At 53.7% G+C, this 53,588-nt stretch overlaps 3 protein-coding genes across 3 annotated transcripts; 1 reads left to right on the forward strand and 2 right to left on the reverse strand.

The window, feature by feature from the left end:
- Positions 1-12,060: 12,060 nt before the first annotated feature.
- LOC119101427 (DNA-directed RNA polymerase III subunit RPC2) lies at positions 12,061-29,041 on the reverse strand. The gene is made up of 23 exons (XM_037224766.1): positions 28,834-29,041; positions 27,944-28,098; positions 27,425-27,580; positions 26,867-27,011; positions 26,019-26,186; positions 24,347-24,504; positions 23,974-24,088; positions 23,218-23,403; positions 22,833-22,946; positions 22,274-22,402; positions 21,665-21,899; positions 20,905-21,058; positions 20,257-20,431; positions 19,564-19,690; positions 19,189-19,348; positions 18,636-18,734; positions 18,254-18,368; positions 17,790-17,908; positions 15,536-15,687; positions 14,946-15,110; positions 14,080-14,210; positions 13,022-13,275; positions 12,061-12,343 (listed from the first exon to the last, which is right to left on the reverse strand). The coding sequence occupies exons 1-23, from the start codon at positions 28,903-28,905 to the stop codon at positions 12,214-12,216; spliced, it is 3,414 nt and encodes a 1,137-aa protein (XP_037080661.1). The 5' UTR covers positions 28,906-29,041; the 3' UTR covers positions 12,061-12,213.
- Positions 29,042-29,265: 224 nt separating this feature from the next.
- On the forward strand, positions 29,266-36,047 carry LOC119101543 (60S ribosomal protein L13a). The gene is made up of 6 exons (XM_037224890.1): positions 29,266-29,312; positions 33,538-33,668; positions 33,889-33,998; positions 34,661-34,806; positions 35,431-35,553; positions 35,934-36,047. The coding sequence occupies exons 1-6, from the start codon at positions 29,295-29,297 to the stop codon at positions 36,018-36,020; spliced, it is 615 nt and encodes a 204-aa protein (XP_037080785.1). The 5' UTR covers positions 29,266-29,294; the 3' UTR covers positions 36,021-36,047.
- A 3,697-nt stretch (positions 36,048-39,744) lies between these two features.
- On the reverse strand, positions 39,745-45,676 carry LOC119099832 (uncharacterized). Its single transcript, XM_037222919.1, has 4 exons — positions 45,544-45,676; positions 44,533-44,644; positions 43,807-43,997; positions 39,745-40,081 (listed from the first exon to the last, which is right to left on the reverse strand). Exons 1-4 carry the CDS (start codon positions 45,591-45,593, stop codon positions 39,745-39,747), a joined length of 690 nt encoding a protein of 229 aa, XP_037078814.1. The 5' UTR covers positions 45,594-45,676.
- Positions 45,677-53,588: the final 7,912 nt, after the last annotated feature.

The raw sequence follows: 53,588 nt of genomic DNA on the forward strand, positions 1-53,588 counted from the left end.
CCCTTTCTCCATGCAATAATTCTGGGCATGCCTGCTCGCAATCTTTGCGCACGAGAACATCGACGTTCTGTACTGCAGTCCCCATAGGCCGCGCGGCGACCAGTCGATGGTCAGCGGCCGAACGATCACTACCGCTTATGGCAAAGCAGCGCTTTCAAGCGTTTTATGAAGTTAGTCTGGATCGGTATATATATATATATATATATATATATATATATATATATATATCCTAGATTGCAAATTCCTCTGTGCGAGTTTCACCTGTATATTGCGGAAGAGTTGACAGTTATAGCGCCACGAACAGCCAAGAATACAGTGAGTCGTAGGCACTGCATCATTAGCGAGACATTAGAAAACTAATGCCTGCACAGTATCGCGATCAGAGCACTTCAAACAACATACCTTGCAGCTATGAGCCAGCTTTGATATCGTGAACACTGATTCTAGCAGTCATAGTGACTGCCTGCGGTTGCCGACCTCGCGCTATTCCGGGAGGATTGTGATCTTGATTGACTGTTCTGTACTTCTTTCCTGATTGGCACTGAATCACACCTGAACGTTGCAGACTTACGAAACACCGGACTGGAAAGGTGTAACTCTTCACCTTAATGTGCGACGACGAGCGACGGTGTGTGCTTTCCATTATCGTTACCACTGAGCCTCGCCTGCCGTACAGTTCCGGACAGTGCACTGCCAGCAAGCTGGTCGTGGCAGACGCCGTATATCGCATTATTTTAGCGCCATCCAATTAGAAAAACTTTCTCCATCTGAACGCTCGGGATGATGAAATCAAACCGGGGCGGGGGTGAGAGCAGAAAAGTACCGAAGCCGGCTATCTGGGTATGTTTTCCGGCGCTGGCCAGTGTGCAACGCGTGCATGCTTTGTTTTGTGACAGTTCGGCGAGCCGGTTGTGTTGAGCCGCAGGTGCAGTGGTATGGTTAGCTATATCGTTTTGACGCTTCAGATGGTGGTAGACGTGCCGGAAACGACCGGAATGGCGTTGCTTTCAATTACGGCGGACGCTCCCTCACAATGGCGTTCAGTATGTATGGTGGGGTAGTGAAATCTCGATCGTTTGTGTTGCTGTTTATGGCTGCTTATCTGCCAAGAGGGTTAATCTAAAAATTGCATAGATGAAAGATGCGCACCAGATTATCCTTGGAAAATATCAGTACAGCAACTGGAAGTGTATTTTCCCAACGCATGTCCATAAAATAGTGCTACAGCAGGTGGACATGGAAAAGACCAAGAATATACAACTTATTTCACATACAGGCTGGGTATCGCTCGGGATGTCGGTCACGTGACGCCCAGTTCTGCCTGCGGCCAACCACGGGTGGAAAATATTTGAGGACGTTTGGTTTAAAAACCGTCATGCCCTGATAAAATGTGCTAAGATGAGAATCACCAAACCTGCGCTGTTTCGATGTGAGCTGGTGCATGTTGTCACACTAAACATTGATAGATCTTGAAAGCCTGATCGTGTCTTCAAATGGACATTTTCAGGTAGTGAGGAACTCACTCGAACTACGGCATTCTCAGCAACATGAGATTTCCTTGTCCACTGGTCACGTGCCAATGAATGGCAGCTGGAATCCGGTGAAGAACGGTTACAAAACGAGCCATGCTAACGAAGCCACCATGAAAACGATCGCTGGGCATACCGGACCGGATACGCATCTTGAGTTTCCGAAAGAAGCCATCAGCCACAGTGACGAGGCGTACGACGTCCTGTCAAAGTAACGTAAATAGGGACAGCCAAGACACCCAATTAGCTTTTCTGTCAGTGGACTTAATTAAGGAGAGCTAGGAATAGCACAGAAAGTCGGCACAGTTTCTTGTTTTCTTTCCAATTCTAACTCGGCCTTTGAACGGCATGAGAGTGGTGATTTTGACGTCGCTGGCAGAACCCAAATTTGCAGGTAAAGGAGAGACGGTGCAAATTTTATGATGAATCAACGCATTGCACCCAATCCGCACAAGTGACTTTTCAGTACCGTGTACGTCACAAGCAGAATACAGGAGTGGTGTTGACAGTACGGGGCTGATGATAAGAGGGCTTAACGCGTAGATCTGCTCGCCTCGCCAATGCATCATTGGCTGGAAGTCCCTAACAATGAAAACATAATGACCCTTAGAAGGTTATGCATCCCTGGGACAAGCAGATGGGCGCTGAGATGTCCAAGGAACTGTAAAGCGGTGAAGAGCGCGAGGCCGGCTGGGGCGCTGAGCCGGTTATCATTTGTGAACCCCCAACGTGGGCTGTTGAGACGGTTGGCAGGTCTGAAGCAACCAAGACCCACCAGGCCGTTAGAGTCCAACAGTGACAACGGATCAGCTTGCAGAGAAGCCGTGTCTGAGATAGATCGAGAAACGCGGTACTAACAAGGGCGCCTGAAACTTTCAGAGCCTCATTAAGCCTTGAGGTAGCCGCTTGTAAGTGAAGCTGTCTGCGGGTCTACTTACATTCAGCGGCTCACAAGGTGGGGAGTAGAAATGACGAGGCGGATAAGGGCCCGAACCACGTCAGGGACCCGGATGAATAAGCTGTACCGATGCATGCATATAGCGCGCCATCGAGCTGGTTAGCGGCCCGAGACAAATATGAATACGCTGCCAACAAAACAAGGAACGACCAAGTGTCAAACGGAGAGCAAAATGAGCCACGAGACAGGCAGGTGCCTCCAACGGCATCAAGAGTCTTTGGAAATGCCAAGATGGTCGCCAGGACGTCCCGGGCTATGTCGGCTTTTAGAGTTTTGGTCAAACATTATCAATATCTCGAGCTCTAATCAAAATTAGGTCCCAGCTTTTCTGGGTAGTTTAAAGCGTTCGTAAGGGCCTGAAACAAAAATGGGCCCGCGAAACATGTAAATGAGATCCGAGCCTTAAAAACTCTCAGCCAAAAAGTAGCCACTTAGTTGACAGAGAGGGTACCCTTGGATGAACGCCCCCCTTTGCCTCTATTAGGGCCCTGCTGGGTGAACTTCTGACTTCGCCACTAACACTGCAGGCGTCATTCTTCCTAGAAAGACAAGCGCCTTTCAACAACGCTCGCCCGGGCAGATAACACCCAGAGGATAAAGTCGCCGGCAATGTCCAGCTATCCGCGAGGCCGTCATGGGCTCTTGTGATGGTTCTCGGAGTTTTGCTCCGGACCTAACGCAATCGACATTAACCACAACGAAAAGCGGGACATGCCAGGCGTCATTTTGTCAAGGTTAGGTTATTGCGTTTCGTGCTCGTCGTCCGATTGGCCAGCACCTGGTCTGGCTGGCGGCTTTTGACAGCCTAGGGACTAACAATGCATTAGCCGCGCTTTTTTCTAACCACAGCGACCCTGACACGTCTCAAAACATGTGGAACAAGCCGACGGTGCAAACCATCACTTACACAACCTTAAACCCGTCGCACGTGAAACGACAGGGAACGCGCCGAGCGGAGCCGCCCGCGATCTTTGACGTCATTATCCAACACCGTTCCCCATCGTATCCTCGGCCTGCTGGGGCGCAACAGTCCGGTTCCCTTTCCATCGGATCCTCGGCCTGCTGGGGCGCAAACAGTCCCGATATACCGGTTCCCCATCGGATCCTCGGCCTGCTGGGGCGCAAACAGTCCGATAACCGTTCCCCGCCGGATCCTGGCCTGCTGGAGCGCAGCCGTCCCACACCGTTTCCCCATCGGATCCTCGGCCTGCTTGGGGCCAACAGTCCGATACCGTTCCCCGCCGGATCCTGGCCCGCAGCGCAACATCTAGCTCAGCATTCAGCCCACCGTGTCAGCAACCTCCGCCAGCCACCGCCGTGACGCACTTTCCAGCTGTGCGCTAAGATGCGGTATTGACAGCGCGTTAACAAACACCTCACACGTACGCTCATCGAATCACGTAATGTTAAAACGGTTTTCCATTGATTGCTGCAGGTTCCGGCAGATATATTTCCGTGCCCCACTAACATGTCTCACCATTCTTCATCCTTGTTCACATCCGTTTCTCCGGGGAAGTTTATGTATGAAAATGAAAGAAGGCCTGCATGATTTTCCGGTGGCTACACACGCCGCTTCCGCCGCCACTGCGCCGTTGTCGCCACAGTCGCGTGGTCCGCGCTGTCTTCGATGCGGCGAGTGACGCGGCGCCAGCGTGACGTCCTTGGAGTGACGTGCACGGCGTTCCTGGCGCGGTGTGGCGGTGCCGACACGGCGGGTGACGCGCCAACCGCCGCGGGCACGCGTCGAGGTCAAGCACGCGTGACCTCGGCACGCGCCCGACGAGGATCACAGAGGAGGTGGTGGCTGTACAGCTGCCACTGACGGCGCGATGTTACATCACTGGCGAGGGGCGCTACTCGGGGAAGCGAAATGCTGTCGTGTGGCAGAAAAGCGTTTTGTGCTAAATTCTCATGATTTGGGAAGGCACGCCACACTAGTTTTCCTCGACGCTCAACTTATGTCGATGTTCACAGACATTAGAGGAACTCGTCATTATCGCCATCGCCTCGTTCAGGGCATATGGCTGTGGATCGGCCCGGGTCGCAGCACATAGTAATGCGCATCGCTGCCACCTCATGTCCCAGCCTTGATCATGCTTCACAGCCGATATGTGCGAGCACAGTGAAGCGAAGGGCAGCACTGGTCGGCACTCGGCGCTGTTCACAGCCGTTCGGTAAAGTCCGCGGACGCCGGCGAGGCTGTGGTATGCGCTGCTGGCAGCCTTTCAAACTACCATGCCCATTTCCCTGACAGATGGAGGAAAAAATTAGGAATGTTTCGGCGCCTTCCAAACCGTTTGAAGGGAATCAATCGTGCCTGATGGAACGAAAGTGAAGCTCTAAAAGTATCTAGCGTCTTGCGTAATGACGCAAATAATAACGTGCACGCAAAATGACTGCGATTTGCGGCAGTCACTAGGTGCAATATTTCACATTATTCGGAAATTCCTTCTGTGGGGGTCATCTCGTAGAATCCGTCATCTAATGCTCCGTCCAATTATTGTTGCATCTAAACAATTCCAGAGCGTACGAACATTCTACTAGAAAACTGACGCCAGTAATCAGCGACATGAGGCCATGGATTGAAAGCAATGACATTTTCAAACAACACTGATAAGTTATTGATAATTTCACACCGACGCAAAGCTGTTTAGTCGACAGTCCAAACCACGCACGGCTTTCCCAGATCAGCGGGGGAGAGGCCGATGGCAACGACAGCACGCCATCCGCGAAAAACTCGCACTAAACCTGCGATCCGACGCGGGACGATCACTATCGCCTCCGAAGACGAGAGCTGGGCGGGGTGCTGCGCTCGCTCGCGCAGGGGGCCAGGGTGTGGCGTGGCGCGGCGGAGAGGGACGGGCCGCCGCCGCCAGCCGGTGCGTGGCGGCCGCCAACTCGCGGTCGTAAATGGTGGCGGCCGCAGCCGGCCCACCCAGGCGGCAGCCAGCGCGGTGACGGGCGGGAAGGCTGGCGATGGGGAGGGGGTGGGAAGGCTGAAGATGGAATGGACGGGAAAGGCTGGGGATGGGGAGGGGCGGGAAGGCTGAAGATGGGACTGGCGGGAAGGCTGGCGATGGGGAGGGGGTGGGAAGGCTGAAGATGGATGGACGGGAAGGCTGGGGATGGGGAGGGGGGTGGGAAGGCTGAAGATGGGACGGACGGGAAGGCTGAGGATGGGGAGGAGGTGGGAAGACTGAAGATGGGACGGGTGGGAATGCTGGCGATGGGGAGGGGGTGGGAAGACTGAAGATGGGACGGACGAAAAGACTGGAGATGGTGAGGGCGTAAGAAGGCTGGGGATGGGGAGGGGGTGGGAAGACTGGAGACGGTGAGGATACGGAAGGGCTTGAGATGGGGAAGGGGCGGGAACCGGGGCCGGCACGGGAGCGGGGTTATACGCGCAAGTAGCCCTGGCTGAGCCAGATTCTTGCACGCGTGTGTGTGTAAAAGGAGAAGGAAGTTGTGCACTTGCAACGCGTTACATTTAGAAATTATGCAGCCTGGACTGGTCAATATTCGCATCGGAAACGTAATAACTACTTTTCCTTTGCTCTGGCCTCGAGCCAAAAGGCCGTTTTTTCTTGGCCTGACCGAGAGTGCCCCGGTGACGTAGACAACTGGCATTGGAGCAGCGAGGCGCGCCCTGGGCCAAATGGCCGACTCTGGCGAGGCTCCTGAAAAACCAACAAGCATTCCTCAGCCACTACGTAGGCACGTCCTTGGCCTAACCACAGTCCTTCAACTAGCGCTAAACGGTGGGCGTTTGCGGCTGACTGAAAACTTCTGTCGCCGTTTATCCTCCGCATAAGGCAGCATTACATGGATCGTCACACAGTACATTTCTATCCCCATCCGGCTGCCAAATTTCCGTTGGACATGACTCAATCACATTCTGACCTTGCGGGCCGACGGGAGCTGCCAAATGGCAAAGCTGTTTCGTATCAGCGGGCCCGACGTTTAATCGTCGCTCTTTTCGCGAGGCTATGCACGACCCAGGTCGTATGACCTTCGATGACATGATCGAGCGGTAGAAGGAAAAGCGTAGACACCATGACGATTGATGGGCCAGAGAGGCGCCGCATTTTTCGATCTTTGGACACCACACACATACGCACAGTGAGGTTAAGCGAGGCACGTGGTCACCATGATGCCTGCTTTTTCATCTGGAACGATGCATGAGGCTATCGCACACATGATCTTGAATGAACTGCAAATCTTCTGCTTGATAGATTACTAGAGTGGCTGAGTGCGTTAAGCTTGTTAACAAGGCGACACTTTCGAGTGGTGCGTTGCTTTAGTATCTCACGAAAGCATTGTTATGGTGGAACAACTGTTCTAATCCCTGCCGGCAGGCTTCGTTAAATAGCCGAAATGAACCTTCCGTCTGAGTAGCACCTGCCCACCGAACCCCAACTTGAAGAGCAAGACCAGAAAAAAGCAGAAAAGGAGCGAAGACGAGGAAAGCCAGCAAAATAAACAAAAAATTGTGTTGACATACCACTTGTTCATTTCATAACGCAAAAATACAGTTTGTGTGCATCAGTCCGATCGCACCGCTAGAGCGTTTGAGCCGGAAAAACGTCAGTGTTGCTCAACATTTTTATGCCAAGTCAATGGTGAATAAGATCGCAAATATCGGCGAAACTAGTTAATGAATTCGCCATACGTGAAAGCTAAAAACACATAAGCCATAATTTTGCTGTCTTCAGGTCAGGTTAAGCAAAGTAAACTTCAGTTTATGCCAGATTATAGAGTTTACACGGTCCAAGACTGGAAGGGGAACTTAGGTACGCCCGTAAAGTTAGTAAGCCACAAAGTCCACTGACGTGATTAAGATCACATCGCTTCCATTCATTTGTCAGTGATACTCCAGGGCCATCCGACACTTCTTGGTGGTATACCACGACCTTGACCTCAGCTGAATTGGAATTTAGGATTGAAACCACGTTTTCAAAGCACAGCCACGAGCTACGCCGCTTGTAAACCTCACAGTGTAAACACAGTTATCCTACCAGTTCATCCTTTTTTATTATGATGCGACTTACGCCATCGGAAAATGTGACAAATTGATGAAAATAAACAGTTTCAGCTCCCCGTACATGGTGATAGCGCTGATTGTGTTGTGCCCTGGAAAACTGACGAACGCTTCTATGGTTTCGGAAACAACGCAGTGAAAAAGCTACGTTGTCGCTTGGGCTAGCTGTAACTTCATCTCACATGAACTGTGTATTAAATGACCTTAGCGTGCAGCATTAAATTGTTTGGGTAAGAATGTGATGTCAGGACCGTGCGGGCAAATCTTAAGTCATTTGCAATACCTGGCCCCAAGTAGTCTTGCCCTTAAAAAACGAACGAAAGGGGTCCTTCACTTTTTTCAGGAAAGAGTGCTGAATGTTTTCTAAGAAGGTGCTGACATTTTGACCAGCTGAGTTTGCGTCATTCTTCAACATGTTGCGAGGATTGCAAACTTCTAATCTTAACTTTCACGATCTACAACCTCTTTTTCCACTTGTACCGTTGTTATTTACTCAAAATTGACAACTCACGCCCATTTCTCGCAGAAAATGCACTTGAAAGAGGTTCCTAGTGCTCAATTAAACGTCATCACTCAAGTGCATTACTGTCGTCCTGACCACTTGAGTAGCTCAGATCAATCAAGGTCAAGACAAGTCAGACTTTTGGCCATTGTGATCTTATTCGACATTCTGAAGGTCATGTGATGTACGATGTCATAGATATCTTGAGACAGCTCTGGAAAGCCTTTCTAACACTGATTTATCCACTGACGCGACTTGTTTAGTTCTTGATGCAACGGGGGGGGGGGGGGGGGGGGGGGCAACACAGCAGTAGCAAGAGCTGTTCGACGCCGTTTCCGAAGGGTCGTAGCTTGTTTGGTCCTTGAGATATCGGAAGGGTCCATAAAAGGAATCATTTGACCCCTATGAAGTGATTCGGCCTGCCAAAGGTCGCATCCATCACCATCGTTAAGTTATCCTTGTCTGGCGCATTTGACGATAGCTGCCGAACGTCATGTTCCCTGTGACTCTTGTTCGGTTCCTGAGATCTCGGCAGTGGGGGAGGGGGGGGGGGGGGCGGAGGGGCTCCGGGAATCCCCTCGGGCGGGCGACGACGAAAAGCGGCATTAGGACGAGGGTTAACGAATCTATTGTATTCCTCGAAGGGAGTGCCCCACATTTGCATGGGGATTTTAACTGAAATTGTCGTCTTGAAGATCATTTAGCGCAATTCACAGTCCTTTCCTTCCTAAGACCCAAATCCCTCTAGTTTCTCGGCTACGCGCCCACGACGGTGGGCGGGCTGTTTTGATGAGACCTTCGAGGTCACTCGGGTATCTATGACGCTAAAATAACGTTATTCAATTATTGCCGTTCCAATGCTTATGTGGTGATCAAGACCAATCCGAATATAATCATATAGTCGTTCATGTCTGACGTTCGTGCGCATGATTTCCATGTATAACGGCCGTCAGTTCGTTCGTAATCAATGCTGTGCTAGGTACAATGACGTAATAAAGGATGATGTGTTGAACATATTTACTAAACAGAGAAATGGTGTCTAGGGCAGTCTTTTCCACTGGAAACATGCCAATAGTTATAGGGGTCTTATTTCATCATATCCGATGCTAATTTCAATGTCTTCAAATGTGGCATATTCCCTTTAAGCTGCGTCACGCCCTAACATGCGTAAGAGCATGATTTGGGCTTCGTGACCTAACATGATAAGGCGAACTTTCGAGCCAGATGTGAATGATTCCAAACTCCGGCAGTCCAGATTTCGTTGTGGTGTATAAGTTGGCTCGGAAAAGCCTTTGACAAACAATAACAAGCGAAACAGATGCTTGCTCAGCCTTTTGCGCTGTCGCGGGTTACCGCAGCACGTGCTCTCCACTTTCAACGTTTCTTACAGCTCACCAAGCTACTCACCGGCTTAAAATGTCCCGCCATACGGCGCAGGTAACGCTTACGACTTCCTGGGTCTGGGACCGCGTCCCGTGAAGTCCACGTGTGAATGATGTGAATAAACACACACACACACACACACACACCGGCTCATCGCCCGAATAAGCAAACACGCCGCAGATGTGGGCCAGCACAGAAATGTCAACAAACGGGCCGCCATCACTTCTGAACGCCTCATCAACGGTGTCTTGATGGGGCGTTGATCATCACATCTGCGTTGATGTTGTTATTCCTTACAATGCAACTGACAAAGCTCGAGCTGCCAAGCGTTCGCAGACCTGACTTCTAAGTGGTGAAGGGGCGTTGTCGCAATATCCTTGGTGGCATTCGACAGTTAACTAACCTCTGCAGAGAGCGTTGACTAGTCAAATTACTCCACGAAAACGCATGGTCATAACGTTAAAATCCGAGAAAATGAAATGCGACAGGTTTTACGTTTTCAGCTGCAATGTAACTGATTTATCAGGCTCTTTTTAAGAACATTTGTATCGCGCGGCATGTTAAATGCAAGGGTTGAGCCGCCCAGCACTGCATACTATCAGTCCAGCGGCACATTAGTTCGTAACGTACTTTGCCGCGCTTGGCTGTCTATATAGCGTAAATACATGATGCTCCTGATATAATTCGGTGCAGTGTGTGCTGGTGCATGCGGGCAGAGCACTTAACATTACAAAACTGCTCAGACACCATTAATGCTGCGCTAACGAAGCTGCAAATGCACATCTATATCCAGAAATCCGGCTCCGTTCTTCTGTATTGCCAATATGACCCGATCTGACACGAGTGAGGGTGTCAGTGATCCGTTCCGCGCTAACTGCCCGAACCTAAGAGTTCGTGCCACCCAACGACTGGTCGGAGAGACAACGCAATCCCACGTTCACTACAGACAGACCATGTCGTAGACTCGCCGTATGTCTTTAACAACCGCGCACGTCCGCTGGAGAGCGCGCGTGCAAAAACGCTCATCGCTCAGTTCACGTTGTTGCAAGTCTTTGAAAGTTGTTGGTCTATGGAGGGTCTTTGGCATGATTGCAGACGCTGAGACAAGAACACAGACGATCGAAGGCGTACCAGTGATCATCGGGGAAAAACTTTTGACACGTATATGGCTTGAGGTCAAAGACTTGTTGAACATTTGGACTTGTTCCAAATGTCTAAAATCCGATCAATGGCGTACACGTCATTTTTGTTCTTAGCACTTCGAAGTTTTGTCAATCGAAGCGTGCTGGTTGCTTGGCTCACATCCCTCGCCGCGACAGAGGGGAGTGGATGTTTCTCAGTCTTATCGTCGCAAATCATCGCCGCGTGGAAACACGTGTAGTGATGGGAATAGGTCACTGCTCTTCTCTGCAAGTTGACTAATTATAGTGCTCCACAGCGGTTTGCTGTGAATGTATGCCATTAAACTTCCCCATCCTTACATCTGTGAGGGCACGACGGATGAAAATCGTTCCTTGGACGACTGAAGATCTCGTTGTTTCAGCTGCATCGAGAGGTTGTTACAAACATCGCTTCAATCACAGCACAGTTGTCCGCACACATCAAGAATGGGCCACGGAATCACTCCCTTCCCTCTCCACCAACGCGGTTCATTTTCATCTAGGCTTTGACATATACAGGCAGAACGTCCACGCAAGCATCTGAACCGTATCCGAGACCACGCCACTCGGGGATCACCACCCAGTCTCGGCTCCTGACAGAGCGGCTCCGACCCAGCGCCAGACCCTGCCGCCGCCGAGCGCGCGCGCCGGCTCACCTCCAGGTCGTCCCGGGGTCCGCCAAACACTTGCAGCCGGTTTCCGGACGCCATGGCGGCGCTGAGGGCAGCACGCGTCTCTCACGGGGACAGGACGGCAGCGCGACACGCCGGCGACTGCGGCGACCGGCCGCGGACGGAGGACGTCGGGCTATTTCGGGCGGCGGCCGAGGCACCCGTCGCCGCCCGCGTCCCCGTGCCAGGGCCCGCCGGAGCGTCCAGCGCCGCGCGCGCCGGCGGGGGCGGCGAGGGGCGCGGCGCGGCGCGGCGGGGGCGGCGAGGGGGCGCGACACGGCGCGGCGGGGGCGTAGACGGAGCAGTGGCTTCTGAAGGGGGCGGGGGAGTGTTCGGGCGCGCGAGACGATAGAGGTGTGTGGGTTGAGGAGAGGGGGGGGGGAGAACTAAATGGATGTCAGGGTGCGGACGGCACCACAGGGCACCGTAGGGCACTACAGTGGTGCCCGTGAGCATGTGGGTGTGGGTGGTGCCCGTGTGTGTGTGTGTGTAGAGACGGGGGAGACTACGGAGGTGTTGGGTGAAACGGAACCTGGCAGTTTCATGATCGGCGACTGGAGAGCACACCCCAACATTGACGACTATCTTGCGAGGGCAAACACAAGGCCCGGCTATCAAGGCTCCGTCAGGCCTCACATCAGTCCCTACTGACCGCCGCTGCCGGCCGGGGCACCCGGCTGGCCGTCGCTGCCTGCCGGGGCGGCGCAAAGACACCCTCAGGCCGCACCGGGGTAACAATCCCCATCCCGAGCAATGAGACTTCAGTTCTCCAGTCATCGCGAAGCGCAGTCGTCACAGCAGCGATGGAAAGCCGCCACATCGCACAGTGACAGCTCCGACCCATCCCGGGCGGAAGCGTCCTGTATTCAACAGCATACCGATCACATACCAAAACATTGGTAACAATGCCTCGTACCGCCACAGCCAGACGGCCTTCGGTCCACCGAGCCGTGGGTCCCGCAGCCGCCACCCTCACTCCCAATACTTCTTCAGCTTGATCTTGGGAAACACGTTCATGGACTGCAGCTCCTGGAAGAGCAGCTTGCAGGCGTACGGGATGCGGATGGATGAGACGGCGCCGCTCGACTGGCAGAAGTGACACCTGGCGGATGCGTCGCGAACCTCAGACCGCACTCCGAACACGCATTACATTGCGAACAGGAACAGCGTCCATAGATTAACAGGACACGGAAGGAACAGCACGTCGACGTACCTGCATTAAAACAAGCGGATGCGTCCACTTTCTGCGAAAACTCCTAACGTCAATAATGTCTGCGATCCAGGCGATGACAGTGGGATCACGATACGATGGTAGCGAACGATGAAAAGATAATAACGTTAACGACGACGAAATAAGTGAATGAATTTGGTTTCTCACGTAATTGAGGAAGGACGAGGTGGGAGCGACACCTATAGTGATGCATGACGCCAGAGCGTTATAGCTACAACTTAGCGCCAGGGTACACCCTCCTTAGATCTTAGTACGCATGCCGGTAAAAGAGAACGGAAGAGATTGTTTGGGTTGTGGGCTGGGTAAGGCTTTACAGAAAATTCGTTTGTGCTCATATTATTGCGATGCCCATATCACCTGGCCCATCAATTAAGAACGCAGAAGCCACACGGTTTTAGCCCAGCCTATTCCCACCACCACTGACCACCCTTAGCGCCCCAGCCTGCCCCCCCCCCCCACACTGACCACCCTTTGCCCCCAGGCTGGGGTGGTCCCCACCACCACTGGCCATTCTTAGCACCCCAGTCTGTTCCCACCGCCACCACTGACCATCCCGAGTAGCCCAGCGCGCCGCATGTGTTGCACACGTCCACGGAGAAGGCGTCCGAGGAGATCATCAGCCGCTCCAGCAGCAGCATGGAGGCGCCGTACGCCACCAGACAGTCGCGCTCCATCTCGCCCAGCCGGAGGCCGCCCTCGCGCGAGCGGCCCTCCGTCGGCTGGCGCGTCAGCACGGCACGGGGCCCGCGGGCGCGAGCGTGCATCTTGTCCAGCACCATGTGCTTCAGCTTCTGGTAGTAGATCTGGCGCAGGACACGGCGGAGATAGTTAGCCTCCGGGAGTTACCGACGCAGAGGCGGCAATTTTGTGAGTCAAAGCGTAAGAGATCAAGAGCGCCGATCTTTATCATGAGGAAAGCGCAGTGTGCGTGTCAGCCGGCCTTCCTGACGACTCACCAGCTGACGTCACCCCCTACCGCCAGGAGATCGCGCTCTGATCTCTAGTAACAGGACAAGACGCTAGGACCTCTAGTAACAAGACACTCGCAAAGCCCAAAAACGGCCATTAAGACCCTGCCTATAATAAGATATGAACAGGTTCTGATCAGGGGCTTTTCGGTAACGTTTCCTCCTTACTCTTCTTTCGAAGATATTATGAGCCATGTGTGGCCCCTTTCTCAAGACCCGCCAAAATCAGTACTTATAAAGAAGCGACCAAATGACACGTGCGCTTAGTGGTCAAAGTGTGCATGCGGAGTACATATAATTTCATCCAAACGGACTCCATAATTACAACTCACTACATAACAAACACTGTAGATCACCCAAATACACACCGCTACACCCATACACACACCCACATACAAGAATACCGCCGGCGCAACAGACCAGATTACTTTGACGAGCAACAAGAGCTGACAACCAGAGCAAGGAGTGTCATAACTGATCAAGCATCATTTGATCAAGCCAAAGCTGTCAACGGCCGGCCAGACGCACACCAATCCTGCCGATCGGCTGGCCACGGCCCAGCGCCGCTCCGACAGGGACCAGCCACCGGCCGGCGTCCGCCGCGCGCCGGCCGGCACGGCTGGCCACCGCGCCACTCACCGGCCCGAAGTAGATGTAGCCGGTGAGCGTCTCGCCGGTGATTCCCGACGTCATCACCTGCTTGCCCTGGTAGTTGTAGCCAAAGCGGACCAGCGTCTCGCTCACGTCGCGCACCTTCGAGCCGCCGAACGCTGCCGGGGCGGGCGGCACATGCGATTGTCAGGCGGCGGCGGCGTCCCAGCGGCAGCGCGTCAGGCGGCCGGAGGAGAGGGGGGGGGGGGGGGGGGGGGGCTCCAATGCTGCCGGGGCGGGCGGCACACGCGACTGTCAGGCGGCGGCGGCGTCCCAGTGGCAGCGCGTCAGGCGGCCGGAGGAGAGGGGGGGGGGGGGGGGGCTCCACCGCTGCCGACGCCGGCAGGGGGTAAACTCTACTCTTAACCGGCGCCAATGGAACGCTTCGTTCCGGCGCTCTCACGAGAAATGTGCTGTGCGTGACTGAGTGACAACAAGTGACTGACAAACGCCAGTCAGCGGCGAGTTACAGAGGCCTGAAGCTGATGGCGGCTGAGGAAGATGCGACCAAGTCACGACAACCTTACCGCATCATAAGAAAAGACGCGCGACCGCCACAGCTACGCAGACCGGCACACCGAACATCCGAACATGACGCGCCTGCTCTCTTCGCCCCCCCCCCCCGCACATCAGCTGGGGCCCTCCAGACGCGCGATGATGTGCCGGGGGGGAGGGGGGGGGGCTGATGTGTCGTGACTTTCCAGCGTCCAGCGCCACTCTCTCTCTCTCTCTCTGCCACCAGCCAGCATATCAGCGGGGCCCTTCGGACGCGCGCCCAGCGCCACACTTTCTCCGGCAACAGCCGGCTCATCAGCAGGAGGCCTCCAGACGCGCGCCCGGCACCGAACTCTCACCGGTGCCGTAGTGCAGTTTGCCCTCCATGAGGCCGGCCTTGCCGGCCAGCAGCTCCATCAGCTTGCCGACCGTCATGCGGGACGGGTAGCCGTGCGGGTTCATCACCATGTCGGGGCAGATGCCCTGGTCCGTGAACGGCATGTCCTCCTGGTCCACGATCAAACCTGGTGGCCCCGAGCGCACGCCGCGATCAGGCGGGCCGCGTCGCTCCCGCACCACGTGGCGAGGCTGGCTCGGGCAGGCGCCGGGAGGGTCGGCCAGTGGCGAACGGTGTCATGAGGTGGCTAGTCGCACAGCCACGCTGTTGTCAGTGATTTGGTGATTCGGTACGGTTCAGTGGTTCATACAGTAATAAGGACGCACTGCAATCCCTGAGTGAACCCAACACGGCAACCAACCCACCAGTCAAACAAACAGCGACGTATGCGATCAGCATCCAACTAACAACTAATCAGCACCAGGAGCACCTCCATTCATCCGCCCGGCCGCGCCCACCCCAGGAGCCTGACCGGGGCAGCCACCGCCGAGCACAGGACCGCAGGGCCACGCGGCCTGCCTGCCGAGCGATGGGGAGTGGGGTACGCCTCACCAGTGACGCCCTTCTGTCCGTGACGGCTGCTGAACTTGTCGCCCAGCTCGGGCCGGCGCGTCTGGCGCAGCAGCAGCTTGATGAGGAACGCCTCCTCGGCGTTGGACGAGATCATCACCTTCTCGATGTGCGACGGCACAGGGCCCTTGTACCTGTCGGACCGAGCGGCCACGTCTGAGTCGCCCGACAATGCAGGCGGCTGGCAGAGGCAGGCTGCGTCCACCCAGGGACACGTGCGCAGCGCATCTGACGACCTGCCGCGGTCCGTCATCGGCCCACGCGAACTGGTTCTCACAGCTTAATAACCAACGTAGGACAACCAACGCACGTGGCACTCCACACTTCACTGTCAATTTTCGCGATCACCATATTGTTCCGTGCCGGAGCATAACGTGTTGCGTTCGTCTTCGATTACCCTCGCGTTATGTTGCAAAAGTTACTGAGCGCTGCTCGGCTAAAAACCATTGCGGGCGGCAGTTTTTATGCAGCTTTTGCAGTTTTGGGCGGCATTTTACAAGTGATCGCATAATTCCTTCCCCGTCCATATAGAGCAAGTCAAGTGGGAAAAGTACATCAAACCAAGATTGTTCAGGGAACAAAATAAGAGGTACGCTTACATGTGCTCGGGTGGGGAGGCGGGCCAATTTGCTCCCTCCTCCCATCCTGTTGGTTCTTTCCGACATGACTTCTGAGCGCGCTAAACTTTGCACAACTGTGGGTCATTGAACAGCCAACCTTTCCGTACCACGCATTAAATGTACCTCATAAGGTCGCTGACCTATGGCAGGCCAGTCAGGCCATGGCTGTCGGCGAAGGCAATTCCTGGGAATCGTTCAATCTGATTCGACAACGTAGTTTAGACGAAATCACACAACTTCGGGGTGGTCTCTTAGGCAATCAGATGATTGAAATTATGATTATGTCGAATCATATTGACCTTGGGTGAGGTATGAGGTCGGATCAAGGTCAAAACCAAACCTATTTAGTACTGCAAGATTTTGATGTGCGGTACTTTTTGACGTTCATTTTTGATTCATGGATCAGACCGACGTAAAAATCTCTATTTTGACTTCATGGAGGTCAGCTGGTGTCACTGACCTAAAACGACCTCGATTAATATTTCGCTTTGAGGAGCATACCACTTGGGGTAGTGCCTGGCGCAGATTTAAACTGATACCTAAATGATTAAGTATAACCCAAATGTATGTTAAATCAATCTCGACGTTTTGGCTGTTTTGGTTTAAAAATGCCCAAATAAGGTCATTGACCTGATACGACCACCAGTCACATTTTGCTTGGAAGTGGTATCTATGTAAAAGGTGGTTGCGTGTAGAGGTCTCAAGGCATCTCGGACGCCGATCTGGACTTTGACCTTGTTTGACTTTATTTGACCCGAAGACCACGAGTGAGAAAACTCAAAATTTTAAAGGGAGCGTTTCGCACCTGAAGATATTGAAGCAAGCATCAGATATGAGAAAAAACTCCCTTATAACTGGTAGTCTACATTTAAGTAGAAAGGGCTGTGCTCTCGACACCATTTCTCTGTTTAGTAAAAATGTCCCTTGATAAGTCATTGCTTGATTACGTCATCGTATCTTGCGCAACTGATTGCGAGCCAACTGACGGCCGTTACATCTGCTAATCGTGTTCACGAACGTCAAATGTACACGACTCGACCATCATATTTTCCTTGGCCTTGATCGCCGCATGGCTTATGGAGCGGAAGGACTTGAATGACGTTGTTATAACGACATGAATGCTACGGCGACTCTGGAATACTTTTCCCATGTTTGCGGGCATGCAGCTCAAAAACTAAAGGGGTTTAGGTCTTAAGGAGAGTTGTAAGCTCCACCGAAAGGTCTTCAGGACGGCTATTTCCGTTCAAAACCCCGAATAAATGTGGAACACCCCCTTTAAACACAAATTAGTCCACATAGAACCCTACCTACCCAGTAAATGTGGTGTATGTATTTGGTGTACAGGTGTAGATTTTAGTTTTTGACAGCTCTATGGGCATCAAATTGATCCCACCGCCTGAGCACGGCGCATTTGACCGGCCACTTGGACGCGTGTGAAGAGTTCAGTGACTCGGCCTTTCTGCCTTAAGATTTCCATGCCCTGAAGGCGTTTATCTCCAACCCTGTTCCTTCATCATTCCCTGGCCGAAAGCCTCCTCTATGCATTGCACAGTGTCATGCAGAATGTCCGTCAGCTGTTGGTGCGTGGGTGTGGGCGGCGCGCGGGGGACACTCACGTGACAGGCACGTCCCTGTACTCGGGCGGCTGGCGCGGCGCCCCGGCCGGCGCGTTCAGCGGGTTCATTGTCACCGTCGGCATCGACTTGTTCACCAGCACCTGCTTGTTCTCCACGATCTGGCGGCGGCGGGGGCGCATGGCTCAGTCCAGCAGGCGAGATGGATGCGGGGCAGCCGGCCGCCGCGGTCGCAGAACAGCGCACCCATCGCACAACCTTGGAGCAGTACTACGACTCAGACGTGACCACCATGACTGGGGATGACTACGACTATGACTGGGGATGACAAAGCGGAGCGAGCCAGGTGCCCGTCGATGCAGCCTCGCTCGCTTCACGCCACAGTGCGATACTCCGCGGTCGACACACAGAAAACCGCTTCACCACGCGAACATGCAGGTGGTCCCCGCACTGCGCGTCCGTTTGCGCCGCGTGCGGCCGGTGCGGCCGCGCGGGTACGTTCGTACCTCGCCCGGCGCGGTGATGCCGTCGGCGTCGAGCGCCTTGTGCCGCCAGATGGGCTCCCTGGTCTCGGCGTCCACCAGCGGACCCTGCACGCGGTCGTGCGTCTGGTTGGCGTACCTGCCGGGGGGCCCCAGAGCGGTCAAACTTCCCGCTAGCCTGACGTCTCGCGCCGGGCGCGAGCTCGTGTTGCGGCAGCTCCACAGGCCCATGGTAACGTGAGCCGCGGGTCTCGTTTGAATTCCTGTCTTAGTTCGCCAGGCCAGAGTCATACTACGACAGGCAGCAGCAGGCAGCAGAATCTTAGGCAGCATAATATTAAGGGCCAGCAGCCACACGCGCGCTGACGTGTTCGGACGTCGCACGCTCGGCTCGCGGGGAACTCACCTCTTCAGGGTGCATTTGGAGTTCCTGTAGACGAGGCAGCGGCCGTAGCCGCGGTCCAGGGACGCCTTGTTCAGGATGAGCGCGTCCTCGATGTCGTAACTGGGGACGCGCCGGCCACAGTGTGGGTAGCAGGCGCGGCGGGGCGACGGGAAATCCCGCCCTCACCGCGGCCGCACCGCTGATGTAAGCGCTCATGCCACACAGGTGAGCGCGACCGTTTGGACACAACGGGCGGACATGCTGATGTAGATATATCCGCGTATGTACGAGCGTAGAACGTTCGTTACGCCAAGTCATCATACGAAGCTGTAGCCTGTCACGCTACAGTCCAACGCACTTTCAGAGCGCATCATTGGCGTTCTTGGGGCGTCTGTAATCCACACTGGAATCCCACACCGTGGGAAAACTCACGCCATGGAACAAAGGGCCGCGGCATGTCTACACAATCACGAACGCACTCGGCGAGCAGCGCCAATCACCGCACGCAAAACCACGCCTCCCGTCCAGCGCCAAGGCCCGAGCCGACCGTGCGGTCCGCGGCAGCGCGCCCTACCCGCTGTAGCTCATGACGGCCACCATGGCGTTCTGGCCGGCCGGCAGCTGCTCGAAGTTGATGAGCTCGATGGTCTTGGACTTGACCATCGGCTTCTGCGGGTACACCAGGTTGTACATCAGCGTGTCGATGCGGTTGCGCTGGTTCCACGCGATCGTGCCTGCCGGCGGGGAGGAAGCGCACGTGAGCCGCGGGGGCGGCTGACCGGGCCGGAAGATCAGCTGAGCCACACCTGCGACGCTCCCGCCAGTGGCCCGAGGTCGTCCGGGGCCTGCCCGGGCTGTCGACAGGGACCCGCTCCGCCAGAGGGCGCGCCGCGCCGCGTCACCTCCGTCCCCGGCCGGCCCGGCCCGGCCCGGCGTCGGCTCCACTCACCCATGGCCTGCTTGCCCATGGCGCACTGGTACGTGTTGCGCGGGCTCTGGTTGTGGTGCGGATAGGGGATGAGGCCGGCGCACACTCCCAGCAGCGTGAACGGCTCGACCTCGAGGTGCGTCGTCACCTGCCCACACGGGTCAGGGTCAACACGCGGCGGCGCGTGAAGGTGGCGCCATGCAGCGTGAGGGCGATCAACCACCACGGCTCACGACACGCGGTGACGCTGGTGGGCGACACAGGCGTGCGGCGGAACACTGTCGCCGCAATGGTAGCGATGTGAATGTTGGTGATCAACAGGGCATATGACACAGCCGGGTACCATCGTTGTCACGTGCGTGCGGAGGGGCCTGGTTCGTTGCGTCCCGACGATTCGAACGCGCAGCACGGCATCAGCTCATCGGTTAACAGCCAGCGACAGCGGCCAGAAGAAACACCTCGCTACCATTACGCTGCCGCCCAAATCAGACAGGCTTCGAGCAATGCGATGCCGAAAATGTCTGCATCTGTCTGCGAAAACTCGCCCACTTCGACTGCACGTATCAACCCGACCTAGCACGAACAAGACGGCTGCACAGCACACAGAGCAGACAACTTTTAGACGGCGCCAATGGTGCCTTGCTGCCGCTGTCGGTCCCCACCAGTCATCGGCACCTCCAGTGCTGAGCACGCGTCCCTGCCGGCCGATCTCACCGCCGTAATGTCCTTCTCGTAGAGGGCGATGTTGCTGTCGTTCTCCTCGTTCACGTCCAGGTACTCGACCAGGCCGTCGTGCAGGAAGTCCTGGAAGGTGCGCAGGCCGCGCGCCAGCTCCTCCATGTGGGCGGCCGTGACGCGCGGTCGGCTCCGCTCCACGATGATGTACGGCCTGCCGCGGCACGGGGCGCCTGGGTCAGCCGGGGCTGGGTGGGGCAACCGCACGGTCGGCGGTCAAGATCACCGGTGAGGCGCTTCTATGCGGCGGCAGCTGGACGGTGAGGTGTAAGCAGCGGTTGGTCCCGTTGGGTGTATAGCGTTTACACCATGGACCGTGAATCAAAACCGGACGCGAGCTGTTCGGTGATATGTCGATGGGCTACCACTCGGGCAATGCTCATGAGGCCATGTCGCATGTGGAGGACGGTAAATGCATCGTACCCCACCGCAGTTGTCCTGCATTTCGGTATCCGCCTACTCCGTAGTTACCTGTTAAAGGCACGAGCACACTTACCTTCCACCGTTCAATCGCACACAGCCACCAGACATGAAGCCTCCGACCCAGCACTGACCACGGCACCACTCCATCAACAGCGCCTCCCCTCCTGCGCACCACCCACCCTTGACCTGACGCGCGACCCTCACCTGCACAGCCGGCCGCCGTCTGAGCTGACGTAGACGCAGCGGTGCTTGTGGCTGGGGTAGATGGAGACGAAGCCGGAGAGGAGGCCGCTGCGCCGCAGCAGACGGAACGTCTGGATCAGCCGGCGGTAGTTGCGCGTCACACCCAGGATGTTGCCTGTCGGCGCAGCGCGGCGTCAGGCGGGCAGGCGCTGAGGAGTTCGCGCCGCCGTGCTGTCGTGCGTGCTGCGCCGTTTAGTGCTAGTGGTGCTGTCGTCAGCGGGTCCGGCGCCAGACCTGCACTGGACCTGCCCGGTGTCGTGTCGAGCCCAGGCAGGATGGGTGTGCAGGATGTTTGGTGAAGTGACCAGATTCCTGATCTGGACCCTCTGATGTTGCGCCATTTCCCGTCTTTACGCAAAATGGCCCGACGACGGCTGCACTTCATGCGAGTTTGCCGAATCTAGCGTCTTTGGTGAAAAGTCCACAACTGACGGGATGACGTTACAGGAATAGACATTTCAGGCTTGAGCATGGTCTGCCAACGACCAGAACAACTTGTGACACTGTCTTAGGGTCACACAAGGACACATCAGGCCACAGGTCCAAAGGAAAAATGCCACACATGTGATATACGTGAATGCGATGGGCGGACTAGCGTAATGAAGCCCAGACCAGTAAAAATTCACATGATTCTTCCACGAACAACGCGTTCATTTTCGCCGCCATTCCAGAGGATGCCATCAGCGCTGGTCCCCCGATCCGCCCGATGGCTTCAAAGTACCGTTGAGAAAGACGATGTAGACGGAGTTATGACTGAGCTCCTCGCCGCAGAGGAAGTTGATGTCCTCAACGCCGATGTTGAAGGCAGCGCGGATGATGGGCGTGTCGTCGGCCTCGGTCGTGATGTGCGTCATCAGCGCCAGGTTCTTCACCAGCCCGCACGACTCGCCCTCGGGCGTGTCCGACGGACAGAGCATGCCCCACTGAGACGGCTGCAGCGACCGCGGCCCGCTCACCTGACAAGAGGGGCAGGAAAGTCAGCCCGGTCACGCTGCGACAGCGCGACGGACGGGAGGCAATCAGACGCCAGTGCGCAAGCAGATGTCCGTGGTTAACAGCATCGTCCAGAAAACGAACTCCCCGCTGAGTCATGTTGCAGGGTGTGAAACCGGAACACGGAGCCTTAGAAGAGACGATGTCGCATACTCTGTGCGCCATGCAGCCGCGCTGGCACAATAACGCCGCAGATTTATCCCGGTATCTCTTTGTGAATAAACTGAATAGTCTTAGCACGCAGAACAAAGGTCCGTCCTCGAACCAGAACCCGTCTCCGTCCACGCCATGGAAGGCGCAGAGCCTGTACGGGGAGACTCCCCATCCGTGGGCGCACCTTCCGTGTCCGCTCGAACTGCGAGTTGACCCGAGTCATCATGCCGAGACAGGAGATGTAGGAGAGCCGCGAGAGCACCTGCGTCACGCCGTGGCGCTCCATCTTGAACCGCTTGATGATCCAGTTACCCTGCAGCAGAGCGGCAAGCTTGTGACGTGGATGGCGCTACGGTGGTATTTTTACAGCAAGCGAACGTTGCCGCCAGTCAGGCGGGTTGCCGACCGTAGCTGCTGAGGATGCCGCGAGCCTTTCGCGCGCCTGCCGAGCTTTGGAGGCCCACACACAAGGCCGTGTGTACAAATAATAAAGGGCACCCACCCGCCACCAAAGTGAACAACCCCTTCGCCTGGCAGTCCATGTCCCGGCCCAGCGTCCGCCGGGGCAGGACTGAAGGGCCGAGCAGAATGACAAAGGGCTCTGATCCGGCAGACCACGCGCGACGCCGGCGCCGTGTCCACGCGGGACACCAGCCCCGTGTCTGCGCAGGCACGGCGCACGGCGAGCAGGGCGCCACTCTGCGGCGCCACCGGGGCAGGTGGAGCGCCGCGCCGGCTCCTACCGAGGAGATGGCCTGTTCCAGACCGAAGCTGATCTGGTCCTGCCGCATGTGCTTCACGATGTCGAACTGGGCCGCTTTCACCTTCGGAATGTTCTTGTCGGCGATCATCTTCAGCTGAAAGGAACGTCAAACCAGTCAGAACGTGGTCCGATAATGCCCAATCAATATGACAAAATAGGCAAAAAGGGATACCAATTTCGACGTTCGCCACTTACGTTGAGAAAGGTACCGCTCTTGCTCCGCCCAAAAATTACCCGGCCGTTTCTAGATATGCTTACTACACTACGCATTCCGGTCTTCTCCCCCCCCCCCCCCCCCCCCGCACGATGCAGCATCGGGTGACACGGCCGCCCTCTACAGACCCTGTCCCCGCTGCCCCACTCACCTCCCAGTTGAACTTCTTGAACAGGTCCTCGAACAGCAAGCTGATGAGCGAGCCGGCCAGCTCCATGCGCTTGTTGCCGTAGTAGTCGCGGTCATCAATCACCTTCTCGTCGGCCTGGGCCTCGACCACGCGACGCACCATCAACGCCAGGTAGAACGCCTTCATCTTGAAGTTGTAGTTCTCCACCTGTCGCCAGCAGACAGTCGCCGGTCACGTGTGTTCTCACACGCACCTCACGCGACCGGAACATTCTCCGCGCGCGCTTCACGTGGCCGGGGCATTCTCCGCGCGCGCTCCACGTGGCCAGAGCATTCTCCGCACGCACTTCACGTGTCCGGAGTATCGCGAGTGACATCATGTTGGAACGTTGGACCGGTTTTGTCACGGCCCGCGGGCTGGGGCCGTCAGCACACGGGCTTTGACGACCCCACCTTGCACTGGCAAGCTGGGCTCTCAACGAACTCTCAAGACGACAATACACGGAAGCGTAAAACGGAACATGCTTTAGTGAGAACACCGCAATGGCATCAGCAACAAGCAGGACGTTCCCCGAGGTCACAGACGCACCAAGTCGTGGGTGACCGTTGCTAGCAATATAATGGGACGTGGGCGGCTTCCACCAACGTACCGGACGTGGACGGCTGCCACTGACAACGTGCAATGGGACGTGGGCGGCTGCCACTGACGTGTAATGGGACGTGGGCGGCTGTCACGGACCACGTGCCAGGACGTGGGCGGCTGCCAATGACAACGTACCGGGACGTGGGCCAGTATAGTGGTGGCCAGCAGGTGGCGCACCTCGTCGGCCGGACTCTTCTTCTGTCCGAAGCCTCCCATGTACACCTTCTGCACCAGCTTACTGCCCATGTACCTAGCACATGGCGGGGGTGGAGTCAGCGGCTGGGGGTTAGCGGTCGGTAAGGTACAGAGTCGAGGCGCCCCACACCGCCAGCGTTGCACGAACTCAAAGTAATAATAAAACGCGACGCAGTGTGCCATCCTTCCCACGGGGCAACGAATCATCAGTTACACCCCAAGTGCTTCGATTTTTGTTTCGCAATGAAGCGCATCTCACGTCCAAAGCCCCCTCCCCCCTCCGGCATCCTCCCCTCTCGTTGCAGCGCCTCACTTGAGAGCCTGCAGCTGCGTGAAGACCTGCGCCCGGTGGCACTCCTCCATGGTGGAGGCCAGCGAGGTCATGATGTTGCTCTCTGTGCCCACCATCTGCACGATCTCCTGGTCCGACTCAATGCCCATCGCCTTAAAGACGATCGACACTGGGATCACCTGCGCGGGACGAGGACTGGTCAGATCGACACCGGGATCACTTGCGTGGGACGAATACCGGTCAGATCGACACCGGGATCACTTGCGCGGGATGAGGACCGGTCAGATCGACACCGGGATCACTTGCGCGGGATGAGGACCGGTCAGATCGACACTGGGATCACCTGCGCGGGACGAGGACTGGTCAGATCGACACTGGGATCACTTGCGTGGGACAAATACCGGTCAGATCGACACCGGGATCACTTGCGCGGGATGAGGACCGGTCAGATCGACACTGGGATCACCTGCGCGGGACGAGGACTGGTCAGATCGACACTGGGATCACTTGCGTGGGACAAATACCGGTCAGATCGACACCGGGATCACTTGCGCGGGATGAGGACCGGTCAGATCGACACCGGGGTCACCTGCGCGGGACGAGGACTGGTCAGATCGACACTGGAATCACCTGTGCGGGACGAGAACCGGTCAGTGCCGCGTAGCATCCACAAACCACACTGTTTTCTGCGCTCGTTGAAAGTCACATCAATACAGCGTAACGGCAAAGGTTAGCTCGGCAGTACGGACTACGACCACATTCCTAATATTCTACACGAGACACGCATTCCTAACATTCCGCACGGGATACAAGCCACGCATGACTCGAGCATCCCGCGCTGAAAATATCATGTTTCAAAAATATGTCCGTGGCATCCCAAGAGGAAAACGTAATTTACGGCACGCATGGCGCGATAGCGCCATGCCAATATAGCGTCAAACATCCGAGCACTCGCAGGTCGCTTAAATAAGAGCGGCCTCGAGCCGTCAGAGCACGCCGGCGCCCCGGTCCGCTGCGGCACGCGAGCACGTCAGCAGACGCCGCCTGACGGGCCTCTGGCGCCGCTCCCGCGCCCGGAGCAGGGTATGACGGCACACTGACAGATCGCGGCTTCCGGCCGACAGCCAATCACAGGCCATCGGTTGGCCTGGTACACCTAACGCTGGCAGCAGTGAGTGCACTGACAGCCAGACCAAGGTACAGCAATCACTGTTATTCGCCGAAAGATGGAATGCTGTATTATATAGAATATAGAACGATGATGGGAATGTACCATGACGTTAACAGCATAAAATGAAAACTTATTTATGCAGTTGGACTGAGCACGGCATCACGCTTCTGCCAACTAAACCCTGCAAAGACTATTCCAATATCTGAGAAAAATTGTGCTCGGCCCTGGCACTGTGAATTGCTGGTAAATTACCGGACTATGCTCATTCCTGCATTATATAACAATACGTCCTGACTTTGTCCCAAACAACATTGCTCACAGACTAAAAACGGCTCCAATCCCTCGGAAAACGGCAAACCGACAAGCCACTGACGGGAGTGACTGGTCAGACCGGTCTGATCCGGTCAGACCGGTCAGACTGGTCACTGGTCTGACTGACGGGAGTGACCAACAAGCCACTGACGGGGGGGGGGGGGGGGGTGCAATCAACCCCCGAGATGAGTGTACTGCACTGTGACTGACATCTTTGAAGGTGTTGTGCTTCAGGTAGTATTTGCCGCGCTTGAAGATGAGGTTGGTGCGCGACTTCTTCTCGTGGGTGCTGCTGGTGACCTGGCATTGCACGTTGCCCTTGCTGTCCTGCTCCACGATCATGCGGTTCTTGCTGAGCTGCTCCTGGATCAGCACCACCTAGCGGACGGCACGTGAACCAACGGTCTGGTTAGCCCAGCAGCTCCACCACAAGACGGGCGGAGTGGCCGCCGCACATGGGTGGCTTAGACGGTTGCGGTCAACACAATGCAATAGATGGGAACATGCTTAAATTGTCACTACCTCCTCAAAAGAGCACCAGCAGATTAGAAATATGTCTACAGAATGTCAGTACAGTACATCTCAAATGCAATTGCCTACGGGTTCCCTTCGTGAATGCTAGCGACAGTCAGCCTGCTTCACCCACAAAGACCGGCAGGCTTCCTTCAACACACACACATCTCACGCTTCTCGGGTCGCGCGGGCGAGGGGTCAGCCCGTGCCCGTGCCACTGCCGCTGCTTGACCTTCTCGGCTCGCGCGGCCGGAGCGGTCAACCCATACCGCCCCTTGACATCGGCTCTCACGGGCGAGAAGGTCAGCCCGTGCAGCCACCTGACCTCGGCTCGCGCGGTCGAGCGGCCAGCCCATGCCGCCCCTTGACCTCGGCTCTTACGGGCGAGAAGGTCAGCCCTGTCGCCACCTGACCTCCGTTCGCACGGGCGAGAAGGCATCCCGTGCAGCCACCTGACCTCGGCTCGCGCGGTCGAGCGGCCAGCCCATGCCGCCCTTGACCTCGGCTCACGTGGGCGAGAAGGCAGCTCACTGCTGCCGCCTAACCTTCTCGGTTCCGCGGACGACGAAGTAGCCGCCGGGGTCGTGCGGACACTCGTCCAGCTTGGCCAGCTCGGCGTGCGTCTTGCCCGTCAGCACGCAGTTGGAGCTGCGCAGCATGATGGGCATGCGGCCGATCGGCAGGCCGTTCCTGAGCACAAACGCAACATGGTGGGGCGGCTGCGGTGCGACGTTCGGCCGTGAAATGTCGGGACATATCCGGCCACGCCACTAAACACAATGTGGAAGACCGAAAATTTGTGGAAAGCCGCCAAATTGAATGGAACGCGAATTATGACCTGGTGCAGGTAAATCTGATGACTGATGGGGGGGGGGGGGGGGAATGGGCTGCGCCACAGCCTTGCACTAATCCCAGCGTCCTCCTGCGATATTGCGAAAGTTTAGCAACATGACTTACCTCACTACACATTTGCAAAATAGCAAAACAGCAATGGCTTGCAAAGAATGGATGGAGAATAGCTGGAGAGAAAGGGAAAGTGCAAAACTCCTACCAGAAGCGAGCTCACGTGAGCCTATCCTCCAGGGCCAGGACAGGTGACCCACCTGACGACGCGCTGGTTGCCGCGCGTGTACTCGATGTCGACGGTGACGGTGGCCGAGTAAGTGATGTCGCGCAGCCGGCACTCGTGCGGCGAAGTCGGCCGGTTCATGTTGAAGCCCTCCTCCACATCAGGGATACCCACATGCACATTCAAGTACCTGGTGATGGTGGCAGTGAAGCAGTGGTCACTCAAGATGATCTGATAGTCAGGCTCATGACCACATCACAGCATTGTATTTTCTGGCACTCAAAAGCATTGGGAATAGAGTCCAATTCTGCTGGATAATAAGATGCAGAAACTACTCCCCATGTCATACCAGCAGCAGAATATAGTAACTGAGTAGCCAAGTACCACAAATATGGCTCTATTTGCCACCAAATCTTGGTCAAAATGAAGCTTGAAGTACAAAAAAGTATTCCATATTTCACACCAGATGATCAAAACACCTATTCTAAGCATGAATTTATCTATAGATGGCAAACATTCAGTTGCAGTGTTGGGTTAGTTAACTTATACTCACTTCACATAGAAACTAGGGTCTGCATCACTGACAACCTTGTCATTTGCATTGACAATATTCTTGATATCAGTGTTTATGAAGTAATTGAATGAGTCAATGTGCTGCTTCACCAGCCCTTTTGTCTGCAGGAAAGCAGGCAGCAGCTTCCATTTGTCCTGAAAAAGGTGATGCACATATCTGCCTGATGTTCAATGGCATATGGCCCTGCCTACCAATCAGTACCAGGCATATCTGTAATTCAAATACAAAAAGATATCCTTTGAGCATTTTTGAGACAAATGCTAACCTATGGTGTACTAGGTTAAACTTGGCTAAGATCTCAGGAACACTGCTCAGTGAGCAGAGATGCTCTACTCAAACTCACATGCTCTCATTGCATATTGTGCATGGAATGGCCCCAAAAGAGCCTGTGTGTCTGGTTCTGCCAAAACTAGTAAAAAATTTTGGGATGCTAAGCAGTCACATGCTGAGCTGGAAAATGCACATATTGCAAATGACATTGCAAGTCATCATACTTCCAAACTTTTGCCTACAGATTTATATTTCAATTATAACATCAACAAACACAAAATGGAATAACACAATTCATTAAAAAGTATTTGAGTTGCACTTATAATGAGCACATATTGGCAAATGACAAAGGTTACTATGAGAAGAAGAAACAAGAAACAAGAACCGGTACAAGAAGAACGCAGGGACTATAAAGCTGGCACAAGTGCAATACTCAGGTCAGACAAGGCCAGGGTAAAAGTGGAGGCGTAAGTGCATGAACAGCAAAATGAGTGTCAGTACGCACATGAGTAGCAGAATTATTGTTAATAACAATGCTACTTAATACTGGAGACAAACAATAGTGCTAATATATGACATATAGATAAGTGTCTACTCACCTCAACAGCTTTGATAGGCTCAGCCAATCTGCTCATTTGACCATGGCTCCCACTCCAAATACTTTCCCCCATTCTTCGCCTGGGCTTTAGGAATTGCTTCACAGAATAAATATATCAATATCAAGACATCAACACATCACACGTGGCTGATAATTTTGGCATAAACGGTGCATACATATCAAAACAAAACCGGCATAACATCCCAGAGATTTCTCCCTGTGCAGACTTTTGTAGCAACTGCGCCGTGAATGTATCAATATTTTAAAGAGTATCTTCATAATAAGCACGGAGGACTTTGATTTGTTAATTATAATGGTGAATGTCAAAAAATATAACAAGCCGGTCTTTATCCAATGTTATTCAAGAGTAGATAACAGCTGGCTTAGTGAAGAAATATATCAAATATAATTATGGCGGCGCTGTCGGCACCAACCGGTGTAAACTTCCTTTTGATCGTGAACATGTCTGAGAAAAAGCGGGTGAGGGTTGAAGCATGTGTGATCCATTTTCCCTTGGGTTTTTCAAGGCATAGCTGGTTAAATCGAAGTGCTGCGGTGAAATGTCGAGTTTGTGTCAGCGGGGTGTGCGTTTACTGTCCAAATGACGCTATATTTGGTGTTTAGTATTATGCGGCGATACCGACGTGCATGGTTATAACATGAGTATTGAAGTTAGGAGCGTTTGTGGTCACTATGTCAACAGCTGTAGGCGGGTGCATTTCAGTCGCGTTATGTTGGCTGTATGTAGTGACTCATAACCTTGCTGGGATGCAGTAGTCCCAGATCAGCATGTTGCTGGTGTCAGTCTTTGAAGCTTTGCATGTTTTTTTGCATAATTTTTGGAGCTGTAGCCCAGGGGCCTGAGAGCCCACATGCTACTACTCTTATGTGTTTTTATTATCAGAATGATGGTTAAAAGCCTGTGATTATTTTGGACATGGGGTTATTTTGCACCACAGTGATTTTCCAGTTGTTGGCATGTGACCTGCATCAGCAAAATTCCTTGCACCATAATGATCATGAGTGGTGGGTGCAGAGATATGCATCACAGTCCAAGGTTGCCACTGAAGAAGAACCTTACAAGCAAGATTGGTGGTAACATTTATATACATGTTTTTTGAGCCATACAGTTTTGTGTGGGCATATTATGCCTTATTTTTCTGAAGTATTGCATGGTAGCTATGTTGGATTAATATTAGCAACATGCTGTACATCCCTTAGGTGAGTTCTGGCATAGCCATGTGTGCAGAACTAAAAAAGGGACAATAAAGAACATAACTGTCCTAATAAGGCTGACAACTTCCTGGGATTAGACTGAGCTCAGCCCAGCCTAACTTTGTCATGAACCTTGGCATTTGTTCCATGCTCATTTGACATAATGTACCAGCCATCAGCTGTGCATTGAGCGAAGCTAAGCCCTTATGCTAGCAGGATAGTCATTAGGTTTGGTTCAATCCTTCAAAATAATTTCAGCAAGTATTATCCAAGGGTATTTATATTAATGGCAGAAATTTATTCTGTCTGCCTTAAGTATCTTGGTAACATTTTCAATAGTTTGCAGGCTGGACTGATATGCTCATGTTGTGATATCTTATATTTTTTACTAGAACTAAATGGTGGGACAGCCCAGGTCCCATGAGTCCATGTCAGGGATATATGCAAGAGGGTCTCATTGATTCCAAGCAAACATATAGGTCTTTCCTTTCCAAGGGTGAATGTGAGATTTGTGTTGAGTTTTGAATTGAAAAATTCATCTTAAAAATATTCTGGCAAAGTTGGCTGCTCTGCCCTTCTTAAGACTGACCCCCCCCCTCCCCCCCCCTCTCAGTTCTTGAGTGGTACACTCATGAAGATGTGCAGACTGTTTCAAGGTCACTGAGGGATGCAATGAGGCTGCAGTAGTATCATTCAAACCCTGCCATTCTATTGGCCATGCTGCAATTTTTGCCAATGAAAATATAGTTGTTGACTCATTGATATCTGGCACTCATGAATGCCATTTCTGGATAATACAGCTATCAGCTGGCCCTCAATCAGTGTTGCACATGATGTATTGGCACCACTGAAGAATGTTGTGTGGAACATATTTGCTAAATACAGAAGTTGTGTTGCCAAGGGCAGTATTTTCCACTAGAGTGAGTTGATTTCATCCAAGTTGATGCTTGCTTCGATATTTTCTAAAGTGTAGCATTTTCTTAAAGGTCTGATACTGACACTGGTCAGAGTGTATGAAGTACCACATGTCAAATACCCCCTTACTGGCCCAGAGGAGGGCACCTACACCAGATTGGGAAGAGATAGGCTGGCTCATTGGTGTTGTAATGTCTCAATATTGGCAAATTGGTCATTATTTGATTTCAGTGCAGACATGAAACATTCACTCACAAAACAATGTCGGAACAGATTGTTTAAATTTTTATGTTGCTTCTGATTATTTTCATTGTTTTGTTGGTGGTGGGGTTAAGTGCCATCATGTGGCCAGAACATTGTCAATAAGTGAATTGTTGCAGACCCAGTGTGGATGACCCTTGTAAGGCAAAGAGAGGGGTTGTGTATGTCCCAGATTATGCTGATGTGCAGAACTGGAGTGATAATTTTGGCTGAATTCAGCAAAGTTTTACCAGCACTAGTGTCAGTTTTCCATGGATTGGATGCAATTCAGCATTTTTTAGTGCTGGCAAGGTTCCAAGAATGCCAGCTGAGGCTTTGGTATTTGAGATACCCCTTACCTTTGTGACATTGAATAAAAGTTTGTTCTGCATCGTACCCCCGCAGCAGTTTTAGCCCGCTGTCATGGACAAATTTGCATGAGGATATGGTTGTTAAACTCCTTTCACAAGCAAGGTAACTTATACTATTTAAAAAAATTGATAATTGGCATTCCCTATTTTTGGCACACCATATGTAGATGTTGGGCCTACCTCATGCCACTGGAAACACCTGAGTTGCATAGGTGACATGCACTTGGCAGGGCCCCCTGGGTGCAGGGTGTTGGGGGGGGGGGGTGTTTAACTGCCTGTTGTGGATATCTAATGCTGAGTACTACTCTGAGGTAAAATTTCTCAGGCATCTGCTGTAGGAGAAAATACAGTGTCCATAGCAGTGCTGTGAAATGTCATTGTGCCATGTAGGTGAAGCTGAGTCATCAGTCCAAATGTTACTTTTCTATTACATTATAGCATATCAGGAAGCATCCAATGATTATTCAGCAACAAACAAGGTACTCATAGTGCATTGGTAATGCCACGTATCTGGGTAGTTAGAGATACAAGTTTCTTTGATTTCTTGTGGTGCCCACTTTCACCAGGGTGGGGAACATGCAATGCTATATAGCTTCAGCACCTGAGTGCATTGTAAAGCTAATTACAATGGCCACTGTAGCAACAACTACATTCTCCAAAACCTGATATAATTTTCAGCAACAAAGGTCAGATCCCCATAGGCAATGTAGTAGCATTGACCCAATTTGTGGTGTAAGAGTATAAAGGAGTTATTCTTGCAAATCCTAAATGTGGTCAAGTGACCCAACAAGTTTGAAACTATATTTATGTCATGCAACATAGGTCCAGTGTCAGCAGGGAGGCTGAAGGTGCCAGTCTGTGCCATACTGAAAAGCTGCACTGATGTCGGCTGCGCTGTGACCCGGGCTCGGCCGGCGGCCACCGCCGATGGCTGTCACGTGACCGCCTCGGACGTCCTCTGCTGCGCTCTGACCCGGGCTCGGCCCGCGGCCACCGCCGATGGCTGTCACGTGACCGCCTCGGACGTCCTCTGCTGCGCTCTGACCCGGGCTCGGCCGGCGGCCACAGCCGATGGCTGTCACGTGACCGCCTCGGACGTCCTCTGCTGCGCTCTGACCCGGGCTCGGCCCGCGGCCACCGCCGATGGCTGTCACGTGACCGCCTCGGACGTCCTCTGCTGCGCTGTGACCCGGGCTCGGCCGGCGGCCACAGCCGATGGCCGTCACGTGACCGCCTCGGACGTCCTCTGCTGCGCCCTGACCCGGGCTCGGCCGGCGGCCACAGCCGATGGCCGTCACGTGACCGCCTCGGACGTCCTCTGCTGCGCCCTGACCCGGGCTCGGCCCGCGGCCACCGCCGATGGCCGTCACGTGACCGCCTCGGACGTCCTCTGCTGCGCTGTGACCCGGGCTCGGCCGGCGGCCACAGCCGATGGCCGTCACGTGACCGCCTCGGACGTCCTCTGCTGCGCTCTGACCCGGGCTCGGCCCGCGGCCACCGCCGATGGCCGTCACGTGACCGCCTCGGACGTCCTCTGCTGCGCCCTGACCCGGGCTCGGCCGGCGGCCACAGCCGATGGCCGTCACGTGACCACCTCGGACGTCCTCTGCTGCGCTGTGACCCGGGCTCGGCCGGCGGCCACCGCCGATGGCCGTCACGTGACCGCCTCGGACGTCCTCTGCTGCGCTGTGACCCGGGCTCGGCCGGCGGCCACAGCCGATGGCCGTCACGTGACCGCCTCGGACGTCCTCTGCTGCGCCCTGACCCGGGCTCGGCCGGCGGCCACAGCCGATGGCCGTCACGTGACCGCCTCGGACGTCCTCTGCTGCGCTCTGACCCGGGCTCGGCCCGCGGCCACAGCTGATGGTCATCATATGGCCGCATTCGACGCACGGCTGGCCGCCCGACGCGGCTTCAGCGCCAATGTCTCAGCTGTGTTTCATTGATTAATGTTCTCATTGCAGGCTATCGTGGTCGATGGCAGCGGCCACCTCCTTGGCCGCCTGGCCGCGGTGGTGGCCAAGGCCCTCCTGTCGGGAGACAAGGTGGTGGTGCTGAGGTGTGAAGGCATCAACATCTCGGGCTCCTTCTTTAGGTATGTTCTTTTACTAAGATCATCGCCATAGTTGGTCAGACAAAGCTGCTATTTTGTGCAATGTGGTATCTCCATTTTTCAGAGGACCTTGTATGTCAGTTTGTCTCACGTGCATCTGCTGCGCTAGTTGATAATGTGGTAAGTATTGTATGATCACTGCACCCTTGTTCAGCTTCCAATGGTTTGATTGTCTTGTGAAACACTGTCCAATGTCTTTCAGGAACAAGCTCAAGTACATGGCGTACCTGCGAAAGCGGTGCAACGTGAACCCGGCTCGCGGCCCGTTCCACTTCCGCGCGCCCGGCATGATGCTGAGGCGTGTTATCCGGGGTGAGCTGCTGTCACGGCACTGTCGGTAGACGTGGGTAATGATCCAGACATCGGGAGTGTCGGGCTACACATCGGACCGATGTATAGCCCGACACTTCCGTAGGAGCACCGTGCTTCGTACAGATCTCATATGGATCGCAGAAATCATTGTTGTCCAGCTCACTGGTGTTGCAGAGGTAGTAACTTTCAATAGTGCTGTTGTCTGCTGTAGCTTTCCAGCTGTTTTGTGTGTTCAGTAATGCGCACATTATGTCGACATGCTGGCGCGGCGTGACCCGTTCGTGGCGCCAGCCGATCTCTGATCCATGTGCGACACAGAAGCTTCCAATTGCAACTCACCATGTCAAGTCGTCCACATGGTGTTACTAACGGAAGCGACAGCGCTGGTGCGCGTTCCCGCCCCGCCACCGGCTTCGCGCCCCACTCGGGGCACTGGTAATATACTGGCTATGACGCTCAACTCTGGACCTGTGGGTTTCGGGTTCTGGCCCCTGCCACGCCACCACTGCGCCCCACATGACACCCTCATCATCGCGTCCATCTCGACATAGCGCTGGCGGCCGCCGAGACGTAAATCCCCAATTGTTATTATGATTATTCCTGATTATTGGAATAATCAGCTCCTGCCAGCTGACCGACTGACGGGCCCGTTCGCCACGCAGGCATGCTGCCACACAAGACGCGCCGCGGCGGCACGGCCATGCTGAACCTGCGCTGCGTGGAGGGCGTGCCGCGCGAGTACCAGAAGCTGCGCCGCCACGTGGTGCCGTCGGCCATGCGCAAGATGCGCCTGCGCCCCGGACGCCCGGTACGTGCCTAAGCGGACGGCGCCAGGGGGGGGGGGGGGGGGGGCCACAGGACTTGGAAACAATTGCTGACGGTGTTTCGTGCTCCCACTCGGATTTGCTCTCATGTTAGGCTGTAGGGCGTGGTTCAAGATGCACATAATGTCGACATCACGGCTGGTCACTCCTGTTTGTGCCTGGCTGTGTACAGTTTTACATGTGCTATATGAATGCCTCTCATTGCAACTCATCCTCACAAGTTATCCCGAGGATGGTACTGCGAGAAGCTACACATGATGATCAGATATCAGTTGTATTGAATTTTTCATTCGTAACCGCTATTCCAGCATGCAATGACACAGTATTGGGAATCATTGTATCGCTGTGTGTTAACAGGACAGTCCCAACAGGTCATGATCGCTAGAATCCACGAACATGTTGCAAGTACTTTTGTATCATTTTTTCAAATGTTTGGGCTTTGTATGATGGTGATGGTCTTTCAATCATCCCTGTTTCACAGTCAACAAGCCCCATACCATTACAGTTGTCAGCAATGGCCTTTTCTCATCCACTGTTATATGTTATGAGACTGGACTGTCGACGATGCACGACTCGTGCTGTTTGTGAGCACCGCGCGTGTTCGGCAGTACTGTGAGCTGGGCCGCCTGGGTCACGAGGTGGGCTGGAAGTACCAGGATGTGGTCAAGACCCTGGAGGCCAGGCGCCGCGTCAGGGATCACGTCTACGCCAGGAAGATCGCCCTGCAGAAGGTGGGTGAACGGGAACTGACGGTCGGCTCAGGGCTTTTGTGAACCAGGGGATGTTCCAATTTCGTTTTTAACATCGTGCGATTTTGCTTGTGGGTGTGTTATGTAGGGTCGCGTGCTGTATGGGATGTCTGGAACATGTAGAAACTTATCTACAGTTTTCAATGTTCCAAACCAAAGTTTACCCTTGGTGCAAGGAAGACATGCTGTTTGTCGCCAGTATTGACTGACGTTACAGTGACGGGGGGGGGGGGAGATCTGTGCTTGGGGTACATTTGGGCTAGCGTCGCCCCGGCGCCGACCGCTCAGCTGGTCTCGATGTCTGCTATTTCGGTGTTGATTTGGGGGGCTGCTTTTTACTAACGACTTGATGTTTGTTTCAGAAACTGAAGTCACGCGTTTTGAAGCAGGTTTCAAAACAGATCGCGCCCATCGACAAGGAGCTGGCTGAGCTGGGGTGCGTTGTGTAATGTCAACAATACAAGCCCTCAAGTGTGGCGGCGTTTTATTGGGAGGCGTTTTGAACGACCGGAGAACGGTAGTTTGTACTGCACAGCCATTGATATGAACAAATTTTACACTCGGTTATTGGATCGTTCTCAAGTGAATGTCTAGGGTCCCAACAGCACTGCTGAAAGCTTGTGATCAATGTTGTACCTTGGTAGAGTGTAGGGAAATTCTGAATAACATCCATCGCTTTTGGGCGAAGCAGTGAGCAAGTCTTACGCAGCTGTTCTTTCCATGTGACACACTGAATCCAACCAGCTCTAATAACTTACTTTCAAGACACTGCAGGCAATTTGACCAGACAGGATATTTCTGGAACGTTGTAACCTCACCACTTCTTCATCGCTACACTCAATGAGCAGGTGGAACATGAAATATTCCAATCTCAAACAGCAGGTCGTCAGGAGGTCCAGGTCTCGGCAACCAGGTGTTGCATTGTCATAAAACTAGCTGATGGCAAAAGCAAGCCGACAATCGACTGCAGACAATCGCGCTGGTGGGTCGATGAGTGCGGACTGAAGCGCGCGGCCGCGCGAGCTTGGCTTTGGAACTCCGAGGGACCGGTGTCGGACCTTGGCAACCAGAGCAGGTGAGGGCGTGGGACCATACACTGCACCGCGTGGTGTTCACGCGGAGGCGTGCGCAGTGTGCGTGAACGCACCGTCTACAAAGCGAGAAACGACAATGATAACCCGCCAAAGCAGTAAGATGCATTTGGTAAGCAATAACAAGCCTGGCGCAGTCCGTGTCACCGTTTCCAAAACCAACCTGAAATGCATTCTGCGCTCTAAACGGAGGCATATATATTTACACAGCTCCCATATATACTAGGGAAATTTTGTATGCTTGTAGGTGGTGCCTGACGGCAGCATCTGGTTCAAGCATTGGCTTTTCGGACTGAGCTCGTCGCGGTCGCCAAAAAAGTGCTTGGTTTAAACGCGACCATCTCGTCTGAGTTATAATTCATTATCATCCATTGACAGACAATTTTCCAGTGCCGCTAGTTGTAAACGTCGGCGCGAAGCCTCGTGAGTACGTCTACGCCTTCTAAACTCGTAAAGGTAGGGTATTCTGATGCACTGACGAGTGATTCGTATGGGTTTTGAGAGCACGCGGACCCATTTCTTATACCTGCATTGCGGTCAAGTTAACGCTTGAAGTCTCGCACCACGCCGCAACAGACGTCTTACAAGTTAACGTTGGTGTTGCTGTTAGCATCCATTGGCGTCTGTTACAATGCGAACTATTTGTTAGCGTAACCGGGCCTGGGTAACCTGGTAACTGGTTACGATTGCGTCACGAACGCCTCGCCAGGCGTTCCATGTGTCGGCCGTAGATCCTCCTCGCATACCGGAGCCCAGTTTCCCTCGTAAACATCAATGCAGTAGGCGTGTCGGTCGTGGCACCTTAGCTTTTGAAGCTGTCGTCAACATCTTGTTTTGGGCAAAAGGACCTTCAAATTGGCGGGGTAATAAGGGCCGAAATTTACTTTTTCCTTCTTGTTTTGATTGTAAAAAGCAAATTGTACTTGTAATTGCATCATTTCATCAATTAATTAATGTCATTGATTGTACAAACAATTGTAAAAACAAAAATACCTCCCCCTCCCCCCCCCCCCCGCTGCTGAGAATCTGAATGCCGTGGACCGAGGTTTTCTGCCGTGGCGCCGCGGATGGTGAACAAACTTGCGCTGCTCGCCGGCGCCGCCAGGCTGCGCTGTTCACCGCCCTCCAGCAATGCCCGAGTGTCCTCGGCGGGCTGGTTGATTGTTATGTTAAGTAAACTCAAGCAGAAGCACGCGTTGTGTGTGTCTGTGTGTGTGTGTGTCGTCTACGTCACGAGCGAGGATGCAGGCAGAGCGAGTCTTGCCAGAACCGTAAACAAAATGTTCAACTGGAGACCACAGACTCAGGAGCACACATCATGGGTCCAGGGACACGGACCATGGGTCCAGGAACACGGATCACGGATTCAGTGTCCAGATCTCGACGGCTCGGGACTGCAGTGGCGCGAAGCTGGCTAACGGTGACACAGGAAAAAAACGGACAATCATACTGACAAAAGTGTTGGTCGATGCTCGCATGCCAGCACGTGATGTGCTCGAATCATGCATGAGCCCGTTTTGGAGCGTTTTAAAGATTTACGTCCGATGTATGAGACCAGAACAGAAGATACATGAGATCAACCGCATGGTGGGAAACGATGTATGGTCTACACGCAGTGAACGATCTCAACACCGACATAGCAGGGCAATGACAAACTAGTCTCATGATCAGTATAAACATCACTAGAATCAGTGTCTCTCCATTCAATTAACACGGAAAAGGAAATATTTCCAAATTTTTGCATAATTTTGACGTCATCACCACTGGAAGAGAAAACGTTTTCAAAGTTGGCGCTCTGAGACTGGTTTGTCACTGCCTTGCTACGTCTGTGTAATCATGAGTCTCAACCAGTACTTCGTCATACGTCTCAACACACTACTCGTAAGGTGCCCTAGTAATCGATCGAGAGCAGCCAGTGCCAGCATGCCGGAAGCAGTCTCAAACGACACACTGGCTTAAACCAACAACTGATGCGGAAAAGGACTGCGTTGGCACAAAACCTTGGTCGTTGCGGTCAATATCCGCCCAAAATGGTTGTGTTGTAGCGTTCCAGGAAAACCCAAACTCCCCACTCTTGAAAGGGCATGTTTTACTACAGTGTCAGAACCTACTTGTATGTGTTCTCAAGGGCAGCCGGGTTCCTTTGCATGCATTTTGATTGCTGTGCTTGACGATATCACTCAATGTTACTGTCAACCCGCTCTTCCTCTGCCGTAAAATGCGTCAAACTGGTGGAGATATGCGACAGATAGGTGTATGGTTGTACGCAGGGGGAACGAAGATGACTACAAATGTCATGTAAAAGATACCAACCTGACGGAGACCAAACGTGTGGAAACTTTGAGAGGGCGTTACTTTATCGGAAAACAGGAACACGCTGAACCCTCGATGGAATAATAAGTTGTGTACACATATTTGAGTCATGTGTGCTAAGATTCCACTTAGGATAGCGACCCCAGAGACTAGAAAACTACACCAATGGTTGTGATACGTAATGATCAGTGTGTGGCTGGTGCATTCGCTCACGCTTTCCATCGGATATGGGCGTCGTCTAAAATTTGCAGCATGTATGCAATTCAAAAACAAACACTGCAGATTTGACTGGATCCAGCTTTACGCGAAACTTAGTCTCTGATTTGTGTTTGCCGGCATTCAGCTTACAAACGCCGCTGCTGTATGCCAATGTTTATTCGATTTCCCTCCTTAAGTCAACGTATGTGGTCACCAATCATCACACAACAATACACCCCAGCCAGACGGGTCGCCAGGTTCCCGACCAGGAAAGTGGAGGCACACGTAACATCCAACACCAGCGCGACAGCCACGGAGCGCTTGGAGTACCGCTGGATACCGCCGTCGAGTGTCGGTGGGCACCGCCGCGACGGCGCCAGCGTGGTCCGCCTCACCGCTGCCGCGTCCTCGCGCCGGCCTCGGGCGACGCCGCTGCGGCACCCCCGTCCCCTGCGGCCCCGCGAGCTGGCTGCGGCGCGCCCGGTCTCGCGCCACGCTCCAGATTCGACTGCCATCGCGCGCTGTTTACGTTGGCCTGCCCTTGGCGGCGGCGGCGGCGGCGGCGGCGCGGCTAGGTCTCCGTCAGCGAGACGCCCATCAGCTTGGCCGACTTGTGGTGGCCCAGCCTGTTCTCGTCGAAGTACGGGCTGGCGGCGAGCGTCTTGCTCTCGCAGTAGCGCAGCTCCCGCAGCACCTCGAAGCCCTGGTTGAGCAGGATTTTCTGGGCGGTGCGGTGCGTGACGCCGGCCACCACGGCCTGGCAGCCGTCCTTGCGCGCCAGGTCGAACGAACTGGTATCGACCAGCTCCTTAGCGATGCCCTGATGGTGGTAGTCGGGATGCACGGCCGTCATGCAGCGGTGCAGAATGCGCGTGGCTCCGAAGTGTGCAAAACACGTCCACGCCGTGCTGCGGGGGAGGGGAGGGGTCAGGTCAACGACTGTGGTGGCAAGAGGAGCGGGGGAGGGGGCATCAGGTCATCGACAGTGGGGAGGGGGTGTCAGATGAGCGGTAGTGTGGAGAGGGGCGTCCGATCAGCGGCAGTGAGGAGATGCCATGTCAGTGGCAGTGTAGAGGGGGGATGTGACATCAGCGTGTGGAGGGGGACGCCAGGTTGTCGGCAGCAGTGGAGGGTCAAGTCGGCGGCGCTGGGTAGGGGGGCGTCAGGTCAGCGGCAGTGAGGAGATGTCATGTCAGTGGCAGTGTAGAGGGGAGATGTGACATCAGCGTATGGAGGGGGACGCCAGGTCGGCGGCGGCAGTGGAGGGTCAGGTCGGCGGCGCTGGGTAGGGGGGGCGTCAGGTCAGCGGCAGTGAGGAGATGCCATGTCAGTGGCAGTGTAGAGGGGAGATGTGACATCAGCGTGTGGAGGGGGGACGCCAGGTCAGCGGCAGCAGTGGAGGGTCAGGTCGGCGGGCGCTGGGTAGGGGGGCGTCAGGTCAGCGGCAGTGGGAAATGTTAGGTCAGCGGCAGTGGGGAGATGTCAGTCAGGTCAGCGGCAGGAGGGCGCTAGGTCATTGGCAGAGGGGATGGGCGTCAGGTCGGTGACAGTGGAGGTTTCAGGTCGGCGCCAGTGGGGAGGAGAGCGCTAGGTCAGCGGCGGTGGGGAGGGTGACTGACGTCAGGTCGGCGGCACTGGAGGCGTCAGGTAAGCGACAGCGGGGCAGGCTCAGGGCAGCGGGTAGCGGGAGGGGGGGGGGGGGGGGGGGGGGGGGGGGGGGGGGGGGGGAGGGTGATGGAATATAGTGTAGGCACGTGACGCTTAGTCCACAACGCGCGGTTTCCATGAGCTGGTCCGTGGATGTCTGGCCTTCCATCGGGGTCATCTTAACACAACGGCACACACCGAGACACACCAAGAGACCTCAGAGGCGCATGAGCTTTCCGGAATCGCATGTGATATACTGCTGCTGAAGCGTATCTGAGTTAGCAAACTGGTACGCAATGCGCGGAAATTTGGAGATCCGTTTGCGGTAGCTCATGAGCAATAAATTAGGTCGAGGTCATGAGCACCTTTCGCGCTAAGGTGCTGATGCGACCGTTTGTCGCACACTTAAGCTTATAAAACATTGCGCAGTATATATATATATATATATATATATATATATATATATATATATATATATATATATAGTAATAATATATACTCTCCTGACCCTACTCTACATACCTCCTGACCTCGCTCCTCTCTCTCCTCTCTCTCCTCTCTCTCTCTCTCTCTCCTCTCTCTCTCTCTCTCTCTCTCTCTCTCTCTCTCTCCTCTCTCACCTCTCTCTCTCCTCCTCTCTCTCCTCTCTCGCTCTCTCCATCTCTCTCTCTCCTCTACCAAAAAGAAGCATTAGGAGGAGAGCATTTGGCCTCTAAGCGAGTAGGTTAAACGTCACTGTTACCACGCGAGGCGGAGCCAGCAACCCAGTGTCATATCTTCCAGTACGGCATCATGCTGAGTTAATGGGGCAACGAGGTGTGATCCGTACGTACTTCGCTTGATCTTATGGCATGATTTTGCGTGGCATTGTGCACATCCAGCAATGACTTGCTAACAACATATGATGTAATATTGTTGAGATTTGTTCCCCCTTGTAACACGAATAGTTGTTAGATAACGCGGATGCACAAGTTCCCTTGAATCACCCTGCTGACCTAGTTGGAACCCTCTAGAACCAGGGGCCACTTGAACACCACCAAAGATCACTAGCACTGACATCCAGCAATCTGAATTAAGTGCAGTTGTAGCCGGCTAACCGACGCTGTTTTCATATTAGCTCGAGCCTGTTTGGCTTCCGAAACAGCAGGCGGCCTGTGAGGCATCCTGCTATCTGAAAAGCTAAACCATCAATGTACTAACGGAACTTTGCTGGGAAAACTGGCTCAGTTTCGCAAAATTCCTAAAAGTTAAATATGGAGCCATGTCCCTGGCCAAGTATCATGTTTGTGGCCTCCTGCCCTCGGTAAAACACCTAAACCGGCGTTTTTCAACATGTTCATTGACGAGGAATTCATAAAAAATTAATTATCTCAAGGACGACCATTCAAGTGCATGATGGCGATAAGCGCGAACGTCTCTAGCTCCATCTGTTGTGCAAACACGCGGCAAATCGGCGACACTGGCACAAGCCATTGCCCTGCCGCGCCGACCCATGCGGGGCGCGCCGTCGCAGCCGGCCGATCGTCACGTTTATGTTCGAGTGTAAATAAACAGTGACCAGACATCGCACCACGCCTCTGTACCAATTACTGGGCCAGCAACTGTTTGTATGGCGAAGACCGCAGGCACGTAGGCGTGTGGACCGAAGGGCTAACCGGGCACGCCGCAGTGCTCTGTGCGCCGTGCGTCACCACGGGCGCCGCCTGGGGACAGGCGGCCGGGACGCCAGGGGGTCGGGCGGCGTCGAGCCACGCCTTCTCGTCGTTCTCATATAATCTGCTACTTCTGAGGTTGACGACTCTCTGGTTTAGAAGGCTGAGCTGCCAGGTTCCGTTGAATGAAGCCCGATTTTGCTTCTCGGTCGTGGTGTTTGACGGCATTACAAAAAATCGAGCGGGATCTGGACTGTTCTGGCCGCCTGGCAGGTGTAAACACGCAGCATTGCGCTCTGTCTGCTCATGGGCTGAATGGCATAAAACTGCTGTCAAACACTGACATCGCGCGACCAGATCACGCTGTTTTGCGATGCGAAGCCTCCTGATTATAGAACGCCCACCACGACTCCTAAACATTTTTTCTGACGTTCTCACTTGACGTTTGCACGTCCCAGACCCGTTTTTAAACCCTCGGCGTCCGGGTACACACTGAAGGCTATGTGTCGTGCCCCCAGCTGGCAACGTGCCTACGCACGTCCGCGCCGCCTCACCCGGCTCCTCAGTGGACCCTCCCCGTCCTCCTCGTAGGGAGGAAGGCGGCTGCCAGTCCCCTTCCCCTCCCCAATGAGCAGCGTGGGATGAGACATGCCTCAACTCGAGGTCCTCATTACGATCTCTCCCACCCTCCGTCGCTGGATATTCGACGCTGCTCAAGCTATTGGCTCAAGATATAAGATAGGCTCTGGATATTCGACGCTACTATTGGCTCAAGCGTGTTTGGTCCCCAAGATAGCAGGGGCCGCCTCACCTGTCGTCTCACCATGATCTCCTCAGTGGAGTTCGTTCCCGCCGTACCTGCCACCTCGCCCCAGGCCTCAACAGAAACCCCTCCCCGCGCTCTCTCCCGCCTCGTGGCCTCTCCCCAGGTGAAGCGCTCCTCCCTCCCGCCTCGTGGCCTCTCCCCAGTGCAGCCGCCCTCCTCTTCCCGTCTCATGGCCTCTCCCCAGTGAAGCCCCGTCCTCTCTCCGTCTATGGCCTCTCCCTAGTGAAGCCGCCCTCCTCTCTCCCGCCTCGTGGCCTCTCCCCAGTGAAGCCGCCCTCTCTCTCCCGTCTCAGCCTCTCCCCAGTGAAGCCGCCGTCCTCTCCCGCCTCGTGGCCTCTCCCAGTGAAGTCGCCCTCCTCTCTCCCGCCTCGTGGCCTCTCCCCAGTGAAGCCGACCTCCTCTCTCCGCCTCGTGGCCTCTCCCAGTGAAGTCGCCCTCCCAGCACGCCCGCTGCTCACCCCGAGCTCCTCGGTGAAGTCGAACACGAGCCGGCGTACTCGGTGCCGGCGTGGCGCGGCCAGCTCCACGTGTCGGGTGCTCGGCCGTGATGACATTGTTGAGCGTGGCGCCCACCAGCCGGTCCTCGTCGGCGTCGACGGCCAGCAGCATGACGTCATGGGTCCAGCCGGCGATGCACGGACGCAGCCAGTCCAGCACGTCCTCGCGGCCCGATCCCGGTGCTCGCTGCACGCTGAGCGCCTGCGGCACCGGAGGCGGCGGGGGGGGGGGGGGGGGGGGGCGTGGTCCGCGCGCAGCCCGCGTGCGGCAGGCGTGGCGAAGCTGAAGGTGCATGGCAAGTGGCCTGAACAGTTGCACGGGTGACAGCAGGCCGGGCAGCCAGCGCGCAGGGGGAAGCGCCAGGGTGGACCCGTTATGGCGGGGACGATGCGGCGGTCTGCCACCGCGTGCTGGCGGCTGGGACAATGGCGCGCAGTTCCATACGGGACATCGGTGACGATTCGCTATCTCAGGCCGTCACGCGAGCGTCCCGAGACCGCGGCTGCCATGAGTCCGGAGTCTGTCCGTCAGCCAGCATGTGCTCGAGACACGCGAACAGCTAAAGTGCCATATTCCACAAGCATCCGCTCAGCCCACTCGCTTTGTCGTCAGCGTACAAAACGGCGCCTGGCCGCCGGTCTGTGTACAGAAGCCAGCGGCGCTGTGACGTCACCATAGGGCTCCGGCAAGGACACGTACTAGCGGCTCGTGCGCGGGCCCCGACAAGGACACCTACCAGCGGCTCGTGCGTGAAAAAGGTATCCAACATCAGTTCGACGATGTCGTCCAGGCGGTCCTTGCTGTAGGGCACGTACTCGATGTTGTAGGCGTGCATGCCGCTCACAGTCCTGTGGCAGCGGCATGGGGTGGTGCATCGGCGCGCGGGATGAGGGGGGTCAAACGGCTTCGCTTGCCCACCGGCCAACGTCACGAAACCGCCAGGATTGGACTGGTACGTGCTGCGTAGGCTGTGATCGCGACAGGCTCATCTGATCGACTGGCACGTCTGTGGTGAAATTTGCGAACAGCTCGATCCTGCCCTCGTAATTCGCGCCGTCACCGCGCTGCGGCGGCCATCACCGCACCGCGCGCCAATAGACCTAACGTGAAATTGGGGCGGGCCGCGTGATAACGGGCTGCCAGCGACCCGAAACGTTATCGTGCGTTGAACGTTGGAGGAGAGGAAGCCGGCCCTCAGCGCAAGGACCGGTGGCGCGGCCTGGCTTGGTTTGGCATCGCGCTCCTACTGCTGATGCTGGGACGAGCGGCGTCACTCTGTTACGTATACCTGACGTTTATCATTTCAGAGTATGTTATGATGAATTGTTTTCATGGAACCCGTTAATCATGTAAGAACTTATCCTCACTTTGTTCCTCGTCGGTAGTTCGTTACGAATGCACTGGTTTTAGTGTACTTGACTTTAACTACCAGGTGAAAATGAGATTAAGGGAAGTACTCTTATGAGTGCGGGACATTTCTCGCATTTACATTGAACGTATGACATAGTGCATTAGCTCATTATCCTGATTATTTTCCCATGCAGCACTGGATATAACGTAAACATAAAACATTAACATGGTCATGAGCAGAACGCATTGGTGTCATTCCAACAGACTACACGGATGCTGTTTTCGGCATATATCTATAGCAGGGCAAAATAGCCGTTGCTTCCACGAAAATGTCAGAAGTCCAGAAGCTGCGAGCGTACCATCCTGTTTCCGCGCGTGTCGGGTGCCGTCAACCCACCTGTGCCGCCTCAGGAACAGGCGCTGGAACATTCCGGACTGCACCGACATGTTGGGACGACGACCCGCGCAGGCGTGTGCAGTCAGCCGGTGGATGGTACACTGCTGCGCTCAGCGCTAGCCGCGGGTCTGGCGCCGCCCAGACTGCGTCCGGTGCCGCCTCAGACTGCGTCCGGTGCCGCCTCAGACTGCGTCCGGTGCCGCCTCAGACTGTGTCCGGTGCCGCCTCAGACTGCGTCCGGTGCCGCCTCAGACTGCGTCCGGTGCCGCCTCAGACTGCGTCCGGAGTCGCCTCACACCACCGTCCGGCCGCTCCCGCCCTGCGATCCTCCTCTCCGTGCGCCGCTCCGCTCGTCCGCGCTCCGTTCCCGCGCTTTTTCTCTCGTCCCCGCTCTGTTCCCGCGCTTCTTCGCTCGTCTGCGCTCCGTTCCCCGCTCGTGTCCGCTCTGCTCCCGCGGCCCCGCTCGTCTGCGCTCTGCTCCCGCGCCGCCCCGCTCGTCGGCGCCTCGTTGCCACACACACCGTCCGCCGGGCGAGAACAGCTTGCGTCTGTCGTGCTTACTGGCCGGTGACTTGACAGGCCATGTGGGTCGCCAGGGGGCGCTCGACACCGGCGGGCGGACCTCCTCCGGCCGGGGCGTGTCTCACGACTGAGCGGGTCCGGCTGTCTCCCGGCCGGTCCGGCCCGGCGCCGCCTCTGCCGCGCGGACGTGGGTCCCGGGGGACCAGAGTTGGCGTGGGGAGCGGTCGTCAGTGGGTCTCTGCAAGTTCGGGTGAGGCGGGGAGGGGGACGGCGGCTGACTGCCCAGTCCGCGCCGGACGTGTGTCGCCATCGGGTGCAAGCGTACTTCGAGTGCTGGCATTGGAGGCAAGCTGTTTACGGCGCGCGTTTTGCGCACGCAGCTCGCGCTCAATGCCAAACAACGCCTTTGTCCGCATTTCTAAGACGCCTGCTCAGCGCAGCATGATGTTCCTCGTCTGCTGATCAACGTCTAGCATGAGCTTTCAAATGGTAGCCAGCAAAGGTTTTCTCTGACTTAGCGGCGCCGACACATAAAACAGACAGTTTTTTGCGATTTCAAACGTGGATTCGGCTAATGACTGTTTGATCTGTTCCGCTTAGTCTGATCGCTCTGTTTTTTACTCATGCTGTGTGTTATTAATTTAATGAGCACCGCTATTCCGACGCGTGTCTGGCTTGCTTGCTACAGCATAACTCACCAGCCGTCGCCAAACCAAACTTCGCATTCAATGTGCCAATACGACAAGGAACTATAGGTGGCAGATTGTCAACCAAGCATTGAAGGGGCCATTTCACAATTGTATGAGGTTTTGGGCCTGACATAGCCATTGCAAGATCATTGTCTGCAGTTCAGAGTCATGCCCTTTGCAATTCTTCAAATCCTGACGCTTTTTAGCTAGGCGCCCGTGAACAGATGCGGAAACTATTCGCGCCGTTTTTGATTTGTAGTTACCTATAGATGTGTGATATCACTGGGGACGTCACAGCGAATTCCGCCTTTTCAACAGTCATATAGTGTTAAAGTTCAAGGAGAAACCCTGGATTCTAACTCATTTGTGGTTAAAGTACCGTCAGCAGGAATTGTAAGATCAACGTATGTCAGCTGGCTTTGAACCAGTTTAAGGCATAAGTGTCTCGCAATGTAAAATGGTCTAATGGCATAGCGCGTAAATACAAGTCTCGATCACGTTCTGTTAAGTCAAGCCTCGAGTGTTTGGTGAAACATGATGCAGTATTGGGCAGTTTTTACTAGTTGGTAGGGACATGACGTCGCGAATCCAGTTGTGTTTGTAATAGAGCCGTAACCGAGAATATCAATGGTAGCAAGCAACATGCCACGACAAGAAAATGATAATGATAGTGAAATATACAAGAATATACAAGAAAACAAATGTACAAGAACACAGAAAATGTGCTAAATTAAGCACACATAACATCACATGCCTTTGGATGAGGCCACAGGGACCCAGGGATTAGAAGAAGAAAGAATAACCATAAGTATCATGGCGTCGTATATAAAATAGGTCAAAGCTTTAACCATTACGGCTTCACGATCTTTTTTAGAATTAAGACATTTTACAACTTCGGAAAATGATGTCTTGACGCACAGTCAATCTCGGCAGAAAGAGCATTGGCTCTGAGCAAAGTTAAACCCATGTTGCAGAGGGGACATACGGACAATGAAATGGCATGCGAGGATTTGCACGTCCGGCAAATGACCTTGGGCGTCGAATACAGCTCACAGTGTGATCACAAGTATGGTGGTGGTGGTACTGGCTGACAAGATGAAATGCATGTGTCGTGGTCTGGTTTGTGATGGCTAACGGCCATGGGTTCCGCAATTTTAGCGCAGCCGCATCCTTACAAGCACGCAACATTTTTCGAGGGAATTTTTCAGGGAAGATGGATTCCGTGGGTTTTTTTCTAAATGTGATAGCCGAGTGGAGTTCCAAAAGCGTTGCAGCGGTGCTCGTATACCTGGTTCATCCAAGATGTAATGTTTCACCAATGTAGGAGAATTTCTAATCAGGGGCACACACTTGACACGTGATCAGAAAGACAGAGTTGCGCGTTATGCACCTGCCACCACACCTGCCTGGCAAGCGTGACATATGCAGTTAGCCGCGGGGCATGAGGAAAGGTCAAGGACAGACCGCACAGGATTGTCCTTTAATGTCCGTCCACTTCTCCCGCCACTCAAATGGGGAGACCTGATGAATTATTTTCGAGTTTACTGCTTTAGTCAAGCTGTCATTTGCGACTGGAAGCGATATGCATGTTTGTTGTTCTGTGAAGATGTGAGTGATGTCATAAGCAGTTATCACTAAGTGGATATATCGCCCGTTTGACCATTCGCAGCGAGATAGGAATCCAGGGGTATCCAGGAGAGAGATGTTAAGCGGACGCAGCCGCTTATTACTCGATCACTATTACTTCGCTCGCAATAATCTCTCTTGCCCAGTACTCAACGTGCTTAATTTCAGTTATAGGCTCTTGGAACTGGATTGCTCTGGTCCCAATTCAATACGGAAGGGGCTAGCGCGCACCGCACACCATGCACATAAAAACCGCGACTCGAACACTGGAACACTACACATTAGACACCACGCCTGAAGGAGGTCCCCCCTGACAGGAGTCGGGGTAGGCCGCACCAAACTAACGCAACTCCTACATCTCTGAACAGCACCACCCTCCTCTTTATCACTTCTGCCAACACTTCATTCACGGTCGAACGGGTCTTTGCTCACTTGGCCCCCACACAAACGCGCAACGTCCCACACACAACCACTTTTACACGACACAACCACGCATAGACTCCCACTAACGCTCACTTACTCTTATTTCTAGGTGACTGCTATCCGGACATTCGGGATCTCCTCTTCGAATTCTTATGCGACACAAACTTAAAAAGTTCCTGTACCAACATTGCAGGTTCCCTTGCACCATTGAAAAAGTGCAAGCGCCCCTCCCTGCCGAGGGCTTCCCAAACACAATTGAAAAAGTAGGCTGGTTTTTCCCCTTTGCTTAGATCCCGATTTCTATTTAAGTCTTTCCCAGATTAGACAACACACTACACGACAAGGTCGCATCCGGCCGCAGAGCCGGATCCTGGATGCAGCCAGGACCGCAGAGCGAGGGTATCCCCGCTGCCGCCATGATCCTGACATTGAAGCCAGGACCGCAGAGCGAGGGGATCATCCCGCTGCCGCCATGATCCTTGGTGCAGCCAGACCGCAGAGCGAGGGGATCTCCCGCTGCCGCCATGATGTCAACACATCCGCTGGGCCAAGTCAAAGGAGAAACGAAGCGGTCCTGCATCCGAACTGTTTTATGCTTTGTGTGTATATGGCTGTTCGTATTGAGGAAGCTCAGCACCAGGCTTTGTACATTCTTTCGGAAAAAGTCATTCAAAACTATTCTCAGCACTCTTATCGCGGACAAAACCCTCTATTTCTGTCCCTATTTCTCTTTAGTTCTGGTCTCCCGTTCATGAAACAACGCATTGTCACCATGCGTATAAGTGGAACGGGTTTTTAAAAACCGTTTTGAGCTAAATAACGTTTAATTATTTCTGGGTCTCATATTTACGGGGAGTGCCCTCAGATCCTATGCTCAAGTTCAGAAAGCAGGTGCTTCGAGGGTCGGTGGAGGCCGAAAAATCCTTCCTAGTAGAAAGAAAGCGCCTCTCATAACGCCATGTGAATGCGCGTGAATCAAACCCGATAAAGTTCTGCGCATGCACCGTGTTCCTTGTTCGTTTATACAGGCGTTATGAGGTAAATATACAGGTTGCAAACCTGGAGGCAGTATCCATAACTGTTTTGTACATTGACGGACACTGGGGACACACCGTAGCGGGAGGGAGATAAGAACCGCGCTACCTTCATTCTGGATTGATGGTGATAGACACGTAGACAAAATTGTCCTTGGAGAACCGGCAGATGTCAAATCTGCCAGCTCTTCGCCAGTCGCTGGCTCTCAGAACCTTTTTGTATCGCGCAGCCTCATCCTGGAGCAGCCTGCCGCCGACAAGGAGGTTCGTACCAGACTGGACGATATAGAGGCTCCCGTTGTGCAGCATTACTTGCTTGCCCATGTGTAATACGTTTTGACGACTGATGATTCTGCTTTTTACCAAGTTGTGTGAAAGACGGCAGTAGTTGGTAACGTGCGAAGGTGATCACGTTGCTGTCATTGTTTATATTACAAATACTTTTATTAAAATAGCTTTTATGTTGAGGAATGATGCCTTATTTGCAGCCCATGTGACAGTGACAATAATGGGATATAAAGAAGATAAATATAGTGATGCGCTTAGTACCTAATGTGACAGCAGTTCAGACATTTGCCGCATTCCATTGGCCCAGTATTCTCTTTTGCTCATAAGCATTGGGATTGGGAGGGGGCCAGGAGAGCATTGAAGGGCCTCAATCCAGAATTGTGGGGGGGGGGGGTCTTAGGCCCCCGCGATATTATACAAACGACAACCCTGATGCGGGGGGCGTCTGACAGTAAAGTAAAGTTGAGACAAGCAATACAGGTTTTGAGTCCCTGGTTTTTCAGTATTATGAGTTCTCATGCTTACATGAAGCCACCTTTAACGTGCAGCAGAGACTAGTAGCACGTGAAGCAATCAATACGTGACGGTGGGAAGCAATCAATAGTACACTGAGAACATTCCACGGTTGAAGAAAGTGCTTTAACATGTCGAATGCTCATAATATTCCAATGATTGCTTGATGGTTGCTTAACCAGTGTTCTAGTAAATCTAACGTCATTTATTTCAGCATGTGCACTCGTGATAGTCGACGCCTTCAGCATACATGCTGGGACAACGCTGCTTTGCCATCGCTTCTGTACATCGTCGCCAGCCTGGGAAAATGCTAGTCTAATTGACTGAACTTTTATCAATTTCTGGCCCTAGGCGATTTCACCGTCCATTGAAAACAACGGGACCTCAGTTCACCATGATGGCCATCATTTTACGTTTGTTTTCGACTCGCCTCGTACTATGCCATTTCATCTGCCGACGTGAGCTGACTAACTACAGGTCGCCATTTCATCTGATCGCAATATCAACGATGGATTACCATGGTAATCTGAAGTCACCAGACTCACGAGACAAATATTTGATAACAAACAAAAAAGAAAAACAAAACGATACACACACACAGATACACACACACACACCACATATATATATATATATATATATATATATATATATATATATGCATGACTTGTACAGCCTCGTTGAATGATAGCAAGCTTTGCATTTGAGCAACAAAACGACCCACCACTTTGCATCCCAGCAAAACACTTTTATTATGCTTTACTGTTGTAAATATCTTAGTTATGTTGCATTTTTATATGGCCATTTGGCAACGGCTGGTACCACAGGGTGTTTTCACTAAGTACAGCCTCGCACTTACATACGCATTTTATATTTATGTTAATCTGATACACTTACCTATGCTGGTGATGCCATATTATGTTTTACCAACACATCACGATTAAAATAATTTCCTTTCCTCGGTTGTGACAACATTCACGTTTTGATGTAACATGTCCGCATGTCAATAAATGACGTGATGGGTAATATGCATTCAAACTCAGAGTTGAAATATCACCATGAGGAAATCCAGATTATGAAGGCGTAGTGTGACCTGTAATCCAGTCTGTAAAAATGACCTGTAAAATCGAACACCTCGTCCGCGCAGGCGTGGAAAAAACTGCCGGCAACACGATTGAAGGAATTGTACAATCTCTTGCTTTTGAAAACTGCATGTAGCTGCAAAACCGCAGTGTTTTCTCGCTGGCCAGGACCAATCCGGTCTGCTATGTTATGCGTGGTAATAAGTTGTGTTGCCGTGGTTTTCAGTGAGCCGTGGCGTTTGGATAGTTCAGATTTATTTGACGTCTGGCTTGGTGTAAATGGGCAAACTTTGTTGTTTCCAACGCATATATATATATATATATATATATATATATATATATATATATATCGCTACAAAGGCATGCATACACTGCATTTCCTGATATTCATAAGACCCTCTCAACTAGCTGCATTAATAAATCAGTAGTCTGCGCCTTACTCCATAATGCCTACCAAGCAGCTTCTCCCGCCGTGCCAGTCATGACCACTTCAGAGCACCGGCATAATGCCCTTGCCTGTTCGTATCTTCGGGCTATATGGTGCCGGATGTAGACGTAACCACGTGACCTTACCGCCGGGCGGGAGGGTCTTATTGGCAGGGGCGATGCCAATATGCGGCTAGCCTGTCCTGTGTCCTGCCACGGGTGTCAGAAACGGTTTTATGTCGACACTGCATACGTCCAAAAGATCCAGTCGTTGAATGATGCATTAAACTGACGCTGTCAGGGGTACCGTGGTTGAGGGCGCACAGCCATGGGCGGGGAGACAGTCGTTCATGGTGCCTGACCGGATCCGCCATCCCGCCAATGCCCGGTCAGCTTTATCATAGCTCTGTGGCCCACATGAGTGTGTGTTGGTGTCGGGTGTACCGGAGCTACGACGTGCCGAGCCGGGCGCTAACATCATCGGGCTCGTATGCTGACCAATGAGCTCCTCATTATAAATTCGGTCTTGTGGGAAGGCGTGACAGCGGCAGCCGGCGGCGTACAACATCCAGCGGCGGCCAGGCAGTCGCGCACGACGCCCACCGCAGGGAGCCCCCCCCCCCCCACAGGTCTTTAAAGCTTTGCCAGCTGTTACCACACCAGGCGACGAATAACTTCTTCAGCAGCTTACATAATTGAGAATGATAGTAAAATAATGGTCCCTGCATGACGGGAGATAGATTAAACATGCTACTGGAGAAAAAAGAATTTAACACAAAAGCCTAAGCATTAGTAACATGGCATTTCACATATATTTACACGGTAGCAGAATGTAACCTATGTGATCATCTGGCTGCATCACTGCTAGTGATATTTGCTATTTATGAGACGAGACGAAGACTTCTGCATCTTATAGCCTATATGAAGTTGCATTTAAGTTAATATCGTATATCACTTATAACGTTGAATGTGACAAGGGCTCTAGTAGTGTGTTCTATGTCGTGTTAAGAATTTAGAGGTGTTAAGAATTTAGCAGCTTGTCTCTCATTTGTTCATCGTTCATGTTTATTTAGAGTGCTGACAATCCACAAGCAAAAACTCAATTGCGGAAGCAGTCCAGTTTTAAAAATAATAAATGCACGACCATACCAGCTAAAACCTAATCACAACACATAATATACCTCACACACAGTACAAATATGTGCGTCTTGTCAAAGGAATACAATCATAGCACCATTTCTCGTGAGTGTGGAGCGTTAAGTATTATGATTGGAGCAGTCTAAGGCGTCATTATATTATTTTGTTAGAAAACGTTGCATGAAGCATTGAAACGTCGGTGTTAGCGCTGCAGTATATTTGAACTTTGAAGTCACTTATTATCACATATCAAAGACAAGCTGCTGGCAAAATGCAAGCCACGATTTGAATCAGGGAGCAGCTGG

This window comes from Pollicipes pollicipes, unplaced genomic scaffold (genome assembly GCF_011947565.3).
Source record: "Pollicipes pollicipes isolate AB1234 unplaced genomic scaffold, Ppol_2.1 Scaffold_4881;HRSCAF=5763_pilon_pilon_pilon, whole genome shotgun sequence".
NCBI lineage: Eukaryota > Metazoa > Arthropoda > Thecostraca > Pollicipedomorpha > Pollicipedidae > Pollicipes > Pollicipes pollicipes.

What these genes read in the sequence shown, in the direction of transcription:
- LOC119101427 (XM_037224766.1), bottom strand. Translation starts at nt 28,905, where the DNA reads ATGGGGGAAAGTATTTGGAGTGGGAGCCATGGTCAAATGAGCAGATTG. An exon ending in AGCCTATCAAAGCTGTTGAG is followed by an intron (nt 28,099 to 28,833) that starts GTGAGTAGACAC and finishes CACCTTTTTCAG; the next exon opens with GACAAATGGAAGCTGCTGCC. An exon ending in GGCAACCAGCGCGTCGTCAG is followed by an intron (nt 27,012 to 27,424) that starts GTGGGTCACCTG and finishes GTTTGTGCTCAG; the next exon opens with GAACGGCCTGCCGATCGGCC.
- LOC119101543 (XM_037224890.1), top strand. An exon ending in ATCTCGGGCTCCTTCTTTAG is followed by an intron (nt 33,669 to 33,888) that starts GTATGTTCTTTT and finishes AATGTCTTTCAG; the next exon opens with GAACAAGCTCAAGTACATGG. An exon ending in GGAAGATCGCCCTGCAGAAG is followed by an intron (nt 35,554 to 35,933) that starts GTGGGTGAACGG and finishes TGTTTGTTTCAG; the next exon opens with AAACTGAAGTCACGCGTTTT.
- LOC119099832 (XM_037222919.1), bottom strand. Translation starts at nt 45,593, where the DNA reads ATGTCGGTGCAGTCCGGAATGTTCCAGCGCCTGTTCCTGAGGCGGCAC. An exon ending in TTTTCACGCACGAGCCGCTG is followed by an intron (nt 43,998 to 44,532) that starts GTAGGTGTCCTT and finishes CCGGTGCCGCAG; the next exon opens with GCGCTCAGCGTGCAGCGAGC. An exon ending in CGTGGAGCTGGCCGCGCCAC is followed by an intron (nt 40,082 to 43,806) that starts GCCGGCACCGAG and finishes CCTCCCCCGCAG; the next exon opens with CACGGCGTGGACGTGTTTTG.